Raw genomic sequence first — 72,089 nt, forward strand, 5'->3', positions numbered from 1 at the left:
GACTACATGGTCTGCCAGAGAGTATAGTTTCAGATCGAGATACCAAATTTGTTGGGTATTTTTGGTGTACATTGTGGAAGAAGTTAAAGATAGATTTGAAGTTTAGTTTATCACATCATCCATAGACTAATGGATAGATAATTGTTATGAATCATAGTTTGGGAAACTTGTTTAGATGTTTTGTTGGAGACAAGCCAAAAGGATGGGATATGATTTTACCATAGGTAGAATTTCCATATAATAATTTTATCAATAGTAGTATTGATAAATCACCATTCTAGATTGTATATGGGGTAGTCCTAGAAATGCTTCTGAATTGAGGTATTTGGATAAAGGAGAGATAAGTAGTGTTGAAGCAAAAGAATTTGTTAAAAATTTAAAGAACATCCATGAGGAGGTGAGGAATCACATCATTAAGATGAATACATAGTACAAGGCTAAGGGAAATGTCAAAAGGAGGTATAAAGAATTTTAGGTTGGAGATGAAGTTATGGTTCATTTGAGAAAGGAGCTTTTTCCAATGGGTACATATAATAATTTAAAGATGAATAAGTTAGGACCATGCAAGATCATGAAAAGGCATGATTCTATAAATTCTTATGAAGTAGAGTTTCCTACTGAATTGAATATTTCACCAATATTTAAAATTTTAGATTTTACAAATTATTATGAAGGAGGTTATAGAGATGAAGTCACATAAGAGTAGTGGAGTATTCTAGTAGCTAGTTCAACTACAAAGGAGATTGAGGAGATACTAGATAGTCATATTAGAAAAAGTACAAGGAATAGAACTTATGAGGAATGCCCAGTCAAATGGAAAGGGAGGCCAGTAGAGGATTCTTCATGACTAGCAAGGGAGGAGGTTAATCATCTTGGTTTTCCTCTGAACACCTAAGACATGATGGAGTCACTTCTCAAATTACCTCGAGTGTTTGATATTGGATCATCCTAGGTGTAAGATCAATCTTGCATCACACAAAAATATTTTATTTTCAATCTTTCATATTTTAATAAGGACTAGTAGACAGGGGGGTTTCTATTTCTGGAAATTTGCTATTTTTAGTAAGTTTTTCATATAAGCTTAGAATGTTCTCATTTTCTATAGGAAGGTTCATTTTGGAATTATAAGCCTACCATAAAAATCTCATTGCTCCAGCTTAAGTATTAGAGAAGTTATTGCAGATTTTTGGTGGAAAAGATTGTAAAAAAATCTTTAGGCTCACTGTTAGAGGCTTTAGAGTGCCCAGATGATGTCCAAAAAATTGAAGGAAGAGCACTTGTACTATTTTGAGCTTGTAGATTAGGAGCTAGCATTTCTAAAAAGTGGTTATAATAGCCAATTGGAGCAATGAGGTTTGAGAGTTATGGCCTTATGAAGTTGGGCTACCAAATTTTTTAAAATAAATTGTCAAAGATGTATTTAGCTGTTTCTATATGTATTGTTAGGGTTTGTTGTCCCTAGGTATTAAGTTTGAGCATCTAGAACCTTCTTTAAGAGCATAAAATTTCTTATTTAAGAAAGGCTTGAACATTGTCTATGATAGCTCTCTAGGTGATAGTTCATAACTTGTCTTGTAGATTACTATAACGAAGGTGCCCATGTGGGTTAGCATATTGTACTTGTGAATTCTGTAATTCCACATTTGCAGCGTAAATAAAGAGTCCATATTTTGTTCTCACATTGCTATTTTCTATTATGGTTTATGATATTAAGGAGAGCACCCTTCATCATTTTCAAAATAAAATCGTTGTGTATAAACAACAAAAAAAGAAACAATCATTTTGGAATGTAAAAATATGAATACTTATGTATTATGAAGCATTCAAAAAAGGCAAATTTTTGATATAGCCATACTACTAATTTGTTTATATTAAAAAAAAAATCTATCCAAATTCTAAAAGGTTTCATAACAACAAGTAAATTTTATTTCATTAGATAAAAAAAAAATTAAAGAGGCAAGTTATTATAGTTTGAAACCTTTTGTTTTGGTATTAAAACATAACCAATGTTTAAGATGAAAGTTTTTTTATTATAAAAGTTGCAAGGACAAGTGATTTCAGTCAATATGAACAAGCAAATAAGCTAGGGGGTCCTATTGGAAGCTTTCACTAGTTTGTAGCACATGGAACATCAATGAGTCATAAAAATTGATTGATTAGTGGTGACAATAAAGGAGATGCCACATGTTTTATGGAGGATTGGTATTCAGAAAAAAATAGGGATTCTCTAACTTCTAAGAGACCATAATCAATGAAAATGAATTAGAATGCCAGTTCATTCAACCAATACCTAAAAGAAAGAGTACAATGAGTTACTAATGAATGCCTACATAAAGGAACAAATTATGAAGTTTTAATCAGAAAGAAAATATAATCATATTGTAGGGCATTTTTTTGGTGACTGAGAAGGAATCACGACAAACACCATCTGGGATTTGTGTTGAATGGATGTAAATATGCCTCATGAGAGTAGAATCTTCAGGAGAGAAACAAATATATCAAAATGAATGTAAATATATAATGATCTATTTTAAAATGGTCTAGTTATTTTTTAATCTTTCATATCTTTTTTGGTGCTAGTTTCTTCTTGGATCAAATAACACTAAATCAGAATAATGGAGATTCTTTATATACATGAATTCTGAGCTCCGACAAATAAATATATAAACAATAGAGTAGCTGTCTCGTGCATCAAATGAAATCTATCATATAATTTGCAATAGGGGTATAAATAATAACATGAAAAGTAAATGAAGGAGCAAAAGCAATAAGAAATATGTGCATATTTGCCAATTGAAAAACTCATCGATAAGAGATATCTACAACAATATCACTTTCTACAAAATGCACCAATAAGAGATGGAAGTCATAATGTAAGCCACTAAAAATGTTCACATATTTCTCTCCAAAATATACAAGGAATTTATGATTCACAACATCTCATATTAGTCATGGCATTGAAAACTACAAGAAGCAACCAAAAAATCACTCATGACTATAGCTGGGAGAAGGAGCCATGAAGGCTGCCAAGATCCATAAAGAGAAACTCACAATATGCATAAAAGTCCTACAAAAACCATAAATTAAGGCCTAGATCTAAACAACTCATAGTGAGAAAAACACTAGAAGAAACTAGCACTCATGCATAAGTAGCAAAATGAAGGTTAAGCTCATGGTCATCGGCCCAACAAAATCTGAACAGTGCACCAAAAATCCATTGTTTCTTCATTACAGATATGGTTTTTAACCCTCTTTCTTTCTTCATGCATTTCCAAATAGCATTCAAATGCAAAAAATAAGAAGTTTTGTTACCTCTTAAAATTCCCTTCTTATATTTTATAAAATTTTGGGTTTGGCCTTTTGAGATTAAAGAAACTACATTTTTATTAATATAATAATATATGACTTTATATTAACATATAATTCACATACTATCATATTAATAAACATATAATTACTTTTATTATATATTTATTACATGGTTCGATTTTTTAAAATATTCTTTTAGTTGATATTCTATAAGTCAACTAACAATGATAAGTTTTCAAATGAACTAAGTTATTTGCATTCACATTTTAAAATTAAAAATTTCAAGTGTTAAAATTACAAAACACTAAGAATTATTAATTATTTTAAAATGCAAAAGAGCTTAATCAAGGAGTGATTTTAATATAAATCTAGAGACTACAAGTGGCTTTTAATTAAGGCAAAGAGTCCTATTTTCAATAGAGGAAATTTGTTTTAGTTAACTAAATCCCACACAGAGTTCTTTTTCAGTCAAGAGATAGTTTGGGTTTCTCATGTAGTTGAGAACATTTTTATGGTATTTTTAGCATGTTATGGAGTAGTTAAGGCCATTTTTGCATGTAGCTTCTTTTGGGAGCCTTTTTTATGCTTTTTTGCATGGTTATTAATGAGATTGACATGCTATATTTTTAGCTTGATATTAAAATTTGGCCTAGGGTTTTGTGCATCCTTTTGAGTAGATGGAGGCAATTTTTCAATTGGGTATTAATTAGATAGGTGGTTAAGGACAATTTTCAGGGATTTCTTCATAGTTTGGATTAGTTTTGACTCATTTTTTCTGTGCATATTTTTGATATCCGAGTTCGGGCTTTGAGCTCTATTTATTGTACATTCACCTCATTATGAGGTATATTCTTTTGAGCTCAATTTTTTTGCATATTGCAAATTTTTGAGTTGGTTGTAAGAACATTTTGTAGCAGAGATTTTTTAGCATTGGTTATATAGATTCAATAGTTCCTTCTCATTGATTCTCATGCAATATTGTGGATTCTTTTCTTTTATGTTATGTTCTTCCTTCATTAAAGTTATATTCCTTATTGCATATTAGAATCTTGATACTTGTAACTATAGGTCTTTGTTTGTGTCTTTATTATTTTTATAGAAAATTGATAAAACCTATGTTTTCCTTCCAAAGAAAAAGATTTTAGGTCCTTGCATAGAATCGCTTTTGTAGTTGCATATTTGTCTAGGTATTGTGAATCATTTATATCTTGGTTAATTAGTATTAATTAAATTAAAGTCACATACAAGTCATTGGTGTATCACCTCATTTAGGTTTATTATCTATTATTTTCATTCATTTCTCATCCCTTATCCTGCACACAATTTAGGTTTTAGGTAATCATTATTTAGGAATCAACCTAGCTTCTAGAGATTCATCTCTTAGTTTAGGAAAACCCACCACCTAGGAGAGTTTCCATATTTCGATAGGATAGATAGATTTTGCATCACACTATAGGCACAATCCTAATCGACAACAACTAAATTTTTTTTTTAGAAGACTACTACCTAGCTATGTGCTATTAGAGTTTTTGCAATACAAGAACTAAGATGTGTATTAGGTTTAAATCTAACTCTTGAAGGTCTAGTAGGTAGGCTCACTACTTTTGAGCTATCAAATTTCAACAAATTTAGATCTGACAATATTAAATCTTCTTTCAAAGAAAAGTTGTCATTGAAGGAACCTAATGAGAAGAAGAAGAAAAAGGTAAAATATATTTCCAGTGATAGTGATATAGATGAGGAGGATGTAGAACAACTTGAAGCACTACTAGTAAGGATATTTCACAAAGGTACAGGCAAATTCAAAGGTAAGTTACCTATCATGTGTTTTAATTGCAATGAGGTTGGTCATATTACTACTAGATTTCCATAGAAGAAGAGCTATAGAGGTGGAGACAAGTAAAAAAGTAGAAGAGATGACGACAACAAATATTACAAAGAAAAAGGTAAGAATTATTACTACATTATAGAAGAGGAAATCAAATATGTATATGATGGTCATGATGATAAAGTGATGTATGTTGCAATAAAGGATGACTCATATGATGATGAGGCAAATGCATTTGTGTCTTGTGTGAATAAGAATGATAGCTAGATTGTTAATAGTGGGTGTTCACATCACATGATAGGAGATAAAAAGTAAGTTCATTACCTTGAATTATTTTGATGGAAATATTTTAAGGTTCGGTAATGATGTAGTCTATTTGATAAAAAGAAAAGGTTCTATCAAACTCATAGAAAATATTTTCTGACATGTTGGAGTTGATGAAATCCAACTCCAAAGATTCCCAAGATCACCTGCATGTGAAAACCTACCAAAGAGAATCCAAGGAGAGAAGAGCATGGAGCAAGGGAAAAACCCTAAACAGACATGATAGACAACAAGTATGCAAAAACAAGAGAAAATGTATTTACAATGAAAATGTCTTAATGAAAATACAATGAGGGAGAGACTTCTTATAAAGGCCTCAAGGAATCTCCTAGAACAAGTTAGAAGATGCTAGGAGATAAGTGTAACAACTAAGCATATATCCACATAAGGTGGAAAGTCCTCGAACAATGTGAGAGGATAAGTATGACTTAGGAGAGAATAAACTCCTATATTGTCAACAACTTATAACTAACTCCTAGACAACAACTAATTAATAAATGCATTTACCTAAGTAAGCTTAAGTAGTAGAATAAATAATTAACAATTAATTAATTATTTACTCTAACACCCCCCCTTAAGTGCAACTTAGGGGAATGCCTTAAGCTCTCAAAACAAAGGAAAAAATGCAAAATGGGTCCCGAAAATGAGCCATTTTAGGTACCCAAGTACAATGCAAGAAAATGTGACCTCTATAAAATGGAGAAAGAGAGAAAACCACTCGAGAAAAATTCTCCCCCAAAAAGAGGTAAAAAACAACATGCTAAAAAAAACATAAAGTGAAGGAAGGAAGGAAGGCCTCAACAAGACCCCCCAAGGACAACTTCCACCAGAAATGTTTCAAGAGACTCTCTCAAAACCATAAGTACAACCAGCCCCCCCCATGAGAATAGAAACCAGAGCACCCCCATAATAATGGAGCCCCTATAAAAATGATTAAACCAATGAAACTCCAATGTGGAAGGAACAAAGGCACATAACAAGGAAACCCCTAAATGAGAGGGGCAACTGGAAAGCCTAGCTGATGCCCAGAAGAGAATGTATGAGGAACCAGAAAGGGAATCCCCAAGGCAGGTATGATGAAACTGTCATAAATGTCCACTGTAGTATCTACAACAAGTGTACCTATAGTTCAATGAATTAAGCTGGAGGATCAAGTAGAGTGGAAGAAGAATCCTACAAAGGAGAAAAGCCCTCAACTAGACATGGTGTAGTAGCCAAAATAGGGATCTCAGGAACAATACAAAGGTTCAAGTATCTAGATTACACAACATGATGCTCCTGTGAAAGAGAAGAGCCATGCTCCAACAATGGAGATGGTGGACCAAAGTGTGAGAAGGTGTAGAGATGAGTGGAAGGATCAACTACCCATATAGTAATAAGATCTCCTATTACATGATCCCAAATGAAGACAGAATCAACAGTGAACTCAACTATCTTCCCTAGTCCACTATGTGTAATCTGAGAAATTGAGAGAAGGTTGGCAGACAAAGATGGAACATACAATACATCATTGAATATACCATCCTAGATGTGAATTGAACCTTTCCCATAGACTGGTAGTGCAGTTTTATTCCCCATGAGAATATGAGGAATAGGAGAAGCCTCAAGAGTAGAGAAGACACCTTGAGAAGATGTCATATGGTGAGAAGCACCTGAATCTAGTATCCAAGGAACCTGTGAAGGAGATGTAATGGTAGCCTGTAATGCATGACCCTTTCCAAGATCTGATGTAGATGGAAAACATGTGGAAGAAGACTAAAAGGTAGACCCTTGTGAGGTAGAAGAGGATGAGAAGAAATGGTGTTCTTCTGAAGAAGAGCTTGCAAATCTACAATTTGTTTCTCATAGCCATCAAATCTCTTATGAAAACAATGTGCCTCATCATGAGATCATTTCCCACAATAGGAATAGGTAGGAGTTCCAGTTTTCTTTTTCTCCTTCTTCTTAGAAGATGATGAACTAGTAGAAGAGGGATTTGATATCTACTTCGACTTCTATTCCTGTGTATCCTTGGAAAGCAATGCCTGTAACTATGAACTTGAAAGTGAATCCATTTAGTAATCTTGGACTATTCATAAGTTAACCAATCATAAAATATCTCAAATGAAGGCATCATGTGTCTATCACCCAAGGCATCCATAGTGGAGTATAAAGTGGAAGAGAAGATCTGATACTATCCCTTCAACTTTGAGAGAATCAAAAAGATACACTCATCATCTGTCTTGGTTTTTCACATCCCTGCAAAAGTGTACATAGAGATTTGAACTTCATCAAGAAGTCCTCAATGGTGGGAAAGTTGTTAGGTGTCAAAGAAGTCAACTCTACATCTAGCTGAAGTGCTCAAAACTCATTCACTGTGCCAAACAAAGTCTAAAATTTGAGCCAATAAGCCCATGAAGTGGTCAAACCATCTAAGTGAAATAATAGATTGTCTAAAATATTCAATGCAATCAATCCCATGGCCTCATCCATTTTGTTTTTGTGTTGTATAACCTCAAAAGGTCACGTAAGAGTAGGTTGATTCTCATCCAAACAAGATCATAGACCTCTTGACATGAGAAGTGTAGTCATTTATGCCTTCTAGGTGTGGTAGTTGTGTGGTGTGAGATGGGTTACAAATGAATCCACCATTGAGAGAAAGGAGAAGACAAAAGTAGAAGGGTCTTAACTGAAGTATATTATAGAAAAGAAAGACACCCTTCCATAAATGTACAAGAATATCTCCCAAATACCACAAAAACAACTATAGAAAGCAAAAAACTGGAAAAGAACTTGGATTTGTTGATGCAGAATAGGAGGAAACATAAGCCTTGAATTTGATGCCAAATTTGGGAGCTCAAATGAATCAGAATCTTACAAAACTAGTATCAATGTCTCCGTCTCTGAGTCAGCTTTCCAATGCTTCTTTTAGATCAAAAAAAGACCTCTGTATGCTCAAGTTATAGCCAAAAAATTGACTGTTGCTCCGAAAATACACCTTGCTAGAAAATTACAGACACTAGCTTAAATTTGACGCCTGTATGGCCGTCATAGGACCATTGTCAGAATGATGACATCAGTAGCTAGAAAGATGACATTGTCTAACAGAAAATGATGTCAGCAACCACAAAATGACATAAGGAACTCGAGAAATGATGTCAGTAGGTCATCAAATGATGTCAGGAGATGGAGCTATCACAGGGCAGCAAAATGGAAAAATCTACCAGTGGCAGTAGCACCTAGGAGGAAACCTTGGTGGCATTGCTGGGATGAGTGGAGTGCTGGAGGTGCATTGGTGGTGCGCTAAAGTAGCACTGCTATGGTGGTGTCTGGTGGGGAAGCTGCCAGCGGAGTGTAGATCTGGTGGTCGTTGGGTGGCTGGTGGGTGGCTACACGGTGGCACCTAGGCACTGCTATAGTGGTGCCCAAAAAATAATTTAAAAGAAAAAGAAAAAAATTTCATCCGTATGGCAGCCCTAGGAGGCAAACAAATTTCCAAAAAAATGCCTGTAGCCAAAAATGAAAAGCTTTATATGAATCTTAGCTATAAACGGCATTTCAGATCCAATGGCAATGTTTGTTTGGACTAAAAATGCTCCAAAAATTTTCTTTACTCCCAATTTGAAGAAAAATTGTAGAAAAAAACTAAGGTTTGTGACTCCAAATTACGGCTTCAAAAATTCTTCGAACAAGAAGCAGCAGGGAGGCTCTGATACCATGTTGGAGTTGATGAAATCCATCTCTAAAGACAGCCAAGATCACCTACATGTGAAAACCTCTCAAATAGAAGACAAGGAGAGAAGAGCATAGAGCAAGGGAAAAACCCTAAATGGACATGAGAGACAACAAGTATGCAAAAAAAATAGAAAATGTATTTACAATGAAAATGTCTTGATGAAAATACAATGAGGGAGAGACCTCTTATAAAGGCCTCAAAGAATCTCCTAGAACAAGCTAGAATATGCTAGGAGATAAGTGTGACAACTAAGCATACATCCACATAAGGTGGAAAGTCCTCGAACAATGTGAGAGGATAAGTATGACTTAGGAGAGAACAAACTCTCGTATTGTCAACAAATTATAACTAACTCCTAGACTACAACTAATTAATAAATGTATTTACCTAAGTAAGCTTAAGTAGTAGAATAAATAATTAACAATTAATTAATTATTTACTCTAACATGACATGCTTATTATGTTGAAGGACTTAACTATAATTTTTTAAGTGTCACAACTAAATAGTTCGAGTTGTAAGGTTGAGTTTGAGAACAAGATTGCTAAGATATATGACACTAATGGGAAACTAATTGGAAAAGGTGATCAAACTAGAGGCAATATATTCCATCTTGATATGGATGATGTTACTTGTCTAGTTGTAGAATTTGATGATGTGTGATTATGGCAAAAGAGGTTATGTCATGTTAGTTTTGATAACTTGGTTAGTATTAGTAATATGAGAAGAGTCAGAGGTTTTCCTAAGTTGAAGAAACCTGACAATATAATTTGCAAACAATGTTAGTTAGGAAAAATGACAAAGTCTAGTTTCAAGAGCAAGACTCACACCTACAAAAGAATTTTGGAGATTGTTCATTTTGACTTGTGTGGACCAATTGATGTGCAAACCTACAAAGATGATAAGTACAATATGTTATTTGTTGATGATTATTGTAGGATGATGATAGTTATGTTTCTAACACAAAAATCTTATGCTTTCCAAATATTTAAGCGGTACTTAGCAAGAGTTGAGAAGGAAATATGTAAAAGTCTAAAATGTTTGAGATTTGATAGAGGAGGAGAATTTACATCAAATGAGTTTGAGATGTTTTGTAATGATAGAGGAATCAAAAGACAAACCTCTACACCTAGAACCCCTCCACAAAATGGAATTGTTGAATGGAGGAACATATCTATAATAGACTATGCTAGGACACTTATGATGGAGAAAAAAGTTTCATTGAAATACTAGAGAGTGGTTGTAAGTACAAGTGTTTATACCTTGAACTGTGTACAAGTCAAGAATGGTACTCATTGATACCTTTTGAACTACGATAAGATACTCACGCAACATAAAATATTTCAAGGTATTTGGAAGCAAGCGTTGGATTCTCAAAGATTTTAGGAATGGTAAATTAGAAGCAAAAAGTGAAGAAGGTATATTCGTTGACTATTCCATAAGAAGTAAAGCTTATAATTGTTTAAATACTAACGCTAAAAAAGTTGTGGGAAGTGCAAATGTGAAATTTGATGAATATAAAAAAGTACATGAGGTTGAACCTATGAAGGAACTAGAGCAATAGAAACTATTTGTATACTTTTATGAAGGTATGGTTGATGATGAAGATGTTTCAAATCAACATCAAGTTTTAGTGGTTGCTAAATCACATACAATGAATGTCAAGTTGCATTCAGGTGCCAAGTTATAGAATGAAATTGAGGCACATTTTGATTCTAAGACTAGTGTACATGAAAGAGATGTTAAATTACCTGATAGAGAAGTGCATAGTGACTCAGAAGTTGAAAGACCAAATGAGGAAAATAAAGTAGAACCAAAATTTCCAAAGTATGTCGAAACACATCACCATGCTACACAAATTATTGGAGATAAAGATGTAAGACCAATGAAAAGAACTAAGTTGAGAAATGGTACATGTTTGGTTAGCATGCATGAACCTAAGACAATGAAAAATGCCTTAGAAGATTTTCACTGAAGTAAAGCAATGAAAGAAGAGATTGAATAGATTGAGAAGAATAAGACATGGACTTTAGTTCCTAGACCAAAAGATAAAAATGTGATTGGAAACAAGTGGGTGTATAGAAACAAGTTAGATGAAAATGGTGAAGTCAAAAGGAATAAGGAAAGACTAGTTTGTAAGGGGTATGCATAAGAAGGAATACACTATGGAGAAATATTCACTCCTACTGCAAGATTGGAAGGAGTAAGAACTTTGCTTGCTTACTCTGGATACAAAGATTTCAAAGTTTATCAAACAGATATTGAATCTACATTTCTAAATAGAATATTAGAAGAAGAGTTTTATATAGAATAGCTAGAAGGATTTGTTGATGCTAACAACAAAAACATGGTATGTAGACTACATAAAGCTTTTTATGGTTTGAAGCAAGCACCAAGAGCATGGTATGAATGGATTCACAATTATCTTGTGAAGATTGGATTTGAGAGGATTGATGATAATAGAAATCTGTACTAGAAGACAAAAAAGGAAAAGGTATTTTACTATCTAAAATTTGTGTTGATGAATATCATATTTGGAGGCTAGGATACTTTATTTAAAGCTTTTCCAAATGAAAAGAAGAAAGAATTTGAGATGTATATGTTTGATAAATCAAGTTCTTTGTGGGTTTGCAAGTACATCAGATGAAATATGTATAGGAGATACTAAAATTTTTTGATCAGAAGATTCCAAGCTAATAAACATACCTATGGTGATAGGACACAAATTATCAAATATTGATGATTCAACTAAGGTGAACAAAATATTGTACAAATCTATGATTGGCAAGTTACAATATGTAGTTCATAGAAGACCTAATATTGCATTATCTATTGGGATAGTTGCAAGATTCTCTACTAATACTAGAGAGAATCATTTAATGGTTGTTAAGAGAATAATGAGATATTTGAAAGGAATATAAGTGTATGATCTATATTACAAGAAAAATGAGAAGTTTGAGTTGAGAGCCTACACTTATGCTGATGGGGTTGGAAATATTGATGATAGAAAGAGCACCAGTGGAGGAGCATTTTTCTTACGACAAATGTTGGGTACATGGACTAGTAAAAAACAAAATTGCATATCTTAATCTACTGCTAAAGCTGAATATGTTGTTGCTACTTAAATTGTACAAATATAGTATGGATCAAACAACTACTCAAAGGTATGCATGAGGAAATCACTAAACCTATGATACTTTGTTGTAATAATAAAAGTGTTATAAATATATCAAAGAATCCTATTATGAATACAAAGATAAAACACATTGCAACCAAGTATCATTAATTGAGAAGTTAGTTCAAGACAAAGAGGTGAAGATGGAAAATGTGAATACAAAAGAAAAAATAGCTAACATCTTCACAAAAACATTACTTAAGGATGCTCATAAGTATTCAAGAGGTAAACTAGGGGTGATACCCCTATCTAAGGCTATTTAAAAAGTATGAGAAGTGCCCTACATCACTTTAGATGATTGACATATATTACACATTGATATAGTGGATCTTACTTTGGGAGTTTCCAAAAGTAATCAAAGAGCTAAATCTATAAATCATTTAAAACTTAGGTGACTGAGGGAGAAACTAAAAATGTTCATATCTACATATTAAGACAACAAGACTTTGGCATTTTTGTCAAGGAGGGAGAAATATAGAAAAGGGAGAAATATAGAAGAGGAAGAAATATAGAAAGGAAGAAACATGGAATATCTACTCAGAAGGAGATAATGTACCTAATGATTACTATAGAGGGAGAAATAATTATATCTACCTAGTAAGAGGGAGATAGTGTTGAGGAGACAAGTACTTGAATCTAAAAAAGAGGAAGTGATCAAGAGGGAGTCATAAGGATGAGTTGATTGTCTATTGATCATAAAATAATTTTGTAACCTATATAGATGATGAAAGCTGATAGAGGGAGAGATTTCAATACAAGAAATTTTCTTTTTAGTATTGTTGTTGGTACTGGTTTTCCATCACTTCCAAAGAGGGAGATTGTTGAAAATAGATTGATACAATAATGAGAATATGTTTCAATCATTGTTTTATCTTTAATGTCAAAATTGCTACTTGTTGATAAGAAAACTTCTTAGTTGATTTTAGTACTATCATTTGTTTGACTGATGAGGAGGATTTGATCAAATGAGATAACAAAAGCACAAGAGAAAAGGTTGAGCTATGGTATGTAAAAAGGAGTACAAAGATCAATTAAGATTGTGATGATATAATGCATTTATTATCTACTTAAGGTTGTAGAGGTTGGATACACTGACAAAGTCTAGAAGAACATCAATTCCAAAGAGGGAGATTGTTGAAAATAGATTGATACAAGTATGCAAATGTGTTTCAATCATTGTGTTGTCACTAATGTCAAACTTGCTACTTGTTGGTAAGATAACTACTTAGTTGATTTGAGTACTATCTTTTGTTTGACTAATTGGGAGGATTTGATCAAATGAGATAACAAAAGCAGAAGAGAAAATGTTGAGTTATGGTATGTAAAAAGGAGTACAAAGATCAATTAAGACTATGATGATATAGTACATTGATTGTCTACTTAAGGTTTCAAAGGTTGGATACACTAACAAAGTCTAGAAAAATATCAATGCCAAAGAGGAAGATTGTTGAAAATAGATTGATACAAGTATGAGAATGTGTTTCAATCATTGTTTTGTCACTAATCTCAAACCTACTACTTGTTGGTAAGATAACTACTTAGTTGATTTGAGTACTATGATTTATTTGATTGATGAGGAGGATTTGATCAAATGAGATAACAAAACCACAGAGAAAGTTTGAGTTATGGTATGCAAAAAGGAGTACAAAGATCAATTAAGAAAGTGATGATATAGTGTATTGATTATATACTTAAGGTTGAAAAGGTTAGATATATTGAAAAAGTCTAGAAGAATAAGTAAGAACAATTGAGTCTGCCAAGCTTGACTGAGTGGATAGTAGGTGCCGAGAAAAGTTAGTGTAAGTTAAGAAAAAAATTAGTTGGAGTGAAGAAAAGTCAAAGCTTAGTATATGCCAAGTGATACAGTGTAAGTCAAGTAAAGTTTAGTTAATGCTGAGCACCAGTAAACTTTAGTGTTTTCCAAGTGATCTAGTTAAGGGTGAGTGAAAGAAAAATATGGAAGCTAAGAGATAGCATATTGATATCAAGTGTTAGTATTCATGTAAAATCATGGATTTGATGAATCCGAATTGACTATTTTATTTTCTTGAATTTTGTGAAGCATTTGGAAGATAACTATGATGAGCTAGTGGCATAGAATTCATGGTAAACAATTTTGAAGTAAATTCAAAGAGGATTGAAGACAAAGTTTCTAGAAGAGACTAAAATGAAATGATGGTTAGATTCATTAAATCCTTCCTAATCCTACTTAACCCTAAAATGGATGAAAGAGGGTGAAGGGAAAAAGATCTTAATTTTCTATTTATAGAGATGAATAATTAGAAGTAAGGTTGGTCAATGTTCAAGAACCTAAATTAGACAAGTGGTCTAAGGTATTGCTTCATTGAGAGACCAAACATAACATATAGCTATTGAAAGCAAAGCAAGGAGGCTTAAGAGTATGAATGCTTGAAGGGTGAACGAGCTATCAAAGTTAAACTGTGTGAAAGCCAAGTAGAATGGAGGACTAAAACAAAGATCTGTAATCTACAAGTGAGTTGAAATTTGTTATTAGATTAAGCCTATTGTTACTTTCTAATAATTGTACTAGTCTAGAGTAAATCTTTGGATTAAGGTTGACCTAATAGTCATTTATAAATCCTTTAATTGGGTGACATGACAAGTGAATGATCTAAATTCCTCTAACAATGCTCACTCCTAATAGGGTGATTGAAATCCTCTAACATGGTGATATTTAATAGTGTGTATTGTAATCTTTAATAGGATTGGTCTTTCATAGGGCATCACTTTAGAAGAGTTGGAATGAGTAGCATGTCACTGATGATTTTTTTTCAAATTGGGTATCCATGTAAAATAATTGTGTCAAATGTGTTATTAAATTCATTATGTTTCATGCTTACTTTTTTGCAAAGTTGATTTGATAGTAACGTACAAAGTATAAATGATTATATGATCTAATGGATGCATGCATAATATGTTTTATGGATATGGGCTCACTAAGATATGAATAGTTTTATTTCTACATCTAGACCTTGGATAACTGATTCACCCACCCTCTTAATTCTTCTAAAGAATTCCAATAGATTGGAAAAATATTTTGCAAATTTGGGATTTTGCTAAAGGTATGGCAGATAACAATTTGTATTTCAGAGAAATTGAGAATGGGCTATTGATCATTGTGATATTTTTTTATTACATAGTCTATGGAGGTAATTATGAACCAAGTGATAAATATACTGATGAAATGAAGAATTAATTTGAGATGCGTATGATTGGTAGGATGAATTTTTTCTTGGGTCTACAAGTTGTACAAATTAGTGATGGTATTTTCTTAACACAAGCTAAGTATTTGAAAGACTTGTTGAAAACATTTTTCTTGGAAAGTTAAAAGATTGTTGGTACACCTATGATAACTGGTTGCAAATTATCTAGAAAAAAATGAGACACATACAGTTGAGAAAAAGAAGTATAGATCTATGATTAGAGATTTGCAATATATGGCTCACACTAGACTAGATATAGAAAATGCAATTTTGATAGTAGCAAGATTTCAAGGTGATCCGAATGAATCATATTATGCAGCAACAAAGAGAACATTCATATATTTGAAAGGTAAACCTGATTTTAGATTGTGGTATGACATATCAAGTGATTTTAATTTGTGTGCATATATCGATGTAGATTAGGAAGGTAGTATGGATGAAAAAAAAAAAGAAGTGGTGGAGCATTTTTCCTTGGAGGAAGATTATTTTCTTAGCTGAGAAAGAAACAAAACTATATTTCATAGAGTATAGTAGAAGAAAAGTATGTGGATGTAGAACAAAAATTGTAATAAAATTATGTTGATGAAGTAGATGTTGAAGGATATTGGGATAGAATTTTTAGAACTTGTTATCATACATTATGATAACATAAGTACAATGAGTATTTCTAAGAATCATGTATTCCATTCTAATACTAAGCATATATCTATTAAGTACCATGTTTTAAGATAAAATATTTTAGAGAAAGAGATCATATTAGAGTATGTAACTACAATAGAGAAGATTTTGGATATATTTATGAAGCCCTTTCTTAAATTGAGTATTTGTGAAGTATGCTTTGGGTTATGCCCCTACCTACTTCTAAGTAGATAATGAAGAGAGTGTATTAGTCTAGTGGTACAAAGTACTATTATTTATCTAGACTAAATGTTGATGCTTCCTATATGGAGGAGTATTTGAGATGAGCAGAGTCATCAGGGACATTTGGTAGTTTGTATTGAATATTGTCTTTAGACTTTTGATTTAGTTGAAAACTTTTAGTAGATGATTGACATAATGAATCCTTTATCACTGATGCCAATAGGGGAGAAATATACATGACTAGCATCTTCTAGTAGTATAGGAGATGTATGTATAAGAAAGATATGTAAAAATGAGGGAGATGCACTATTGAGAGTGATTGATGTCAATGGGAAGAAACATTAAGTTATACCAATAGGATAGAAGTGTGAAAATTGATGACCATCCATGTAAGATAGATAAGAAAGGAGAATTATTAATGAGAGTTAGATTGCAAAAAACTAATGTTGATCCTAAGAATGAGAAAGAAAAAATAGAGAAGTATTTTAGTGAGTTTTATTTTTTATTAATGAAGAGGATTTGAAAAGAAGAGAACAATAGCAACAACAGTAATAGAATTTGATTTGGTATTCTTGGAACTTAGATGTTTTTCATATATGTTTCCATCAATGCCAAAGGGGGAGATTATTAGCATGAATGTTGATGGTATTACTTTGGGGGAATATCCTAAGCATTGGAGAGACTATTAACATGATTGACATGTTGCATTCATAACTATGTTTATCATTGATGTCAACATATTATTGTTTCTATGAAGACTAGTAGAGTAGTAGAGAGAGAATAAGGTCATATGGACTATGTCTTAATGATCAAGTAAAGTGTAGTTCAAGATGTATTCTACATTGTATCATATTGATGTGGACAAGTGCATGTATAGAGTTAAAGATATGTAGAATATATTCATGATTTATAGAAGACAATGACCATAGAGTACCTAATATATGGTTTCTATTGATTGATTTCTATCTCTTAACCGAGATAGAATCATGATGAGAAAAGTTATGAAATGATAGTAGATAGCCTAATGATGAAGTTAGTAAGTGCACAAGGTTAGAAGTTACATATGTGAAAAGTTGTAAAGACTATGAGCTGAGAGTGACTTATAATTGTAAAAAGATGTAATGTCTTATAATATTCTAATTAGGAAAGTTAGCATGGGTCATGTTTTGACCAAATTTAATTAGTTACCAAAGGAAAGTTAGTTCAAAATCAATATAGAAAGAGTTGGATTAGTTAAGCACGACTTTCTCTAAGTTGACTAAGTACTCAATTTTATATTAGCCAATTGATAGATTTATTAGTTAATACAAGTCGACTTAAGTGATGAAACTTGTTTGATTAATAGAGTATTCAAGATGAGTTGACAAGGTGAATCATATATATGAAAGGTCAAGTTGAGGATTGAAATGTGGAATTGAAGAAGATGAATTAAGGAAGAGAATTTGAAGGATATCTATAAAGGGTAAAGCATTCAAGTTGACCAAGCTACAAAGAATATTTTGATCAAGGAGGATCAAGTAATCAAGCTAGGATTGAGATCTAAATTAGAAAAGTTAGTTGCATTGGAAATTGGGTCAATTCATTGTTACTCTCTAATAATTATAGTAGTGAATTAAATCTCCTAGTAGAGCTAGCCTAATAGCTATTCAACAAATCCTCTAACATGGTGGCATTTCCAGATTGAAGTGTTTAGAGACCTCTAACAAGGTCACTCCTAATAGGGTGAATTAAATCCTTTAACAAGGTCACACCTAACATTGTATTTTTAAACCTTTAACAAGGTTAGCTTCTAACAGGGCTCACTTCAGAAGAGTGAAAAATAATAACTAGTTAGTTGCAATTGGTGGTTTTCCCAAATAGGGTTTCCACATTAAATCTTCTTATCTCAAGTGTTCATGTTATTTTCTCTATGTTTCTAAAACAAAAATTAAGGTTAATCACACTAATATCTTAAGATCTCTATGCTAACTCAGTAATAGTAATATATTTAGTGTTAAATGAGTTCCAACAAAATATTCAGTGTTAACTAAGTTACAAGTTATTAGTTTTATATTGTATTGAAATCTTAAAGGGACTTTTGGATTTGTTTTGTAGTAATCGATTCACCTCTCCCCTATTAGTTATTCCTTTCCATTTATAACAATTTGTATTAGAGAATTTGGTACTTACAAATAAGGTTTCAAGGACCTAAGCTAAAGATCAAGATGTCTTATATAAGGTAGATTCCTAAGCTAAACAGAGATAACATCCAAGCATGGCCAAAACTCTTGAAGCTACATTTGGAAACCATTGGAGACATAGGCCTAAAATATCTAGAGAAAAAATATGTGGTGCCTATTGGACCTTTGTATTTGGATCAAATTATGGAAAAGAAGAATCACAACATAATAATGATTGACATTGTCTCTACTCTCAATTATGCTGAATTTTATGAAGTCAAAGATTTTCCTACTGCTCATGAAATGTAGAACAAGCTAAAAGATATCTATAGAGGAGAATGTGAGGAGAGGTAAGATAGAAAGTCTAAGAGGTCAATTTTTTTAGATGAAGGTGAGAGAAGATGAAAAATTGCACAATATAGTGAAAGAATCAAAGCAAGTGTAAGTGCAATCAGAGCCTCATGAGGGAAAATAGATGATGTAATAGCAATTAGAAAGGTACTCAAAGCTCTTCTTCCTATTTATGAAATTAGAGTGTCAACTATTCAAGAGATGAAATGTGATCCTAAAAATGATATAACTTTGATTGCACTATTGGTAAGGTTAACAACCTTTGAGTTAGATAACTTTGATAACTATGCTCCTAAGTCTGGTAGCACTAAGTTTGCATTTCAAGATAAACTATCACTCAAGAAGAAATGTGGAAAATATAAAAGAAAAATGTTTGACAATGAAGATGAATAAATTCTAATGATGACCTTGAATTCATTGAAGCCCCACTTGTAAGAAGATTCCCTAAAGGCAAAGGAAAGTACCAAGGTAAAATACCTCTAATCTATTTTTCTTGTGAAGAAGTTGGTCACATTGCTGCAAGATGTCCAAACAAAGAAGGAAAATAAGAAAATAAGTATGACAAGTTCAAAGGAAAGAAAGGGTTCAAAAGCTACAAATATTACAAGGATAAAGGTAAGAAATCTTGTTACATGGCCAAAGACTCTAGTAGTAGTGATGAAGATGAAATGGTTTACATTGCTATAAAAGATGAATCAAACAATGAAAATGATAAGATGGCCCTATTACTTATATTAGCAAAAATGACACATGGATTATTGATAGTGTTTTTTGTCACCACATTACTGGTGATAAATCTATATTTGAGAACTTGGAACACTATGATGGTGGGAGTGTCAGATTTGGAAATTATGAACCTTGTTATGTAAAAGGCAAAGGTTGGATTAAATTGACTAATGAACTTAGGTGTGACAATTCTTACTGGGTTGAAGTAATGAAACACAATCTACTTAATGTAGCATAGTTGAACAAAATAGGGTTCAAGTTAGAATTCATGGATTATAAGGCGAAGTTGTTGAATGGGAAAGGAAATCTAGTTGGGGATGGCAATCAAGCAAAATGTAATCTATTCTATCTAGATCTAACTAAAATTTCATGTTTCCTAGCTCAAGTAGAGGAAATTTGGTTATGGCATAAAAGGTGGTGTCATGCAAATTTTGATAACCTAGTCAACATAAGTAAGACCAAAAGAGTGAGAGGCATTCTAAGCTTAAAGAAACCTAATATGGGCATGTGCAAAATTATCAAATTAGGAAGATGAGAAAGACAAGCTTCAAAAGTAAGAATTATCATTCTGAAGAAGTTATGGAGCTAGTTCATGTAGATCTTTGTGGACCCATTGGCATGGAAAGCTACTATGGAGATAACTACTTTATTTATTTATTGATGATTATTCTAGGATGATGACAGTTATACACCTAAAATGTAAATTTGAAGCCTTTCAAAAATTCAAGTGGTATTTGGCAAGAGTGGAGAAAGAAATAAGAAAGAAAATAAAGTGTCTAAGGTCAAATAAAGGAGGAGAATTCATCTCAAATGAATTCAATAAATTCTACAATGAAAAAGGAATCAAAAGATAGGTATTTGCACCTGGTATAGCTCAATAGAATGGCATAGACAAAAGAAGAAATATATCCATTATGGATTTTGCAAGAACACTAATGATAGAGAAAACTGTTGTAATCAAATACTGGAAGGAAGCAATCAGCACAATAGTTCATAACTTGAACTGAGTTTAGCTAAAGAAGGTGTTCGAAATATAAGGTAGGTAAAGTTACTAAGAGGGGATGGGTGAATCAAGAACAAATAAAACTTTATCTTATTTCACCAATTAATCCTTCATATAATATTCTAAACTAATTGCATGCATGAAAGAATGGAAGCAAATAAATATTCATAACACTTTGACACAAGATATGGTGACCCAGAAACCTTCCAATTAGAGAGTGAAATTGGGGTGGGGATGATACACACATAATTTAGTAATATAGTATAAAGTTAACTTGTTAAGGCTTACAATTGACCACTTCTAGTGATCTTCTCTATTAGGAGCAATAAGGATTGTGAGGTCCACCTTGTTAAAGGATTTACAAAAATACAATGAAATATGCACTCAATTAGGAGATTCAAAAAATATTGTTAAGTCTACCTTGTTAAAGGTTTGACTAATGCACCTGGTAGGATGAATCAGTGGTTGATCTCTAATCTGCAACTCTAATTTGCTGGTTGAGATTTCTTGTATTGCAATGATCACCTAACTATGATAGATAAGTCTTTGTTGTCCCTTATACTACATGTAGCCTTCTTTAATTTGTACTTATACTTATCATATCTCTTTACTTTCATACTTGGATATGATATAATGCATTACATATAGACTAGTCCAAATCACAACTTACTAAAGTCAACTACAATACCAATTTCATCATAATTCACAAAGTTAACCCAATTACTATAACTTGGGTTCTGAAGACAAACTCAGTGATATTTTGATACATAAAAAATACTATCAATACTCAAAAATATTTGGCACTTAGTTAAACTTCAAGCTTGGTCTAGACTAATCACTTCCAAGTAGCTTGAACTTAGTCATCAGTCTATGACTCAATGAACTCTGAGAAACTTGGTAGTAACTAGATCACTTGGTTGACATTGCATGACTTGGTCAACACTATATCCACATTGTTAACCCTATGAGCTTAGTAGACACCATTGGAATTGGCTAACACCATGATCTCAGTTAACAATATGATCGTCACTTTCATTAAATAGCTTGGTATCCTCTTCAATGCTTAGTTTGCACTATATATTATTTATGAAGCTCGATAAACACTGTGTACCTAGGCAAACACTACAAACTAACTCAAGTGCTCAGCAGACACTGTATTCTAACTTCTTGGTTTGAGAGCAACTAAATCACTTGGTTAACACTAAAAACATATGATAGGCTCAATAGCAACTATAGATCTTGGTAGCAATGTAACCAATTGACTAAGCATTGAGTCACTGATAGACAAATTGACATTAATGTCAACAATCTGCCCCTTTTGCATTAGTGAAAAAAACACTTATCAAAACAAAATTCTGATCATTCAAAATTATAAGTCAAAACTTCCTTTTCCATCATTATGTGTCTTCAACTTAGTTTTGACTTCCATCTGCTATGGCTCAGTAACATACTCTATTTTTCTAATTTTTCAAAATTTATTTTGTAGAGGGATTTTGTGCTTATCCATATTATACTATATTGCTCCCCCATATATATAATTCCTATATACATACAATTGGAGTATAGTATACTTCTCTTTCTTTACATATTACTTCTCCCCCATTTTGACAAAAATGCCAAAGGTGTATAATATTTATATGATAATATCAAAATGTGATAAGAATTTAGAATATACCTTTAGAATAAGTACCATTGTCTTGTCCCAATTCTCCTATAGTACCTTGCCTGCATGTAATGCAATATGAACTTCTACTAATAATTTGATCATGTGATTAGCTATGGAGAAGTTGTTATCATGGATGAGTGTCTTTGCATGTACAATATGTTTTTGCAATGCATTTATGTTTGGAAGAATCATGCCCTAGATTTCTACAAGTGTGGCCCTAATCCTAGATTCCTCCTTCAATAATTCTACCTGCAAGTTTGTCAGATATCCAATCTTTGTGTAATGTGCAGAATTATGGCTTGGGTCAAGGGACAACTGGTGTGCACTTTCCTTCATGTCTTCAGCTATCTTGGACAATTTCTCCTTGATTTCCTTTGTAAAGATGGATGTATCACTTGGAAAATAATGAAACAACATTATTTACAGAGGTTTCTAATGAACAAAAAATAGTAGCTAACTCTAGTTTATCTATTGCAATTCTTTATGCAACTTATTCTAACACTTTACTAAAAAATTTCCTTTGTGATCTTTGAAGTAGCTTCCCTTATCCATTCAAGTTTTCATTGAATTTTTGAACAATTTTTGTTAATTGATCAAGAATAGGTTGAGTACTATCAACCTCGATACTTAGAGCATCAACAAATATTATCTTGATGTCTTCAAAAACTTGATTCTCTTTTTTCTTCTCTTATCTAAGATTTTTCTACTTAGCTCTCTTCTTTAGAAATTTGCCCATGGTGTCCATTTGATTGAGAGAGAGGGTAGAGATATCCAAATTTAGAATAACTATATCCTCATCTATAACTATAGCTTATACTTCTTTACCCTTTTCTTTTAGAATGGTGGAAACAATTTATTTTCCCTTGTCTAAGACTTGAGTACTTAGTTGAGACTGGCTCTCAAGTGTCATTGTAATTTCTATGGATACATTTGGAATAGAAATAACTATTGAAAATGATGGACTGGCAAAAAATGTTAACACAACACTAATAATAGAAATACCTTGTTGTTGCTCAATCAAGCTTGACGATGAAGGGACTTGTTTCTCGACAGATGAAGTGCTAGGCATTTTAGTTAATGAAACATTTAGCTGAATAGATTCAAAGCTTGGTTGGGTGCTTGGTATAGAAGTGGTATCCACAACCAACTTCATAGAAGATATTTTTAAGCCAAATTGCACTAAGGCTATGCTCAAAGAGTGAGGAAATGAGGCCATGACTACTATTGTTATTTTCTCTGTATTAGTTTTCTCTTCTCTACATTATTTTCCTCAATACCTTGTATCTCTAGAAGACTTCTTCTAGAAGCTTCCTATTCTTCCTCTTCATCATCTAGATTGACATCATCAATATCATCATCTTTTATTTCTACATCCTCTTCCTCATATGGATTATGCTTTGATCCTCTAATGCTCTCCATTTTTTTTCTTAATTGATTCAATAGTAACTCAGTAAGGTTGAAGGATAGGTTATTCTTCACAACCTTGTATGCAAGATTGGCAGCTTTGCATGATACACTATTTAACTTACTAGAGTTGTAAATATTGTGTGCAATTATATGAATGTTGAACTTCATCTCCATGTCTGTTACACCACTAATCTTCATTCATATTCCATCCCACTTAGCAAGAGTCCACTTTTCCACTTTGACCTAATCTAGGGTTTTAGTTGTCTTTGCTTTATTTAGCATGGGAATCCTAGTTATTCTATGAATCATTTTCTTTGTTAGCTGAATAGGTTGTTCCAACCATAACTGCCTATTGTGTACACAACTCAGAATATATCTCATCCACTTGTCTTGAAATTCTCTTGGTATATAAGAGATATGTGTCAAGCCCTTGGTTTCCAAATGCTAATGTTTAGGTTTCAATGTACCATCCACACTTAATTCCCTAAATGCTTCATTCATCTCTAGGGCTCTAAGTTCCTACACAAAATGGTGATAAAAGGAACGGATGCCATTCACAAGTAATACCTTAGGTAGAATTTGAGATTGTGCACTAGCTAGGTCAAGTGTCTCTATAATTTCTAGACTCAACTTGAAATTGGGTGCCTTGCAATCATCTCCATGAACCAACATTTCATATCCTTTCTTTGCTTTGTTGCTTGAAGATGCCATGCTCGATAGGGTTTTTAAAAACTCTTCAACAACAAATGCTCAATTTTCTCAAGGGCCCTAAAATTTCTCCACTAATAGCTTTGGAAATTCATGGTGAAAACAATACCTTCAATTTCTTTCTTTTAATGAATTTCGTTTGATTGATCACCATTAATGCTTCATACTTCATAGTCACTTGGTGACAAACTTTCCTCCACTTAGCTTATTCATTAATTCTCAGGAGACATCTATAGTTTGGTAGAGTCATCACCACTCGATAGGAACTACCAAATTGTGTCTATACCAATATGTAACCTAACCTTGCTCGATGATCCTTTTGCATCTTGAATGCTGATTTTGATCTTTCTTTTTGCTAGTTGGAACTGATGTTAGATTTCTTCTTCTGTATCACAACTCTAGTGATCTCTATAAGGAACTAAGTTGAAATGATTGAACCACCCAACTCATTGACTTGGGTGTCATTCACTTCATGATCTTGATTTGCATTCTCTAAAGATTTTAGTACCTATTGTTTCCTCATTTTTTTTCTGATATTGTCAGCTTTGGCTTCCTTTTCATCTTCAAATCTACCTTTTTTTCATATAGTTCTTGGCAAGATGTCCAAGTTTTGTACAAATGAAATACCTTGTCCTAGTATCTCTTTTCCTCATATTGTGTTTCACATAATTTGATCTATTGTGCCCAAATTCACCAAAGTAGTGACATCTACACCATGTGTGTAGTCTCATCCAAATATTGCTTTCACAATTTGTTCTATTGGGTTCCATTGCTTGGTTTTGCATTCTGAAGAGTTGTGTCCTTGTTTTATTGTAATTGATATATTTACCTTCAAACTTAGGTTTCTCTTTACATTCACTTGGTCTCTGACCATGCTGATTACAACTGTAAAACTTTCCATTGAATTTTTCTTTAGCATTACTCCAACATTTATTTGATATATGACATATCTTACCACAATGATTGCAAGTAGGTCTTTTATTCTTTTAATCTCCTTGCTGAGATGATTCACCTTTATCTATGTATCTTATTCCAACTTTTCCTTTGTGTCTATAATAACTTTTTTCATTCAATTGATTCATGCTTTCCTAAGATTTCATTATTCTTTCATAGGTTTTCTTTTCAATTTTGAGATCATTCTACTTTTTCCATTCTCTAATCTTAGATTCATAAGTTCTTCATTTTCATTAGTGATTGATCAATGAAGTCTGCTTGGTGAAGAGATAATTGTTGGATTTCATTGTTCTTTTCTCCTTTCTCTTCTTAGAATTTGTTCTTTTCTTCTATGACTTCACATAATCTTACTGATTGAATTTCTTGTTCTCTTTTTAGCTTTCTGAATTCTTATTGAAGATTGAAATTCTTTTCTAATAGGTCTTTGACTTTTTCATCAACTTCATCTAAATTTATTTTTGGAAATGTGTCTTTCATTCTTTCTTCAATGTAGAGATTGTCATTCATTTGTACTACAAGATCTTTCCTACTGTTCAATGATTGAGAGAGTTTCTTATTTTCTTTCTTCAATTGTCCAATAGCCAATTCAAGATCTAACTTTTAATTGTCAATAGCCTTATCTAACTTGTATACCTCCATTGCCTCTGATCTTTTCTCAAGCTACTAAAATTCTAACGTGAAAACCAAAAAAGACCCAATTCCAATTGTTGGAAATATAAGGTAGGCAAGGTTACTAAGAGGGGAGGGGTGAATTAGGAACTAATAAAACTTTATGTTACTTTGCCAATTAATCCTTTATATAATATTTTAAACTAATTTCGTGCATGAAAGAATGAAAGCAAATAAAGATTCATAACACTTTGACACAAGATATGGTGACCCAAAAACCTTCCAATTAGAAAGAAAAACTAGGGTGGGGATGATACGCACAAGCTTTAGTATTGTAGTATAAAGTTAGCCTAGTAAGGCTTACAATTGACCACTTCTACTGATCTACCCTGTTAGCAAAAATAAAGACTATGAGGTCCACCTTGTTAAAGGATTTACAAACATATAATGAAGTATGAACTTGATTAGAAGATTTAGCAAAGGACTATTAAGTTTACCCTATTAAATAATTTGACTAGTGCACCTATTAGGATGAACCAATGGTTGATCTTTGATCTATAGCTTTGATTTGTTGGTTAAGGTTCCTTGTGTTGTAATGATCACATGACTATGATAGAAAAATCTTTGTTGTCCCTTATACTACTTGTAGCCTTCTTTAATTTGTACTTCTACTTATCATATCTCTTCACTTTCATACTTGTATATGATATAATGCATTACATATATGGCAATCCAAATTATAACTTACTAAAGTCAACTACAATACCAATTTCATCATAATTCACAAAGTCATCCCAACTACTATAACTTGAGTTCTGTAGACAAACTCGATGAGGTTTTGATACACTAGAAAACATTGTCAATGCTCAACAATCCTTGACACTCAGTTGAACTTAAAGATTGGTCCATTCTAATCACTTTCAAGTAGCTTAAACTCACTCAACACTGTGTGACTCAGTGAACTCTAAGAAACTTGATAGGACCTAGATCACTCTATTGACACTACATGACTCAGTCAACACTAGATCCATTTTATTAACCCTATGAGCTTGGAAGACACTATTGGACTTGGTTAGCACTACAAAGCTTGATTAACACTATAATCTTATTCACTTCCACTAACTAGCTTGGTAACCTCTACAACACTTGGTTTGCACTATAAATTGTTTATGAAGCTTGATAAACACTGTGTAGATCAAAAAACATTGCAAACTAACTCAAGTTCTTGATAGACACTATATTCTAACTTCTTGGTTCAAGAGCAACTAAATCACTTGGTTAACAATGCAAACTATATGATAGCCTTGGTAGCAACTATAGAGCTCATCAGAAATGTAACCAATTGACTAAGTGTTGAGTCACCAATAGACAAATTAACCTTAATGTCAATATAAGGACTTAGATCACACACTTTATGAATTATAGTATGGCTATAAACCTAATGTTTTTTATTTCAAAGTATTTGGAAGAAAATGATAAATCTTGAAAGAATCTAGGAAGAGAAAATTTGATGTGAAAAGTGATGAAGGAATATTCTTAGGATACTCCAATAAGGTAAAAGCATATAAATATCTAAATCTTTCTACTTATAAAGTCATAGAAAGTGCACATGTGAAAATTGAAGAGTTTATAGAAAAGAGTGAAGAACAAAGCAAAAAAAACCTAAAAACTATAGAAACTTTGTCTACTATGAACTTGATACTTTACATGAAGCTTAAGAAAATGCAATTGGAAATTAGCACTCTTCATGACCCAAGTCCTCTAAATCTCTAGTTCAACTGAGTTGTAGCTAGTGCAACCTAAGTCATAGTGTGAAGAACTTGAGTCACAATCAAAAGGACACAAGTTTCAACAAGTGCATAACGAGTCACAGTATGACAAACTTGAGTTATAGAAAATGGGATCCAAGCATGATTCTAAGCATGATGAACATAATGAAATAAGTTCTAAATCTAAGGAAAAGCTACATGTACTTGATAAATATGTCAAAAGGTAGTACACAGCCAAGAAAATCATTGGAGATCAATCTAAAGGCACAATGACAAGAAATAAATTAAAAGGTACATTTTTTCTTACTGAATTTGAACCTAGAATTATTAGAGATGCATTAGAAAATAAAAGTTGAATTAATGAAATGAATGAAGAGATTGATCAAATTGAAAGGAACAAAACTTGGACTCTTTTTCCTAGACCCAAGGAAAAAAAAATATAATTGGTACAAAATGGATATTCAAAAGTAAGTTCAATGAAAATGGAGAAGTTTCAAGAAACAAGGAAATATTAGTATGCAAAGGTTATGCTCAAGAAGAAGGTATTGATTATGTAGAGACTTTTGCTCCTATTACAAGACTAGAAGGTGTTAGAACACTAATTTCTTATGTTTCACATAAAGGATTCAAAGTATATTAGATGGATTAAAGTTAGCTTTCTTGAATGGAATCCTAGAAGAAGAAGTCTACATTGAGAAACCTAAAGGTTTCATAGATCCTAACAAAAGGGATATGGTTTGTAGATTACACAAAGCTTTATATGGTCTCAAAAAATACCCTAGATCTTGGGATGAAAGATTGTACAATCATTTTGTAAAGATTGGTTTTCATAGGATAAATGACAACAATAACCTGTACATCAAGGAAGGACCAGATAAGATGATAGTACTAACAAAAATATTTGTAGATGATACATTATTCACTAGAGATGATAATTTATGCAAAAAAAAATTGAGAAAATGAGTAAGGAATTTGAAATGTCAATGTTTGGAGAGATTAAATTCTTTGTTGCCTTGTAAATTCATTAATAGAATAAATATGGTACCCACATTACTCAATCAAAATATATCAAGGAGATATTGAAGAGATTCATAATGGAATATTCCAAACCAGCTAGAACACCTATGTCTACTAGACATAAGCTTTCAAAAAATGATGATCCCAAAGAGCTAGATTAGACTACATTCATATCAACGATTGAAAAATTTAGTATGTGGTACATAGAAGACCTAATATTGCATTAGTAGTTGGTATGGTTGCAAAATTCTTTGCTAATCCAAAGGAAAACCATATGATGGCAATAAAAAAAAATTATGAGCTATCTAAAGGTACTAAAGATTATAGATTGTGGTATAATAAAAGAGGCAACTTTGAATTGAAAGCCTTCATTGATGTTGATTAGGAAGGATGTATTGATGATAGGAAAAACACTAGTGGTGGAACATTATTTCTTGGAAAGAGACTAGTGTCTTGGACAAGCAAGAAATATAATTACATCTCTCAGTCTACATTAGAAGCACAATATGTCACATCAATAGTTAATTGTTCCAATATCATTTGGTTCAAACAACTATTGTCAGGTATGAAGGAAGAAATAAAGGATCCAATAGTTATCTTCTGTGATAACACTATTGCAATTAACATATCCAAGAATCTAGTGATGCATACCAAGACAAAGCACATTGCAATAAAGTATCATTTTTTGAGTGAATTAATGTAAGAAAAAGAGGTGAGATTGGAATATGTGAATACAAAGTAACAAATTGCAGACATCTTCACCAAACCATTACCTAAGGATGTAATTTTTGTATCTAAGAGGTAAGATAGGGGTCATTCCCCTATTTGAAGCTCACTAAATATAGTTTAGTGATGCATCAACTAAGCATTTGAAGATTAGTTGAATTGATGTAGTATTGATAGAGAAGATTGTGTATGAATCAATACATCAAGTACATGGAAAATACATTTATTTTTTCCTTTGGCATGAGATGTCAAAGAGGGAGATATTTTTTTCATACCAAAGAAATTTTGTATTAGTATAGAAGGAGAGTTTTTCCATTTGAGGGAGAAATTGTAGTTAGATAAATTAGATAATCATTCTAGAGGAAGAGATTGATGTTAGAGGAAGTTCTCGTTGATAGAGGGATTTCTCATGAAGAATCATAATGAAACTAAGGATATTATCCTTCTATTTGTTAGTGTATTTTTTTATTTTTCCTATTTTGCTAGGTTTTTCCTACACTTTTTAATAATCTCGCTTAGGTTAATAAAGCATGTCTTATTAGGTGAATGGTTGTGAGGTGTCACCTTCCTACATGTGAGCATCCATTAGCTATCTTGGGAAGATACTTTGCTATCTTTAGTCTGATAGATGGTTGCTCCTCATTGGTTGGTGTTGACACCTCCTCCCTCTTCCTAGCCTATATAAGCATGCTACCTGGCTTGTATTTGCATCTCTTGTTTTTGCATCCTCTTAATGCTATTTTCCTTCCAGTATTTGCATTACTCTCTTGGAGACTAGCTCTATGGTGTTATTTTGATTTTGTATCATTTGCATTCATAGTTTAGATATTTACTCTTTGCACTAGTTTTTTGGGTTATTAATCTTTTTAGATTCTAAGATGGTATCAGAGCTTTTCTATGTGCAAGAGTAGATTTTAGTTTCCTTATTTGAGAGATTCAGGAGGGGCAAATAAACTTTATTGTAGTTTTTTGAAAAATGAAGTATGCTCTTCTCTTGCATCTTTGGATGATCCTGAGAATCAGAATTTTTTTGACAAAAACAGTTTTTCTCTGGGGTTTCAATCTTAAATCTGACAACCAACTTGCATATTTGGAGTTTTCAATCAGTTTTGCAAGTTCCAACATGCCATTGATGGACTTAAGAAGCTGATCCAGCATTTGCATGTCATATTTTGGTTTCTGGGGTCATTTTCTGATTTTTGGAGCCATTTTTTACTGTTAAAGGCGTTTGATTTACACTATAGCAACATCTTTTGTTCATCAGCAAGAAAAATACTTTCTAGGTTTTGTTCGTAGCCCCGAAAAACCATCTGGGTATCTTTTAGATTTTGCATGCAAGCTGTATATTTTTCAGAATTGAGCATGCAAAGCTACAGCCATACCCCTCTCCGTTGGCAGCCACAGATTTGAATGCAGTTTTCAAATGTCTCGTTCTTGCTCATACAAAATCTGATTTTGATGATTCTTGTTATGAACTTGGCTATTTTTTTGTGCTCTATCCACTAGTGGAGTTATTTTTTGATTTTCATGCATGAATTCTTCAGAAATTGCAGATTCTCAGCCGTGACTGTGCAGAGTTATCATTTTGGAAACTTCGGAGGATCATAACTTTCTCATACAACCTCGTATCGAGGCGATTCTTTTTTTGAAAGTGCATGATTTTTTGAGTAGATTGTAGTCATGCTATTTGTTTCCTTGATTATTGTGCCCAAGTTTCACTTTTAGCATATGCTCTTCACGAGGGTTTGTAATGCATTGAAATCAAGACCACTAAGTATCTCTTTCTAGTGGTAGTTGTAAATGCACTAAAATAAAATGCCAAATAATATTTCTTTGGGGGGGGGGTTCTTTGATTGAGTAAAAAGGGGGGGGCATTATTGTGGCTAGGTTCTCTTCTTTTTAGCATTTCTTTGCATTCTTTCATCATGGATCAAACAAATATGCCCATCCTAACTCCATACAATTACTTTGAGTGGAAATAATGCATGATAATTCACTTAAGGAAAGCTGGATTAAATAGGATAACTATGGGACTTGAAACTAAACCTGCTAAAGATGAAGACAAGCCTAAGTGGTTTAACAAATGTGATGAGGCATATGGAACATTGTGTTTGTTTGTTTCTCCTGACTTGCTATTTCACATTGAGTCTTTGGATACACCAAATGAAGTATGGACAAAGCTAGAAACATTATTTGGCACACAAGATTCAATGAGGGGTCATATGTTGGAAAATGAATTAATTAGTTTGAGTCCAGCCAATTTCAACACAATCCAAGATTTTTTCACCAAATTGAAATCACTAAGGATGTAGTTAAAACAATGTGGAATTGAAAAGAAAGATGAACAACTGATTCTCAGTATTCTCTCTAAGCTAAGTTTAGAATATTTTGTGTTTGTCTCTACCTTCTATGCTACTAAGGGTGCACTTGGTACTCAATTCACCATGCCATCTCTAGATGATTTTGCTGTTAATCTCACTCAAGAACAGGACAAGCTAATCTAGATGGGCACTCTTAAGTCCTCTAAGTCACATGCCTTAGCAACCAACCAAGGCACAAAAGAACAAAAAGGAAAAAGTAGTAACAACAATAGTAAGGATGAGAAACAAAATAATAGTGAGGAAAAGAAGGATTAGATACCAATTGCTTCAAAAGAAACTATTGATACCTCATCCTCTAAGGGCGAGAAGCCTAAGAAAGAAAAGGTTAAATGTGCCTATTGTAAAAGTCCTGGTCATGATGAACATAAATGTTTGAAGAAACAAATTGATCACTTGACATACATTCTTGAGAAGAATAATATTAATGTTCCTGAGTCTATCAAACAAAGTTCTAATGAAGAGTCTAACAAGGCAAAAGAAAACAACAAGGGGAAAGTAAAGGGCAAATCTCTTGTTGCAGTTGCTTCCTCACCATCCACTTGGGTTCTTGATACATGGCTTCATCTAAGGAAGAACTTGCATCCTTGGAGCCATGTACTATGCCTTCTATTTTGATGGGTGATGACACTCCTATTGAGGTGTGTGGGAGAGGGTCTGTTGATGTGGGGGATGGCACATTCCATGATGTTTTTTGTGTACCCTCATTATCAACTAATCTCCTATTAATATACCAAATCACTCACATAGGTTTAGGCAAGCGGGTTGAGTTCACTCCTGATTCAGTGGAGATACGTGAGTTGCATAGTGATTCTATAGTTGCAGTTGGGAGAGCAGATCATCAGTCACAACTCTATCTATTTTCTCACTTTGTTCCTGATCCTCCTTCATCTATTTTTCTCACTCACTCTAATGATGTGAGTAAATTATGGCATGAGCGGTTTGGCCATCTTAACTTCCGCTATTTGCATCAGCTCAACCAACAGAGCATGGTCACAAGGTTGCCTTCGGTTCAATTCTCAAGAGGTGTTTGCCAAGGTTTCATTCTTGGTAAGCATCCTTAGGAAAAGTTTGACAAAAGTAAGGCATGGAGAGCTTCACAGATACTAGAGTTAGTTCACAGTGATTTGGCTGGTCCATTTCAACATCCTTCTTTCAACAGGGCCTGATATGTCCTCACATTCATTGATGACCTTTCTTGATATACATGGGTGTACTTTCTCAAATAGAAGTCAGAGGTATTTGATCATTTTCAAGACTTCAAAATTTTTGTAGAAAAGCAATCTGGGAAAGCCATCAAGGTTTTGCGCACAGACAATGGTGGTGAGTATGTCAACCATCGATTTGAAAGATTTTGCACTTTAGAGGGGATTGATTTGTAGTATTCAGTTCCATACAATCCTTAGCAAAATGGTGTTGCAGAATGGAAGAATAGATCCTTGAAGGAAATGGCAAACTGTATGATTCACTCTAGATCTCTTGCACCACAGTATTGGGCAGAAGCGATTAACTGTGCTTGTTATATCCAGAACCGTGTTCCTCACCGAGCCTTGAAGGGAGTTACTCCTTTTGAAGCTTGGAGCGGTCGAAAATCATCAGTTAAGCACTTTTGATTTTTTGGCTCCCCTGCATGGGCCCACATTCCTACAGAGAAACGTAATGCCTTGGATCCACAAAGCAAACCTTGCATATTTGTAGGTTATCCTGATGGTGTGAAGGGTTATCGGTTGCTCCACCCTACTACACATGAGTTATTCATTGAGAGGAGTGTTCAGTTTGAGGAGGGATCTTCAAGCTCACTTTCTATCACTTCTCCAACTCCTTCTACCTTGACATTAGAGTCACTTGGAATACATGACAGATCTTCTGATGAGTCAGATTCACCTGAACAGTCTTCTACCTCTACTTCTGATGCAGAAAGTGATTCAGAGAACTCACCTCCTTCCTCTCCTAGTCATCATTCAGAGGTTAATGATTCCCCTCCAGATTCTCCATCTTCTTGCCCACTTTGGGCTAGACAGACCTTGCAGTATGTAGGTGATTGGGTTGGGGATCCATCAGACACCAGGCAAACTCGTTCACAATTCCAGGATGCTCCACATGTCTTCATTGCTACTGCCTCAGATCCATAGTCCTTTCATGAGGCTTCTAGTATTTCTGAGTGGGATATAGCTATGTAGGAAGAGTATAGTTCCTTGATGAGGAACCACACTTGGGATCTTGTCCCTCTTCCTAAAGGAAGAAAACTTGTTTGATGTAAGTGGATCTATTAGAAAAAATTTGCAGCAGATGGGTCAGTTGACAAACACAAGGCTCGCTTGGTCACCAAAGGATTCTCCCAGGTTCTTGGGATTGACTACTCTGAGACTTTTGCGCCAGTTGCCCGAATGAATTCCATTCGAATTGTTCTTTCCATTGCTATAGCTAATCGTTGGGAAGTACATCAGATGGATGTGAAGAGTGCTTTTCTTCATGGTGACCTTCATGAGGAGATCCAAATGGAGCAGCCACAGGGCTTCCTTCAAGATTCTTCACTTGTGTTTCATCTTCTAAAGTCTCTCTATGGCCTCAAACAGGCTCCTTGGGCCTGGTATGCCAAGATGGACTCCTTCCTTTTATCAGTTGGGTTCACTCGGTGCCATTCTGATCCTAATGTGTACATTTTGCAACAGGGTGATTCACTTCTATTTTTGGTTTTGTATGTTGATGACTTGTTGATCATAGGAAGTTCTTCACCCACCATTAAGGCTGTCAAAGTGGCCCTTTAGGAAAATTTTTTGATGACTAACTTGGGCTTGTTGCATTACTTTCTCGGGATTGAGGTCCTTCAGTCTTCTTCTAGGATCACCATCACACAATCCGAGTATGCTCTAGATTTACTCTCGAGGTTTCATATGGCTAACTGTAAGCCTGCTCTGACTCCCTTCCTTTCTGGAGTCAAACTTGAGGCTCAATGTTCTTCTCCACTTGTTGATGGCACTTTGTACTGCCAACTTGTTGGGAATATCATTTATCTGACTCATATGAGACTTGACATCTCCTATGCTGTAGGCATGGTCTCTCAATTCATGCAGGAGCCCCATGAGTTACATTGCAAAGCAGCCAAGCGAATCCTTCACTATATTTAGGGTTCTCATAGTTGTGGGATTCACTACATAGTAGGTATTGAGCTTGATTTGGTGGGCTACACAGATTCAGATTGGGCAGGTGATTCTGAGGATCCCAAGTCTACTTTAGGGTATAGATTCTCACTTGGGTTAGGTACTGTTTGTTGGTCGAGCAAAAAGTAGTCTGCTATTGCTTTGTCTTCTACTGAGGTTGAGTATTGGGGGGCTGTAAATGCCGCCACTGAGGCCATTTGGATTCAACATCTTCTCACTGAGTTTGGTATCTAGATCAGATGGCCATCAGTCATATTTTGTGACAACTAGAGTGCCATTTAGATCTCACGGAATCTAGTTCATCATCAACGGACCAAACCCATAGAGGTCCACATGCACTACATCCGAGAGCTCATCCATGGTCATGTCATTGACCTTCGCTATTGTCCGACTTTCGAGCAAGTTGTTGATATCTTCACCAAACCCTTCACTGAGAGCAAGTTCCTTCATTTGTGAGCTTTGCTAGGGGTGCGGGATGCTTCATCTTTTGGGGGGGGGCCTCTTCCTCTCACTCGGAGTCCTGACTTTTTTGTGGGGGGGTCTCTTTTCTCTCTCTTTTGAGAAATATTATGTACATGGGTAACTCATCAGGCTTGACTTTCCAGGACCCATTTCTACATCCACCTAAGCTTCGCTTATGGGGGGGTGTTAGTGTAGTTTTTTATTTTTCCTATTTTGCTAGGTTTTTCCTACACTTTTTAATAATCTTGCTTAGGTTAATAAAGCATGTCTTATTAGGTGAATGGTTGTGAGGTGTCACCTTCCTACATGTGAGCATCCATTAGCTATCTTGGGAAGATACTTTGCTATCTTTAGTTCGATAGATGGTTGCTCCTCATTGGTTGGTGTTGACACCTCCTCCCTCTTCCTAGCCTATATAAGCATGCTACCTGGCTTGTATTTGCATTACTCTCTTGGAGACTAACTCTATGATGCTATTTTGATTTTGTATCATTTGCATTCATAGTTTAGATATTTACTCTTTGCACTAGTTTTCTGGGTTATTAATCTTTTCAGATTCTAACACTATTTTTCTCTAAAATTTCATTATACTATGACATGTTGCGATGCCATCAATGCCAAAGAGGGAGATTTCTTAAAAAAATTATTCAATTGTATGTTGTCTTTGATGTTACACAAAATATCAAGCCTTACTAAGAAATTCATTGATTACCAAAATCACTTGGGCATTGAAGACAAATTCCTATGTATGTTGAGTGTTTGAGTTATAACCAAGTTCAGAGTTAGTTTTTTCCAAGCTCATTTGAGCATCAAAGGAAGATCATGTGTTAGCTGAGTTCACTTAGTTACCAAAGGAAAGCTAGCATGGATCTTGTATTGACCAAGTTTACTTGGTTACTAAAGGAAAGTCAGTTTAGAATTAGTAATGATTGAGTTGGGTCTATTAATGAATAGTTTCTTTAAATTGACCAAGTACTCAATTCTATATTAGGCAACTGACTGTATCACCTATTTTAGTAGAGTAAAATGAATACTAATCTATAAAAAGCATTCTCAATACTAAAAAACAAATAAACACTTAAGATAGGACCAAAGAAGACAAAATTGAGGAAAGTAGACCAAAGATGGTAAACTCCTCAAGTGCTTCTCATGATGATGAAGCTATGTCCCTAATGGATAGTGGATGTATGCTCACGATGTGCTCAAGCTCCAAATGGATGAGTGATAATCAAATATGAGTGTGGATGAATGATTCAACAATGAAGGTATGGATGGTTTTCAGCATTATAATAGTATTTTGGTAGTTTTTAGGCTCTCAAAATAGCATTATAAGTTTGCTTCAAAAGTGGATGATTTTAGTGAAGGGAGAGGCTTCTATTTATAGGCCAAGGGGTGGAAGGATGGATAGTCAGGATGCAAGGATGGCAAGATGGTAAGAGAGGGCTAGGATGCACTCAAAGGGGAGCACATGGATTGTGCTTGTTTAAAGCCAATTAGGAGGTGACACATGTCACAAGGTGATTGGATGTGAGAGGGTAGGATATGGGTTGGTCAAAGGAGTAATGAGGGAGGTTGAGCCATAAATGGGGATGGTTGGGTCAAATAGAGATGGTTGGGTCATAAATAAAGATGGTTGGAAGGAGGATGAGATTGTTGACTTTGGCTTCGAGGTGGTTGGGAGGAGGATGAGATTATTGACTTTGGCTTGGGTTAGCAAGTCTTAACCCTTGCTTAAGTTGTGCACATGATTAGAAGAGGGATTAGGATTAGCTTAGGAGTTGGCTAACCTTGTTTAGGGAATGTGACAAGGTTAGGAGGGGATTAGGATTAGAATTGACATCTTCTAGAAGAGTCTAGGCTTTTAGGATGAGGATAAATAAGATTTTTTAGAAAATAAATAAAGTTTTATTTATTTCAAGAGTTTAGGTTGAGGAAATATTTATTAAAATATTTTTAATAAATATGAGGATTAATATTTAATCTTAATTAAATATTTTGAGTTGGGATTAGGGGTAGGAAATGATGGGATTAGCCTTTAATCAAAATTAAAGAAGGATTTAGAAGATTTTGGAAGAGGTTAGTGGTCTTAAGGAAATTGGCCAAGTTTTGGACAAAAAATAAATAAATTATTTATTTTGAGATTTTTGGTTAATTTATTAATTAAATAATTAATAAATAAGGAAATAATGTTTAAATAAGATTTAAACATTTTTGGGAGGGATTCCTTAATTAAATATTTTTAATTAAGATAAAGGGATTTAATGGCATAAAAATAAATTAAATAATTAAATAATTAATTAATTAATAAATGATGATGTCATCAGAGATTTTTTTCAGAAAATAAAAATACTTTATTTTCTAAAGGATTTTTAGGTGTCTACATTTTGCCCCTCTTTGAGATAGTTTTGGAACAATACTATTTCAAAGAAGTTTGAAGATAGACGACACGAAGGAAACTTTGAAAGGAACATGATTCCCCCAGTCTTGAATAGAAGAAGAGAGAGTGGACTGTGTGATGCCCTCTCAAGAAGATGGTGGGGAGAGAAGGAGAGGCTCGATAGCTTCTTGAAAGGTACAAGAATCTAGGACAAGAGGAGGACTGAGGGTAGCTCAGAGAGGTGAATCAAGGAAGCTATGGGAGAATGATACAAAGGAAAACCATTTGCACAAGGATAACCAATGGGTAAGAACACTAGCTTTAGGGAGAGGGGAGAGGGTGATTGGTTTTCTAAATTGAATCCCAAGGAAGTGAGGTGGAAGATGGGAGATTTGGGGAGATAATGATTCAAGGATTTATGATTGGTGATGATGAAGATTACGATAGATGTAGGAGATATGATGATGATTGATGTAGAAACTATGATTATGATTGATGATGGAGCTAAGATTATGTGTGATGAAACACCTAAGATTATGATTGATGAAGGAGCTAAGATTATGATTGATGAAGCACCTAAGAGTATGATTGATGAAGGAGCGAAGAGTATGATTGATGAGACACCTAAGATTATGATGGATGAAGGACCTAAGATTATGATTGATGAGGCACCTAAGATTATGATTGATGAAGGACCTAAGATTATGATTGATGAAGGAGCTAAGAATATGATTGATAGAGGAGGTATGATTATGATTGATATAGGATTAAATACCATGGGATTGATAGGAGATATGATTGGGCTATGGATAAAACCTATAGATCAGGATTGTAAGACTAATTGGATGGGATGCTTGGATAGGATGGGATGTTTTGATAAAATGGGAGTATTAAGTAATCCATTGAAGCTTGAGCATGCGGGTGTTCCAAAGGGGAGCACCACCATGTAGTTGAGCACTTATTTTGATATAGGAATATTGGGAATATGCCAAGGTTACTAAGAACATCAAGGCCTTTTTACCAATATTACATAGGACTGACACGAAACAAACACGCAAGGATTGCCCCAGCATCACACATGAATCCCGAAAGAATCAGAGTGGAAATGATACTGGGTAATCCACAAGCAAACAATATTTCCCAAGTGCACCATGTAACCACAAGTGATCACATGTTTGGACTATGCAAGGGGCATATCTGACTAACTCACAAGCAGAAAAGAAAAAGAAAAAGACCTGATCAAAACCTTTCTCTTGAATTGCCCCATTCATAGCACACCATGATATAAAAGATTGTGGTGACCATGAGGAGGGAACAACCCAAATCACTTGAAAGAGATACTTTAAGAACCAAATGTGAAATCTTGAAAAGAAAATAAATTGAAAGAAAATGTAAATCCATGAAAAAGGAACCTTTTGCCAAAGAGATCGGTAGGACTGGATACTGACGGACCAATATCAGACAAGAGGAAGGATGCAGCTTGCAAGGATCTATCGGTAATATCAAGGACTAGGATGACGTGTGAGCCAAAAAAGGTAGTTCGAGGGCCTGAAAAAGGTGCTTGGGCCTATAAAGGCATCTCGGGGGCCGAAAAGGATCAAAATAGGACCTTGAAAAAGGCGCTTTGAGCTTAACAAGGTAGTTCGGGGGCTTGAAAAAGGCGCTTGGGCCTATAAAGGCATCTCGGGGGCCAAAAAGGATCAAAATAGGGCCTTGAAAAAGGCACTTTGAGCCTAAAAAGGTAGTTCGAGGGCCTGAAAAAGGCACTTGGGCCTATAAAGGCGTCTCGGGGGCCGAAAAGGATCAAAATAGGGCCTTGAAAAAGGTGCTTTAAGCCTAAAAAGGTAGTTTGGGGGCCTGAAAAAGGTGTTGGGCCTATAAAGGCGTCTCGGGGGCCGAAAAGGATCAAAATAGGGCCTTGAAAAAGGCGCTTTGAGCCTAAAAAGGTAGTTCGAGGGCCTGAAAAAGCCGCTTGGGCCTATAAAGGCATCTCGAGGGCCGAAAAGGAGCAAAATAGGGCCTTGAAAAAGGTGCTTTAAGCCTAAAAAGGTAGTTTGGGAGCCTAAAAAAGGCGCTTGGGCCTATAAAGGCATCTCGGGGGCCGAAAAGGATCAAAATAATGCCTTGAAAAAGGCGCTTTGAGCCTAAAAAGGTATTAGAGTGATCCAAAAAGGACACTTGTATCTTGAAAACGTAGTTAAGGCCTAAAAAGGCACTAGAGGGGTCCAAAAAGAACACATGGGCTTTGAAAAAAAGCTTTTAGGCCGAAAAAGGCGCTAGAAGGGTCCAAAAAGGACACATGGGCTTTGAAAAAAAGCTTTTGGGACTAAAAAGGCACTAAATGGGTCCAAAAAGGACACATGGGCCTTGAAAAAGGGTTTTAGGCCGAAAAAGGCACTAGAGGGGTCCAAAAAGGACACATGGGCCTTGAAAAAGGCTTTTAGGCCTAAAAAGGCGCTAAATGGGTCAAAAAAGGACACATGGGCCTACAAGACAGTATTGATAGATTTGTAGAAACTAATTAGACTAAACGTGGCCACTGCAACTTAAATAAGACTCAAAATCCTTCTTGATTCACATTAATAATGGTTGCATGGAAGGAAGGCGACAATCGGCTTTGCGGCATCTCTTTTGCTATCCGAGTTGTGCTGGATTTTCCTAAGCTTAAAATTATGTTTCAGGACATTACCACGCTTCTTCTTAATATCAATTTCTTAATATCAGAACTTGAGAGGATTTTTAGAGTGGTATTTTAATTTTTCAAGCTTTTATGGCCATATTTGGTATTTATGACCCCCTTTGGAATGTTTGGGAATTTTATTGTATTTTTTTGATATTGTTTGGGCAAGTTTTGAATTTTTTTTTGGTATTTCTAGGTGATTTTTGAATTTTTTTGGTATTGTTGGATGATTTTGAATTTTTTTTGGTATTGTTGGATGATTTTTGAATTTTTTTGGTATTTTTGGGTAGTTTATGAATTTTTTGGGTATTTTTGGGTAGTTTGGGTAGTTGCGTCGGCTATCAACGTTGTCTTTCCCTCCATCCTTGTGGGTTTGATTTTGGGGTGGTTTGTGCATAATCCTCTGGCAATCCGTTGGAGGACATTGAAGGGCGAGTTTGGCTTCATTTTCTAGATCTATCGATGGCCAGTAGAGGAGGGATGGGGTTGGTTCTCCTTTTGTGGTGTGAGGCAACTGGCATGGGCCTTGCAAATGGTATCAACTCCAAAAGATTCTCTTCGAGAGGTCTATGTGAAAGGGTTGTAATTCTATTGGTTTCTCATTGTGTAAGGTTTGTGAAAGGTTTTTGTCTCATGTCAAGGTCTTTATTGTGGAAAGGAAGGTGTGTGTGAAAGGGTTGTGAGAAAAGGAAGCTCTTGTTTTTTTTTTTTTTTTTTTTTAATGGATTTTTGGATGAGTTATGAATGTTTTTGACAATTTTTTTTTTGGCAATTTTTTATTTTTTTGGTATTTTTGAGTTTGTGGGGGTGAAACGGAGGATGTGAGTGAGATAGTGATGCTGGATGCTATAAGGTTAAAAAATATACAAGCATGAAAAGGAAATGGGTGGATGACTCTGGAATGTAAGATAGAACATAGTAGCGGATGTGCAACGGATGTATGAACTTTTGAAAAAAACTTGGAAAATGGGGAGATGGGCGATGAGAAGGAAAGGGGTGATACTGGATATGTAGGTCATTGATAGATAATGGAAAGACTATAGTACACCTGGTGCCTATTTGCTAGATTTTAACCAGGGACCTATCCAAGGTGCTTGAATTGCCAAGTTTTCACCATTGGACGCTTTATTTTTCTTTGCCTATTTTTGATTTGCAAATTTTGCCCTTAGGCGTAGAATTTCTTCAGGTGAATAATGTTGGTAGGATCATTCAGGACTTCACCTTCAAGGGTAGATAGTTGATAGGCTCCTGAGCCAAAAGATGTTGTGACCACATAAGGACCAAGCCATGTGGGCTCAAACTTGCCTTTCTTTTCTCTGTCAGCTTGAACCTTCATATTCTCTTTGAGGACCATGTCACCTTCTTGAAAACTACGTGGATGGACTTTCTTGTTAAAATTGCGCTTGAGGCGACTCTGGTAGACCATGAGGTGGTCATAGGCCTGTTGCCTTTTTTCATCAAGTAGATCAAGTTGAGTAAGTCGAGCCACTCTATATTCTTCATCAGATATCTGTCCATGTAGAGAAATGCGGAGTGATGGGAGTTCAACCTCAATAGGTAGGACTGCTTCAGCACCATAAACCAAGCAGTATGGAGTTGTGCCAGTGGCTGTGCGAAATGAAGTGTGGTATGCCCATAGGGCGGGATTGATTTGCAAATGCCAATCACAGCCGGAGTCATTGACAACTTTCTTGAGGATTCTGAGCAGGGTTTTATTAGTTGCCTCTGCTTGAATGTTACCTTGTGGGAAGTATGGGCTAGAAAAATGATGATGGATATGAAGGGAAGTGCACAATTCTTCCATATTTAGGTTTTCAAAATTACCTCCATGGTAAGTGAAGATGGTAGCTGGGATGCCGAAGCGACATATGATATGATATAAGATAAACTTGGACACTTGAACTCCCGTAGCAGTGACAAGGGGAACTGCTTCGACCCACTTAGTGAAGTAATCAGTAGCGGTGATTATCCACTTATGCCCCTCTGAAGAAAGTGGTGCAATAAGACCAATGAGATCAAACCCCCAGCAGGCAAAAGGCCATGGTGGTGCAATGGGTTGCAAGTCTTGTACTAGAGCCCGGATTAAATTAGCATGTTGTTGACAAGGTAAACATCGTTTCACAAATTCACATGCATCATGTTCTAGAGTAGGCCAATAGTATCCAGCCCGAAGGATCTGCTTTGCTAGCACCATCCCGCTCGTGTGAGCACCACAAAGTCCAGCATGTACCTCTTTTAGAGCCATCGCAGCCGCATTTTGATCTAAACATCGAGAGAGAGTATCATGATAACCACGACAATATAGGGTTTGGGCAATGATAGTGTATCGGGAAGCTCTACGTATAAGGTTTTGGCGTTGGGTTCGTGTGAGGTGAGGAGATATGATACCATTTAGTAGGTAAGCATGAATTTCGTGGTACCATGGGGATTGGGGACCAACCAAGATGCATACTTGTGTTGATTCATCATTCTCATATGCGGGTTCATGTAGCTGGTCGACCAAGAATTCATATTGTGTAGCTTCACACGGCATTTCCAAGAGAGAACCAATAGTAGCCATAGCATCAGCTGCCTTATTCTGGAGTCTAGGTACTTGTATGAACTGGATCTGAGTAAAATTCTCCTTTAATTGATCAACCAAATTTTTGTAAGGTAGTAGCTTGTTATCCTTGGTCTGATATTCATTCAATGCTTGTTTAATGATAAGTTGGGAATCACCATAAACTTGAAGCTTTGTGATATTCCATTCAATGGCGATTTTGAGGCCTGCAACAAGGGCTTCATACTCTGCAATGTTATTGGTACACCAAAATTGTAGCTTGAAAGATTTAGGAATATAATCACCTTGAGGTGTAATCAAGAGTATGCCAGCGCCAAAGCCATGAGATGTATAGGAGCCATCAAAATATAGCTTCCAAAGTGATTGTTCTTCTATCAAATAGAGGTATTCATCTGGAAATTCCATGATTAGTGGGTGATCTGCAACTAAGGGTGCATCAGCCAAGTGATCTGCAATAGCTTGGCCTTTGATGGCCTTTCTGTCAACATATTGAATGTCAAACTCACTAAGAAGTGTAACCCATTTTGCTAGGCGTCCAGTGAGTACTATGTGAGAGAGCATATATTTTAATGGATCAATCTTTGATATCAGTTGCACAGTATGACTCAACATGTAATGACGTAGCTTCTGGGTGGAAAACACTACTGCTAAGCATGCCTTCTCCATGGGCGTGTAGTTGAGCTCATAGCCCACTAATGTTCGGCTAATGTAATAAATAGCTCGTTCCTTTCCTGCATCGTCAAGTTGTGCTAGAAGAGCACCTAATGCTATGGGAGTAGCTGTGATGTACAATATGAGTGGGCGCCCTGCAACTGGAGGAACCAAAATAGGCGGATTAGCTAAGTATTGCTTGATGAGCTCAAAATTGCGCTGACAAGCTGAGTCCCATTTGAAATTCTGATCTTTCTTAAGCAAGTGAGTGAAAGGTTGACACTTATCAGCAAGTTGAGAAATGAACCGCCGGACTGATTGGAGTTTTCCTTGCAAAGAACGAAGGTGCTTGAGTGTCTTAGGAGGAGCCATATCCATGATGGCTTTGACCTTCTTGGGGTCAATCTCAATACCATGCTGGGACACAATGAAGCCTAGGAGCTTGCTTGAGGTGACACCAAGGACACATTTCTTTGGATTCAGCATGAGACGATACTTTGCCAATCGATTAAACACTTCTTCGAGATGAAATAAGTGATCAAGAGCATTGAGAGACTTTACTAAAATATCATCCACGTAATCCTCAAGAATCTTATGGATTAGGTCATGGAAGATGACTGTCATGGCACGTTGATAGGTTGCCCCGGCATTCTTTAGCCCAAATGGCATCATATTATAGCAGAATGTGCCCCAAGGTGTAGTAAATGCCGTCTTATGTTGATCTTCCTCTGCTATATGAATCTGATTATATCCAGAGAAACCATCCATTAGTGACAAGAGTTCATGACCTGCGGTGAGATCCACAATCATGTCGATATTTGGTAATGGAAAGTCATCCTTCGGACAAGCCTTATTAAGATCCCTAAAATCAGTGCAGATTTTGATATCACCCGAAGGCTTGGTAACAGGTACCATGTTAGAAATCCATTCAGAATAATCTATTGGGCGAATGATTTTGGCCTCCAACAATTTTTCTAACTCTGCTTTAACCAATAAAGCAACTTTGGGGTGCATCTTATGGAACTTTTGCTTAACGGGCCTGGCCCCTGGATCCACTGCTAGATGGTGTACGACTAGTTTGGGGTCCAACCCTGGCATGTCCTGATATGACCATGCAAAGCGGCCCACATTTTCATGGAGAACCTCCATAAGAAGATCTGCTTGTTCAGGTGGTAGAGAGGTTGCAATGTATGTGATATGTGGGACCTCTGTCAAACTAATATTTACTGGCCGAGTTTCCTCTGTCAAAACTAAAGAGATAGGATGCCTATGCTCTTGCGGGGGAAGGATGAAATCTCCATCTTCAGGCACCTCAGAGAGGTTTTCACCATCAGATACATCCTTTATTTTTAATTCATTTGTTGAGTTATCCAATGATGCTCCAGAGGAGTTTTCACCAGAGGACATTTTTCCTTTGATTTTTTTCTTTTTTGTTTCCTTTTGTATTTCTATTTTACGATTGAAGATTTCCTCCTCCCCGAAGCAACCTGCGGGATCCAGCTTGTGGACATATGCCGATGGTGGTGGTGGTCGTTTATGTGGCGTTTCTGCCCCCATGAATTTAAGCAACGCATGCTCAGTAGAGAACTTGTCAACATGAACGACACTTGGTTGGTCCCAATCTATGAGTTCGGGGTGAGCGAGCGGGAGGTCTATGAGATTCAAGGATAATTGGCAGAGCACAGAGGCTCCAAGGATTATTTTGTCAAGGAAAATATCATCGTAAGCTTTCTTTTCAACTTCCTCAGGGATGTCTTCAACCTCAACGAGAGTTTTTTGGATGTTCGTAAAGGCGTGGCCTTCTGTTGTAGTGCCCCCAGTTGTGGGGAGTCCATAGCCCAAGCCTTGAGTTTTCTGCCCTTGGTGTGCTTCTATAGGTTGTCTCATACCTGATTCCTGGTAGCCTAAACCACCTCCTTGATAATCCCATTGCTCTGTGGCCAAACGATGTGACCAGGGATATTTTTGTTTAAAGTGATCAAGAAGTGCTTCACTTTTAGGAGGGGGCTCCCTGTATAGCCATGTGTTAATGTCTGGTGCATTCTCTTCTCCATCAAGAATGCCTTTGGTAATAAATGTGGTAGCACCCATTTGTTGAAGTTGAGAGGTGGTTTCTGGTATAGGCCCTTAATGTGTTGGGCATCCTTGAGTATGGGGATCAAGTGGTAGAGCGCCAACAGCAAAAGCATCTGTAAGACTATACTCACCACAACCTTGGTAGTTGATCTTAACTGTGGAGAGGGTGGAGGCTAAAATGGTGTCTGGATCATGGCAGGTGCCAGAGGAACTGGCCATAGTGGTGCCAATTTCGATCCCAGGATAGTGATTGGTGTATGAAGCTTCAACCGCATTGCAATAAGCAAAGGGTTCAGGATCTGTGTGGATGGTTATCTCAGTGCCATTATGCAGAAATTTGATACACTGATGATATGTGGATGGAATGGCCTTCATGGCATGAATCCATGGGCGACCAAGGAGGATGTTATATGGAAGGTTAAGATCAACTACATGGCAAAGTGTTTCTTGAGTGGCTGGGCCAACTCCTATAGGGAGCAAGATGGTTCCTTCAGTGGTGCACTCCAAATTGTCATAGGCCTTGATGGTGATTACTTCATTAATGATATCTGCCTCAGTGTATCCTGCCTGTTTGATGAACTTTAAAGTACATAAATTTAAAGTCGATCCATTATCTATCATGACCCTTTTAACAGCAAAGTTAGAAACCATGATGGCTATGCGGAGTGGAAGGATATGATCTGGTTCAACTTTTGGGATATCAGTGGTTTTGAAGGATAAGGTAGATGAGGCCGAAAGATGGCCAACCAAGTTGCGAAACTCGATGGCATTTATGTCAGAGGGGACGCGTGACTCATGTAGAGTATTGTTGAGGATCTCTTGATAAAGTGGGCTTGTTCGTAAGAGATCTAGAATGGAGATCTGGGCTGGTGTGTTTCCAAGGTGTTCCAAGATGTTATATTGTGGCCCTAATGAGGATGATTCTGATGGAGATGCTCTAGATGGAGGTGGTCTTGACGGTACAAAAATAGGTGGGCCAGCTATATTGAGTCGAGTCCGGCGAGTAGCAACTGCACATTGGGTATCTAGGCCCTTAATGTTAATGATGTTGATGGATGGCTCAACCTGTGATATGCAACCGATAAGGCTTCCATAGTCTAAATACGCTGAGGTATAATTTTGAGACTTGTCTCGGTTATCTCCTTGTTTGCCTTGAGTATTGTTCGGTTTGTTGACAGGTGGTTTTGCAGGTGCTTTTCCTAGGTTTGTGTTATGAGGAGGGAAAGCATTTTGATACATCATTAATCCTGCATTGGGTGAAGTTTGTGCCCCCACTATGATTTCCTTTTGATCAATTAGGTCTTGGACATAGTCTTTGAGTTGCATGCATTTGAGAGTGGTATGTCCTTTGACACGATGGAATTTGCAAAACTCATTATCTTTATACCAAGATGCCCTAGATTGGTTTGGTTCCAAGGGTTGTGTTGGTGGATGTCGAATAAGATTATCCTTAGCTAGTTTTTCAAAGATTGCATCAAGAGGTTCCCCCAATGGGGTGTATACACGAGGTTGTCTTTGAACACGAGGTTTAGTACTTGTCGAAAGTGTGATAGCATTGGTTTGATTATGATGAGCAGGTATTTGTTGATTGTTTTGTATGGGTGATGGGTGATACACAGGGGGTTGTTGTTGATAAGTTTGTTGTTGGCAAAATGCGGTGGGAACATTGGTAGCCACCCCAACAATATGGACCTGTCGAGTGTCGGTGGCACCATCTGTTATTGTATTCTTGTTTTTGTTCCAATATCAAGTTTTTTCATTGCTTGGACCTCGGTCTTGGGTGTTTTCTTTGTACAATCTAATGACACCATCCTTAATGAGGCCTTGCTCAAGGCCCATTCCTTTTTCTTTGATGTCCTTGTACGTTTGCAAACAATTCATAACCATATGATGAGCAAGGCTTGGGTGTGCATTGTTTATGAACATCTTGACAAGATGACGCTTAGGGATGGTACAAGAGATCCTTGTTGTGAGGATCTGCCAGCGTTGCAAGTATTCTGCGAGGCTTTCTCCACCTTTTTGTTTAGTATGGACTAGGTCTACTACAGACAATTCAGTTTCAACAAGATGGGTATATTGAGCAACAAACGCCTCAGAAAGTTCTGCAAATGTTTTAATAGTACCTTGAGGGATACGACATAACCATTCCAAAGCTGGTCCTGCTAGGCTCTTGGGAAAGAGCCACATGAGGAACACATCATTATAAGCTACCTCCTGACAATGCATATAAAATTCTTTAACATGTGTGACTGGATCACTTTTCCCTCTAAATTTGTCAAACTTAGGGGTCTCAAAATTTTTAGGAAATGGTGTCATCGTGATGGTTTTGTCAAACGGGTATGGGCAATCATTCTCAAACTTGAAAGTTTTGGAGTATGTCCCATCTTTGAGGGCTTTGAGAGCATTTTTCATCTCTTCCCATTCAGAGTTTATAGGTGGGGGAGCGAGTGCCCCTAGCGTAGGATACATGCCTGGATCTGATGGTTGTGATTGATATGGAAAACCTTGGTTGCCATATGGTGTCTGTGGAAAAATAGGTTGCATAGCTGGAGGAATGGATGTTATGGGTTGTTGGAATGTGTTTTGGGTATATTGTTGCATCTGCTGAGAAGTTTTTTGTTGGGGAAGATAAGTATGAGGTTGCTGCCCTAGGAGATATTGTTGTGTAGATGCTTGAGCATATTGTTGGTGTGAAGACTGTGGCTGAAAGGGTGGTAAGGTGGTTAATGCTGGTGCCATGCTTTGGGAATACATACCGTGTCCAATATATGTGGGTTGCGCTCCTACTTGAGAGTATGACTGATTATGAGTAGGTGCAAGGTAATTATTCTGTGGTAGAGTATTCATCATAGGGAATTGTAATGGCGGGATGGTTTGGCTATTTCCCAAAGGTGGCATGGAGAGATAGTTGGTAAGGGGTGGTAGTGAATAACAATGTGAAGTGGTAGATGAAAGTGTTTGAGGGGCAGACATGGCTACAGTGCTAGGGGGAAGACCAGTGGTAGGTCCTTGCGCTATAGAAACATTCCAAGGTCCCAAAGGAAATGAGGCAGAAGAGCTTTGGCTAGCTACAAAGGGGTTGATAGTGATGTTGGGTGGGATGGAAGATGAGGTATTTGACCCTAGTGGTGGCATTTGAGTAGTAAATAGACTAGGTGTGCTGTGAGGTGGAAGTGAAAAGGTAGTGTTGTTGGATGTAAATGGAGGATTTGGGGGAGTAGGGAAATGAGTGGTTGAAGCAGAGGCAGATGATACACATGAGGTTGGTTGGGATGTAGCATGTACTAAGGGTTGAGTGAGGATGGGATGGGTGTTTTGTGGAATAGGAGCAGGCACCTGGGTTGAGGGTATATTCGGGTCTGCAAGTTCTGTCTGATGTGGTTGACATCCAGAGAAAGGATCGGTAAGAACAGATGACTCTGTGACTGGTGGTTGCCACCCAAACAAAAGGTGTGTAGGATCTGAAATGTCGATAGGTGGTGGACGCCCAAATTCAAAGGAACCAACATTATCCCTTAAGAAATTTGCCATGATGGTTTCCTTGTTTCGGTCTATGATGGCATTAACAATGGTGGCATGACCAGGTTGGTTCATGAAAGCATCAATGTCTATGGAGGAACTTGTCTCTTCGGGCATTTGTGGTGGTGGATCTGGTGCCATCATGGAAACGACAGGGTATGGCTGAGCTCGAGATGTGTTATTACTATGACTAGGATCCATGTCCTTTTTCCTTGTGTTTCTACCAAAATGAGTGGTGGGTGGCATGAAAATGCAGAATGTTCCCAGGGATGAGATGCAACAATGCTAATGGATGAAAAAGGGGGAAGGCTATTTTATGCAAATGATTTCCTAGTTTGAGACAAAGCTATATGAAAAACCTAAGGAGTATTGGGTTGGGGATTCTAACTTCAAAGATATGTTGCCAAAGCATGAAAGGTCTGCTTTCCTATGTGCAAGCTTGGTGGTGATTGTGTCAACTTAAGGATAGACTGATGATCCTTTAGGAAAAAACATGAGATTAACCACTTGTGGATCTCAACCTTTAGCTCAAGGTGATGAGGGATGACAAGTGACAAGCCTAGATTACCCTAGACAAAGCTCTGTCAGAGGGATAACCTCGGTGAGACTGGTGGATTTCCAAGATGGTAGGAATGGCAGAATTCTGGCAAGGTGACAACAATTTTGAAGGCTTGGATGTGAATTTTTTTTGATTACTAGTTAGATGGTTTGGTTCTAAAGAAAAGAACTAAATGAGATGGAGAACTAAAATGCTTAAGAGGATGACTAAGGATGGCTAGCTGGCTTACCTACAAAGATGACTCTAATGCAAAAGTGAAGCTTATGCAAGAAGATGTGGAGAAACAAGGGGGTCTAATCATAGAAATCATGCCTAGTTGGTAAGGCATAAGCATTGTTAACTCCTGGATGTTGGTTAAGTTGGATGGTGCGATCTAACCAGGCGTCTTGAAGGGCTTCGTCAGCAGCTTTGTCCTCTTCTTTGTGGAGTTTGGCAATTTGAGGGTTTGGTGTTAGTTCCTTTCTCTTGGCTGAAAGTTCTTTGTATACCTGAGATGGCTTGAGTTTAACTTTGTGAAACTTTTGTTTGGGTTTGGGTTGTTCTGACATGAATTCCTGAATCTGCTTGGCTTTGAGAGATCTCAGTTGTTTTGCTTCGACTTCTTCAATTTTTGAAACAAGCAGTGACTACACGAAGTATGCCCTAAGCTAGGATTGACCAAGTTTGGCAAACATTCATTCAACAAATAAAAAATCAAGCAATAGATAGGAACAACCACATAGAAGTTTTTGATTCTCAGAATGTGATACTTGCGCCAAGGAGTGTGTATGTTTTACAAATGTTTCGATCAGTCACTTCAAACACATTAACACCCAAGATGGTTGTCTGCAAGGCTGACAGTTGGTTTAGCTAGGGAGTCCTCGATATACCCAAGGTACGTGAGGCCCAAATCCGTAGATGAAAATAAAAAGATGTCACACAGCCGAGAGGAGCAGTAACCCACTTCTCCTCTTTCACTTCTCAAGGGTATAAAGTTCCTTGAGGCTTAGCCCGAGTGACAAAATCTTGATCCCAAGAGAGGTGTCTTTCGATTCACCTCTCGGTTCTTATACTCTGCCAGAACGCTGGAGTTGAGGTCGTCCAAGGGGTGATGAAATCCCCAAGCAGGCCTCCTAAGAAGACAAACAAGGTTTTGGATCCTAATCTTATGCACCCAAGATGGCCTCGAAAGACGACAAGGGGAGAGAAGACTTGGATGACCTTGGGCTAAAAAACACGCTTGTTCTTTTACCAACTGACTCTTATGTGTGCCAATCTAGACTCTGCAAGCACTCATGTTTAAGAGACAATGTTCAATTCCAACTTGAAGCGCCAACAAAAGTAAATCGATCAAAGAATACAAACAAGAAGAAGAGTTAGGGTCAACAATAAAGTAAACTCGCGCCCCCGGAGGCCCTCCACGTCAAGTATCGATTGATTTTTCTTTAAAGCATTCAAGATTGAGTGTGAGTTTGTTTTAAGCCCAAGACAAAAGTGTATGAAATTCGATATCAAGCGCGCGCCCGGAGGCCCTCCACGTCAAGAGTTGTTCAATTTTAGTGCCCAAATGAAGTGTTAGCGAACCTAATGTGCATTCAAGGAATTTTCTAAGTTAGAAAAACTAATAAAAATACAAGTGAAGTTTGATCTTTGTGGAGCACTTAACACCCTCTTAGGTGGACCCATCCCCATAGATGGCACTGAGATTGCAACCAATGGTTGAATTGATGGGTGATTAAAGAGGGTGAGTCCAACTACAAACTCACTTAAAGCGTCTTTATTTGGTTTTTATAATTTAGGAAGTTTCTAGAATGTAGATTCTTTTTATGCCCAAAAACTGAAGTGTGAGATATTGCAATGGTTAATTGATTCTTTTGCATTCAAGATTGAGTTTGTTTGTTTTAAGCATACATTCCAAGAAAGATTGTTTTTAATCCATGGAATTCAAGATTGATTTAAGCAACATACATTCAAAGACAAGTGTTTAAACATTCAAGTTCATTTTAGCAACATGCATTCAAAGACAAGTGTTTAAATTTTCAAGTTCATTTTCCAAGAGCATTAAACCATGTAAGGAGAACCTGCAAGAAACGTGATTAGTGGTTTCATAAAAGTCTTCAACCGATAATGCATGAGTTAGCAAATATCCCTGCAAAAACCATCAAAGTTCAGTCATTGATAGTGAAAATAAGTATTTAAAAGGCTGTAAAATATGATAGAAACCAATACCATCATGACGGGCTCAGAACCAGCTTTTCGAGAATATTTCGTTTTCTGAAAATAGAGTCTGGATGCTCAAGTTATCAGCAAAACACCAAATGTTGCTTCTCAAGGCTTAAAAGGGCATGTAGAAATGATGTCGTGCTGACATCATCAAAGTGCAAGTTTAAATTTCATGGCCATATGGCTGTCATAGGCATAAAAAAAAAAAGATTTGACCTGTTAACATGGCAGATCCAATGGGCGTGGACTATGCATGATTAGAGAATGACTTGATATGATGATGTTTTACTAAAATCCGTGCCACTCCAAAAAGACAAGCACGTAATTTACACTTTTTTGAATTTTTTTTTTTTTTTATTACAACACATATATATGAATATGCATATTTTTACCAAACTTTCACAAAAAAAAGGTGTACCCAAATTTTTTTTTTTTTTTTTTAAATTTTTTTTTTTTTAAGAAAATTTGAAGAAAGAAGATGAGATTTTTTTTTAAAAAAAAAAATAATAAAATAAACTTAAAAATGGCCAAGATCCCACAAGAAGAAGTAGACGGAATAGAAGAAGAATATAGACAAGAAGAGGAAGAAGAATTCAACGTGCTCCGTCCACCTATAAGCTTGAAAAATCAGAAAACACTCTAAATCACATTAGCATCTTTGCAAAGAACCCGTGAAGTGGGTCCCACCGGGCGTGCCAAAATGTATCACCTATTTTAGTAGAGTAAAATGAATACTAATCTATAAAAAGCATTCTCAATACTAAAAAATAAATAAACACTTAAGATAGGACCAAAGAAGACAAAATTGAGGAAAGTAGACCAAAGATGGTAAACTCCTCAAGTGCTTCTCATGATGACGAAGCTATGTCCCTAATGGATAGTGGATGTATGCTCACGATGTGCTCAAGCTCCAAATGGATGAGTGATAATCAAATATGAGTGTGGATGAATGATTCAACAATGAAGGTATGGAGGGTTTTTAGCATTATAATAGTATTTTGGTAGTTTTTAGGCTCTCAAAATAGCATTATAAGTTTGCTTCAAAAGTGGATGATTTTAGTGAAGGGAGAGGCTTCTATTTATAGGCCAAGGGGTGGAAGGATGGACAGTCAGGATGCAAGGATGGCAAGATGGTAAGGGAGGGCTAGGATGCACTCAAAGGGGAGCACATGGATTGTGCTTGTTTAAAGCCAATTAGGAGGTGACACATGTCACAAGGTGATTGGATGTGAGAGGGTAGGATATGGGTTGGTCAAAGGAGTAATGAGGGAGGTTGAGCCATAAATGGGGATGGTTGGGTCAAATAGAGATGGTTGGGTCATAAATAAAGATGGTTGGAAGGAGGATGAGATTGTTGACTTTGGCTTAGAGGTGGTTGGGAGGAGCATGAGATTATTGACTTTGGCTTGGGTTAGCAAGTCTTAACCCTTGCTTAAGTTGTGCACATGATTAGAAGAGGGATTAGGATTAGCTTAGGAGTTGGCTAACCTTGTTTAGGGAATGTGACAAGGTTAGGAGGGGATTAGGATTAGAATTGACATCTTCTAGAAGAGTCTAGGCTTTTAGGATGAGGATAAATAAGATTTTTTAGAAAATAAATAAAGTTTTATTTATTTCAAGAGTTTAGGTTGAGGAAATATTTATTAAAATATTTTTAATAAATATGAGGATTAATATTTAATCTTAATTAAATATTTTGAGTTGGGATTAGGGGTAGGAAATGATGGGATTAGCCTTTAATCAAAATTAAAGAAGGATTTAGAAGATTTTGGAAGAGGTTAGTGGTCTTAAGGAAATTGGCCAAGTTTTGGACAAAAAATAAATAAATTATTTATTTTGAGATTTTTGGTTAATTTATTAATTAAATAATTAATAAATAAGGAAATAATGTTTAAATAAGATTTAAACATTTTTGGGAGGGATTCCTTAATTAAATATTTTTAATTAAGATAAAGGGATTTAATGGCATAAAAATAAATTAAATAATTAAATAATTAATTAATTAATAAATGATGATGTCATCAGAGATTTTTTTCAGAAAATAAAAATACTTTATTTTCTAAAGGATTTTTAGGTGTCTACACTGACAACATGTTGATTTTGATAGATTTATTGTTTAATACAAGCTGACTTAAGGGATGAAAATTGTTTGACTAAAAGAGTATTCAAGCCAACTTGACAAGGTGAATCATATATATGAAAATTCAAGTTGAGGATTGAAATGTAGAATTGAAGAAAATGAATTAAGGAAGAAAATTTGAAGGATATATGTAAAAGGCAAAGCATCTGAGTTGATCAAGGTGCAAACAACATCCTGATCAAGGAGGATCAAGTAATCTATCTAGAACTAAGATATGAATTAGCAAAGTCAATTGCCTCAATAGTCAAGTCAAGTCATTGTTACCTTTACATAATTTTAGTAGTGAATCAAATCTCCTAATAGAGTTAATCTAACAGCTATTCAACAAATCCTCTAACAATTAGTATTTCTAGATGAAAGTGTCTAAAGACCTCTAACAAGGCCACTCCTAATGGGGTGAATTAAATCCTTTAATAGGGTCACACCTAATAGTATGTTTTGTAACCTTTAATAGGGTTGGCTCCTAATAGGGCTCACTTTAGAAGAGTGAAAACTAGTAACTAGTTGCAATTGGTAGTTTTCCCAAACTGGGTTTCCATGTTAAATCTTTGTCTCTCATGTGTTCATTTTTTTCTTTATTTTTTTGAAACTAAGTTAATTAAGGTTAATCATATTAAATCTTAAGATCTCTATGCTAACCAAGTGATAGTAATATATCCAATGTTCACTTGTTACAACAAAATATTCAATATTAACTAAGCTATAACAAGTTATTGGTTTAATATTGTGTTAACATCTTAAAGGGAATTTTGGAATTGTTTTGTAGTAATTGATTCACCCCTCCCATCTTAGTTACTCCTTTCCATTTCCAACACTAACAAGGTTGTAATATCCTACCCAGGATTAAAAGTCTCTGAATAGGGACTAATATGTACTAAATATATTCTGTTGGCTCCTAATAGAGTCCATCCTCTTACAAGGAACTTTTATATTAGTACATCATCTTGTGGGTATCATCCCCACTATGGTTTCCCCTCTAATCAAGGGTTTCTCTATTTAACAGATTGTGTGTTATTATGTATGTATATCTTCTTATGGTTGTTGATTCTATTGTTCAAATGGTTAAGATTTAATAAGGTTGATAAGTGTTTTAATAGTTGGATAACTTATTCACCTCCCTACTATTAGGAATAAGGTGTCTCAACCTTGTATAATTCCTATTCTTATTATTTGTTTTGTAAATTGTATTTCTTACAATTAATGTTGATGTGTCGACATCTTGAATTGTGTGTAAGGAGATCATGACTAAAACGGTTATGATGGATTCCTATGACACGTAAGAGCTATGTTAAGAAGATTCAATGACAGGTGAAGAGATGTGGCAACTAAGATATTTGAGTACTAAAATTTTTTGGGGTTCCTATTTTCTCGGAGAATGGTAAAACCCTAATATGGATTACCTTTTGGGAGTAGCCCTAAAATGAAGTGCATGTTATAAGCATTTTTAGGGTTGCAAAGAGATGTGATACAAAAAGGGTGTATTGTTGGTACTGCGAGTTGCTACTGGAGTCTTCTGTTGTCAATGTTGAACTTGCATTGCAAGTGTATTGTAATCTCGTGTTGAAGATAATACATTGTGCAGGTTCTGAAGGGATGGGGTTGTTTTACCGAAAGGTTTTTCCCCACCGAAAAATCCTTGTGTTATGTGTTACTATTTCTGTCTATTTTTTGTATGCATGGTTGGCTACAATATTGTTATTTACATTATATTGAATCTGTAAGTGTAGAAGATTTTAATAGGATTTGCATCATACTTTCCTTATGAGATTAGTGCAGGAAGCTATTTTCACACCTGAGTTTCCTTACAAGTGGTATCAGAGCTTGACCAACTTTTGATCCTAGTTGTTGGGTAGGGTTTTTTGAGCTAATCTCAAGTTGAGTGGGAGTCTTGTGCAGAGCATCCTAAATATTATTTGCAGATTGAGATGGCGAGTTCATCATATGGAAGAATGGAGGTGGAGAAATTTAATGGCACTAATTTTGAGTTGTGGAAACTCAAGATGGAAGACATGTTGGAAGATTGTGACCTATGGGAAGTGACTACAAGTGCTACAAGACCAAAAACTATAGCTCAAGCAGATTGGGATATCAAAGACCATAAAGCTAAGGGTCTCATAAGACTCTATTTAACCGATGCAGTCCTTCTAAATGTTCTAGATGAGAAAACCGCATATAGTTTGTGGGAGAGACTTGGGGTTGTGTATCAAGCCAAATCTTTGGTGAACAAGTTTTTCCTAAGGAAAAAGTTGTATTCTTTGCAAATGGAGGAAGGTGGATCCTTAACGGATCATTTAAATGCATTTAATCTACTGGCTGCACAGTTGACATCAGCTAGTGTCAAGTTAGAGGAGGAGGATCGTTTGTACACACTTTTGTGTTCTTTACCAGATTCATGGGACCATCTTGTGATGGCCCTCGAAAGCACATTAGTCACCTTCAAAATGGATGATGTGGTGTCTTCACTACTATCAGAGGAGATGTAGAGAAAGGCTTCCATTTCAAAAAAAGAAGCCCTTGCTGTTCGTGGGAGATCCACAGAAAGAGGGAAGAAAAATGATAATAAGTCTGACAATAAGGGTAGATCCAAATCTCGTGGGAAGTCAAAGACTTCCAATAAGTCCAAGGAAAACTTTTGGAACTATGATAAGACTGGGCACTTCCATAAAGACTATAAAGAGCCTAAGAAGAAGAAGAAAGCCTCAGATTCTGGTTCTAAAAAATCTCAAGACGATGGTGATGCATTCATCATACCTTTGGTAGCCCATGCATCTGATGATGTGTGGTTGGTTGACTTGGGTGCATCTTTTCACATGAACTCTCATCAAAACTGGTTCTCAAGATATGAAGAGTTCAATGGTGGAAAGGTGTACTTGGGTGATGATTCTCACCTAAAGATAGTTGGACATGGAAGGGTCACTATCAAATTTCTTGATGGATGAGTAAAGGGAATCAATGGAGTTATGCACATTCCAAGTTTGGCATGAAACCTATTATCTATAAGTATGTTGAATGATGTAGGTGTGCAAGTTGTTTTTTCTAGAGATGGATGCAAGATGATGAGAGTAGCTATGGTGCTTGCTAAGGGTACTAGGAGAGGTACTTTGTTTCAGCTTGATGCACACATTTCTCAGTGTAATAGTTCTTCTGTTTCAAAGAAGAGAGTAGCTATCACTTCATCCCCACCATCTGAATGAGCAGTAAAGAAGACTGTGGTTAGTGGTTCTGATGGTAGTGCAACAAGTGTACCTAAGGGTGCAAACACTTTGGAAGGAAAACTTCCTACAAAAAAGACAATGTTGTAGCATTTGAGATTTGGTCACATTGATGAGAAGGGTCTTAGAACCCTGAAAAATAAAAATCTGGTTGAGGGGTTAAATGATTGCAATCTCAGGTTTGACTTCTATGAACACTATGTATATGGTAAAAAAAATCGTGTTCAGTTTTACTCTAGTTCTCACAAATCTTTTGATGTTTTGGATCTTATTCATTCTAATGTATTTGGTCTTGTAAAAGTTCCTTCAATCTCCAAGTCTATATTTTTTGTATCTTTCATAGATGATTACAGTAGAAGGACATGGATTTATTTCCTTAAAAGTAAGACACAAATCTTTAGTCGATTCAAGGAATTTAAAGCTCTTGTAGAAAATTAGACTAGTAAGAAGATTAAGTGTGTGAGAATTAACAATGCTGGTGAGTTTTGCTCAGCAAAGTTTGAACAGTTCTGTAAAGAACAAGGTATTGAGAGGCACAAGACAACTCCTTATACTCCAGAGAAAAATGGAGTTGCAGAGAGAATGAACAGGGCACTGATGGAGAAGGCTAAGAGTATGCTTAGTGGAGCTGGTTTAGAACAAAGGTTTTGGGTTGAAGCTGTGGCCACTGCTTGTTATCTGGTTAACAGATCTCCTACATCAGCCCTTGTTGGTAAGACACCCATGGAGGTGTGGTCTAGTAAGAAGCTTTCAGTTAGACATCTTCGTGTTTTTGGTTGTGAAGCTTATGCACATGTTCCAAAGGAGAAAAGATCTAAGTTGGAAAATAAAGTTGTTAAATGTATTTTCATCAGGTACAGTCTTGGTGTGAAAGGATACAAGCTTTGGGATCCTGTGACTAGTAAGGTGTTGTATAGTAAAAATGTTATTTTTAGAGAGCTAACATCCTCTCCTATTGTGCTACAACCAGATGAAAAAGAAAAGGAAAAATATGTTGTTCAGTTGCCTCCTACCCCTGAGAAGACTGAACAAAGAGACCATGTTGGGTCTAATGATGAGGAGAGCTCTTGCAACTCCGATAGTTTAAAAGAAGAGGAAGAACAACCTCAACCTCAGCCCTTGAGGAGATCCACGAGAGAAAGAAAGCAACCAAAAAGGTTTGGTTATTCTATGTTAGATTCCAGTTGTTCTTTTGCCTTGATTACTAACACTAATGAGCCTAGATCTACGAAAGAGGCTTAGGGCATGGAAGATGCAGGTTCTTAGATTGAGGCTATGGATGATGAGATGGCTTCATTAGAGAAAAACAAAACATGGGACCTTGTACCTTTCCCTAAAGGGAGAAAATCTGTTGGTTGTAAATGGGTGTTCAAGAAAAAAATTTGTGTAGATGGCAGTGTTGAAAGGTACAAAGCTAGATTGGTTGCAAAGGGGTATTCACAGGTAGAGGGAATAGATTATGGTGAAATATTCTCTCCTATTGCAAAGTTGACATCCATTAGATTTTTGTTATCTCTTGCTGCATCATATGATTTAGAGATAGAACAGATGGATGTGAAGACAACTTTCCTTCATGGTGATTTGGACAAAGAGATTTATATGTCACAGCCTGAGCACTACATTGTTAAAGGTAGAGAATCCTTAGTTTGCAGATTAAAGAAATCTCTATATGGTTTGAAGCAATCTCCTAGGATGTGGTACCTTAAGTTTGATGCCTTTGTGTTGTCAATTGGATTTGTAAGATCGAAATCAGATCATTGTGTTTATTTTAGAATTGGAAATGATCGCCTTCTTATTGTTGCATTATATGTTGATGATATGCTGCTGTTTGGGAAGGGTAAGGGTATGATTTCTGATTTTAAATCTCAGTTGTCAGCATAGTTTGAGATGAAAGATCTTGGGGCATCTAGGTACATCTTGGGTATGGAAATCAATAGAGATAGATCTAACAGAAAACTTTGGTTGAGTCAGAGTAATTATGTGAAGTCTGTGTTGGACAGGTTCAGCATGGCAAATTGTAGACCACTATGTGTTCCTATTCCTGTGGAAACAAAGTTAGCTGTAGATGATTGTCCAAAATCTCCTAGTGAGGTGGAGGACATGAGTAGAGTACCTTATGCTAGTGCAGTTGGCAGTCTTATGTATGCTATGGTCTGTACTAGATTAGACATTGCCCAAGTAGTGGGAGTCCTGAGTTGATTTATGGCTAATCCTGGATGGATACATTGCGATGCAGTTAAGTGAGTATTCAGATATTTGAGGGGCACATCAAATTACTCCATATGTTATCATGGTAACTCTTCTAGATCTCCGCATTCAGTTTGTATTCATAGGTTTGTGGATTCAGATTGGGTAGGTGATATTGATTGCAGGAGATCCACCAGTGCTTATGTGTTCACTATGTTTGGTGGTGCCATCAGTTGGATGAGGAACCTGACAACCTGTGGTTGCTTTGTCCACTACAGAAGCTGAGTACATGGCTACTACTCATGCTTGTGAGGAAACCATTTGGCTTAAGAGATTGTGTTCTGATGTTGGTGTTGATGCAGAACATATTACTATTTGGTGTGACAGTCAGAGTGTTATTTGCCTTGTGAAGAATCCAACTTTCCATGCCAGAATGAAGCACATTGATGTGCAGTATCACTTTGTGAGAGATATGGTGGAAGATGGAAAGGTAAATTTGGAAAAGGTAGATACTGTGAAGAATGTTATAGATACATTAATGAAACCAGTGGGCACTGAGAAGTTCAGATGGTGTTCAGAGTCTATGGGCCTTTCGTCTTATAGTGATTAGTTCCTGTTATGTTCATGTTGATCTTACAAGGTGTTTGACAAGTGGGAGAATGTTAGGAATAAGGTATCTCAACCTTGTATAATTCCTATTCTTATTACTTGTTTTGTAAAATGTATTTCTTGAAAATAATGTTGATGTGTCGACATCTTGAATTGTGTGTAAGGAGATCATGACTAAAATGGTTATGAAAGATTCCTATGACATGTAAGAGCTATGTTAGGAAGATTCAATGATAGGTGAAGACATGTGGCAACTAAGATATTTGAGTACTGTACACTCTACCCCAATAGTGGGGTTCGGGGCATCGCCTTGAAAATGGTAGAACCCTAATATAGTTTACCTTTTGGGAGTAGCCCTAAAGTGAAGCACATGTTATAAGCATTTTTAGGGTTGCAAAGAGATGCGATGCGAAAAGGGTGTATTGTTGGTACTGTGAGTTGCTACTGGAGTGTTCTGTTGTCCATGTTGAACTTGCATTGCAAGTGTATTGTAATCTTGTGTTGAAGATAATACATTGTGCAGGTTTTGAAGGGATGGGGTTGTTTTACCAAAAGGTTTTTCCCCATTGACAAATCCTTTTGTTATGTGTTCCTTTCTTTGTCTATTTTTTGTATGCATGGTTGGCTGCAATATTGTTATTTACATTATATTGAATTTGTAAGTGTAGAAGATTTTAATAGGATTTGTATCATACTTTCCTTATGAGATTAGTGTAGGAAACTATTTCCACACCTAAGTTTCCTTACACCTACTCAATTATCTTGGTGGACTTTACTTTCTAACACATATCATCCATGTTCTTACTAAGAGAAAACATGCCCTATGTATTCAAGAGTTCTTCACTAACTAACTATTCTCTCCCCAAAAATAGGGAAACATTTATGATAGTTTTATCATTTTTACAATGACAAGGGATCATAATGAGAAAGAGGAAAGAATCAGAATAGTTGGAGGAATGAAGTAACCACTACCCTAGAGTGATGGATCATAAAGAATAACTACCACTAGATGTGTGGTGAATTATAAACCTCCCTTATGATCCTTTAATGCATTCCAATAAGCAATGGCTAGTTCATCAACCACTTCCTTATCATTTTTTGAAGATTTTCTTCTTTGACATGGTCGTATGATAGATCTTGAATAGAACTACATCTTCTTCTCAACATTTGATACTTGTATATTGTAACTAGTAATCCAAAAATCTTGGGTTTGTTAAACATAAAACCTTACATATGATTCATTATTCCATCCTTATATTAGAGTTAAAGAAGTAATTCCCATAGTGGTTGCAAGACTCATAATGATAATGGCTATAGGAAACTCTTAGATTTCAAAACATATTACACACTATCATAAAAAAGAAGAAGACATATTCACATTGACACATAATACTAATTATAAAATTCCACATATTGTCCATAATTAATATTTAAAGCTTGTGTAATTTCATAAAAAAAAGGTCTTGAAAATTTTATTTAAAGTATATAAAAATTATTTTATCTGCTAGCCTAAGTTTTCCAAAATGGGGGTTCATCATTCCCCTCAACTAATTGAACCACTAGTCCCTTATCAATTCTTCCTCCTTGAAATTCCCTTAAGTCATAGTTCAACTACTATCCACACTCATCCTCATCAAAGCTCCATAAATGTCCCTTGATATTCTCTAACTCTTTCTAGTGCCCTACCTTTGCATCTATGTCACACATATTATCTTCAACCCTGATAGAAAATAATGGCCATGGTAGGATAGGAGGCTACATTATCAATGTAAGCCAATTTTCCTTGTTTTCTAAACAATTTTTTATATACCTAGTGGCTCCCATTGTTGTATGTTGGAGAAGATAGGAAGAGTACAACTCATTTCTCTATTGTCAATTGGTTATGCCACCCCACCTATCATCACAATGCAATGAAGAAACCCAAAAGTTATAATTTAGAACATGTTGATATTGATCAAAAACTTATTTCCTATGATGTTCAATGTGAGACCTATCCCTCTGATTAGCTCATAATTTATTCTATTCAAAATATATTATGTGACAAATTCTAGATTTCCTTTTGGCTAAAAGGATTTTGGTATATTCTTTATATTCTTTATTTTATAAGTGTAAAAATGTTGTCCTCCAGTTTTCTCATTCTAGATCTAGGAAATTAAAGCATTGATATGAATGTTACCAACATATCATAAAGGATTTTAATTGTTAGGATGTGAAAGAACAGGTTCATGTAAAAAAAATTCAGAAATAAAATTCTTATGATGTTTAGGGGAGTCCCTATATGATTCATAAAAATCATATAGAATTGTTAATGATGTATTATTTTCTTGCTAGAGCCTTATCATCTATAAATTCAAATATAACTCTTGAAGGTAAAGTGAATAAACATGAGAAAGTGATCACATTCAAGAATTTTTGGAGTCAACTTAATTACCTGACTAAAGTTTTCTTTGAGATTGGCAATCTCCATATCTTTATTCTGAATCACCTTCTTCATCCTACAAATTTATGTTTTATACATAGTCTATTGATCAATTATTTCCTCATAACATTCCATACCCATAGAAAAGGTAATGAGGTGAAGAGGAGGCCTAATGATATCTTCTCTTTCTTCTTCCTTCACATCCAACTTATTCTTCCATGTCCTTGACTATCCTCTTGTTGTCCTTTTTCCTTGATTCTTTATGGACCTATGTATATCCTCATCATTTTCAAGATCTACTAATGGTTTATTTTCTTGTGACTAAGTAGGTGGCACATCATTTCCCTTATTATCATCCATTTTTTAGTATGCTCCTTTACACCTATATCTTCACTAGTACGCAATGCTGACCCATCTAGAGTGGTCATTGCTTCCACATTTTCTAAAATTTCTTCCTATAATTGTGATGGAGAAGCTTCCTTTTCTATTCCTTCTACACATGGATGCATTGGTGTAGTGATAACTATCTTAGCCAACCACTCATCTTGCATAACCTAATTATGATTAAAATCAACATCTACTCCTTCATTCACATGTGCTAGTCTTTGAGATTCACATTGTACGTATATTTTAGCCTCCACCAAATTACCTAATAAAATTCTAGGATAAACTTCTACCTCCATGTATTGTTACACCTCGTTATAGATAGAATTTTTAGGTTGTGGTTGACAAGAAGTGGGATTTATAGGTTGCATGGATGGTGAATTATGTGATGAGGAACTAAAGTGTAAGCCTACAATTACTTACACAAGTTTTGAATGATAGCACATCATACTACTTCCTCTTTTTATGGTAGAAATTGGTTTAGGTTTCTTAGACAATGTGATTGGAGGAGAAAGGGTTTATTTTGGCTAACTATATTTACTACCCTTTTTAGAAGTAATGTTGGGACCTTTTTCTTGCATCTTTTCTTTCCCTATTCTAGAGGAAGGGCTAGACTCTAGGGATGCAACCTTAGGGTTTTCCTTAGCCATTATTTAGGATAGGGGTATGTTATCTTATGACTCAAATGAACTAGGTGAAGATTGGGAAGGTTAAATAGTAGAGGATTCTTAGATATGGAAACCCCTGTATTTTTGAGGAATAGGTTCTCCTTAAAGACCAACATTCTATGATTTAGGAGAATATATTCTACTAGCCACAAAATCTTCCCATATCATCTTAGAATCATACCTATGTGACCTTTCACTAACCAAATTAATTAAATAGTTGTGTAACACAAAATTCAGCCTACCCTTTTATACTCATTAGAAGAATTTGACATCAAATTGTAAAGAATATTAGGAACAATTATCATTATCCCATGTTGCAAATGTGACAAAATTCTAAAATGATGGTAGTGCAAAATAGAGAGCCTACCTTCACAGTAATGTACTTGATGATGTACATCATCCCATAACTCCATTTTTTGGGAAGATTGTCCCTCTTAGTACATTTTTTTTAACTATGTCAAGAGGGTCATCTATAGATTGAGAAAATTTGGCATTGGTGCTCCTTGCATCTATGTTTTGAGTAAACAATTCTCTTTCTTGTGGTAAGCTAGAAACCTTTGTAACTCATTCACCTAACACATTGAGAATGACCCCCTCAACCCTTTCTCTTCAATTTTGAAAAGTTCTCATGAATTCTTTGATAATTTCCTTATAAAATATTGTTTACTTAAGGAAATAATCAAGCCGACCATGTCTCTAGAACCTCTATAATTGTTGAACATCTTGCAAAATCAAAAAATGATCTATTGGCTTATGGAAAATTGGAATGCTACCAATCGTTCTTCATGCAAAAAAATCCCTAAAAATTTACTTCACTAATTCCCTTCACAAAAGTAACTTCTAAGCATGAACACACAAAACCACAAAACTTACTATGCTAAAATTACCCCTCTCCCCTCAATCAAAATTGATAAATGACATTCAATTGTACAAGAAGGCAAAGAAATGGATATACAAACCTAAGTGTAATGTAACATGCAAAAGTGTAGAAAATAAAGTGTGGTCAAAGTGAATTAATAAGTGCAATTAATCATCACTCATCATGATATGACATAATAGAAGGAAAGATTTCAAATATTGATCATACATTTATTGCAATCACTTTAGAATTTGGAATGGGGTAGTATGAAAGTTGATGTGTGTGAAATTAATTGTAAGAAGTGCAGCCACATGTGAAGTACTTACTAATAACACTTAATGTGAAAAATTAATGAATGAAATAATAAATCAAAATGGAAGTGTTAAATAAAAGGGTACCTTTAAATGATGTAACATTATTCTGTTGGTGGCATACTCATTATAAAAAAGTGGAGCTATAAAAGAAAGTATAATGACGGTGAATAAGGGATCTAGATGACATAGAAAATAAAGAAACAAGATAGATGAGTACAAAGTGAGAAATGGAATGAAGAAAGAGGAAGGTTAATATTAACCTTCTTTATTATGACAAAAGGGCAAAAATATTTAAGTAGTTCCTTTGGAAGTGAGCTATGGATCAGTCCCTTTGGCTATAAGAATGACCACTCCTCATGATCCTTGAAACTGATGAATGATTTTCTCTTTTTTAATGGGCTTATGATACAATTTTAGTTGATACCCATTAACCAAAAATTTAAACTTCAAATCACCAATTGTTCAAAGTTACACAATGTCATTGTCTTGAATACATCAAAAATCTCAGACAATTCTAACCATCTTACCTATAATTTACCTTGATTATCCTTGTATTAAGAGTCATATAATAGTACCCGATCTCAAATGGCAATATTTTCTCCTTAATATATTTTTCATTCCACTATACCTATTATTGCTGAATTATTTTAGTGTGTTGTAATGTACCTTTTCTCATCTTATCCAATGCATTCAATTGTATAATTAATTCCCTCTATACTATATTTAAATCCATATCCAAGCCTAAAGTAGTCCTTAGGGTTCTATGTTCAAATTCAATAGGCATCAAAAATTTCTTTCCATGCGCTATCTCAAAAGGTGTGAATCTTGTGGTTTTTTCAAAGCTATTCAGTAAGCCCAAATTACTTCAAGTAGCTTGTTAGCCAAATCATTTTGTATGGAGATTCATTATCTTAGTAAGAATTTCTTTGGTATCCTTATTTTATTATCTTGGGCTCCTCATTAGATTGTGGATGGTAGGGTGTAAACTTTATATGCCTTATATTGTATTAATTGACTAAGGTTGTGATTAATGTGGAAGTAAATTAGGCTCCATGATCTATTACTATTTCCTTAGAAACATCAAATTTGGTAAAACAAATCTTCATAAAGTAATTATGCCACTTTATTATCCCTAGCATGCTTTGTGTCTCTTGCTTCTACTCATTTTATTACATACTCAATAGAAATAAGGATATAGGACTTACCATTTGATGTAGGTTCAATAGGACCAACAAAATCAAGTCCCTATTTATCAAAAGGTGTGACAACAACTTGTGGAAACAAGGGATCTCATTAGATCTAGTAGGCCACCCCATTCTTTAGTATCTATCACAATGCTTGGTGTATTTTGCAGCCTCTTTATGCTATGTGGGCCAATAATAACCATTATTTAATATCTTCATGGTTTTTCTCTTGGACAAAAAAGTCCACAATAGGGTTCATCATTGCATGCATGCAAGATACCATAGGTTTCTTCCTCCCCTACACATCTTTGTATACTTGGATCTGGCCTAGTATAGAACATACAATCTATAATCTATAAAAAATGGAAACATTTTTCAATCAGTTGTCTCATTTCCTTAGGTAAGAAATGAGAAGGAGTATTTCCTACAACCAAGAAATTAGCAATATTTGCATACCATAGTTGTATAGATTTTATACAAAGCAAGTTTTCATTAGTAATTTTATCCTTGATGTCCATAGGATCTCCTTGCCTTTGGATTCGAGAGAGAAATTTTGTAAATACATTGGCCTTACCAAGTTTATCCAACTATTGTTATATCAAATTTTTGCACTAGTAGAAACCACCTTTCCAATCTATCTGTGACTAAAATTTTATTCATTATATATCGAATGGTTGGATGATCAGTATGAACAAAGATGAGATACCCTATAATATAGTATCTAAAATTATCAAGTGCATATATATGACTTCTAACATCTCCTTTTCTATGACAATATAATTTAGTTTTGTACCTTGTAAGTTTTTATTGACATAGTAAAAAATAGGTTTAGTTGAACAAGTCTTTTGTTCAAAAACAAATCCAACATAATAATTAGAGGTGTCAATGTGAATGTGAAAGGGTGATGAACAATCTGGCCCTTTTTACACTAGATCATTTTAAAGAGAAATGTTGATATCAAGACAGAATTTCTCACATGTTGATGTCAACTTAAACACCTCGTCTTTCTTGAGTAGGTTGTACAAGGGTGATGCAAATTGATTGAAGTCCTTGATAAATCTTCTATAATAACCAACATGACCTAAGAAACTGCCAATTTCATTATGTGTGATTATAGAGCAAGATAAACTGGAAATTACTTCAATTTTGGATGGATCCATGTGTATGCCTACAACCAAAATTATCCCAATACAATTCCTTTCTACATCATCATAAAAATGTATTCTTAAGAGAAAGATTATAGTTTTGACACCTTTGTAATACTTGGACTAGATTATCTTGAGCTTCTTCAAATGTAGAACCATACACAATGAAGTCATCCATGTAAAATCCATGCAATTATGAGAAATACCTACAAAGATGTTGAGAACAACTCTTTGGAAATTTTTTGGAGCATTGAAAGTTTCAAAGGGTAAGACCAAATAAGAAAATATCCCCCAAGGGCATGTGAACATGTTATTTTCATGGTCCTCTAGAGCTATTTTTATTTGATTGTATCCTCTAAATCTATCAAGGTTCATGAGAAATGTTTTTTCCTTATTAGTTATCTAAAACTTGATTAATGAATGGAAGGGGAAAATGGCCCTTCTAATTAGATATCACATTAATCTCCCTATAATCCACACATACTCACTATTAATCATTTCTTTGATGCAATAACTTAGTGGAGAGACCCATTGGATGTCTGAGATGGGGTAGAAAAATCCAACATGAAGTTATTTATGTAACTCTTCCTTATATTTTTTTCTTAAGGTGGGATTAACTCTTCTTTGGGGTTATCTAACTCAATTATTAGACTCATTGATAATGAATATTTTATGAGTGCACAACTTTGGCTCCTATGTTCGGCTTTAGCTTCTACATTTGGCTTTTTGGTGGCTATGATTTAGGGTTTCCTACATCTGGATTTTGTGCATAGCTTTGGCTCCTGCATCTAAACCCTACATCTGGCTTTGCCTCCTATGTCTAGCTTCAACATCCAGCTTTTGCTCCTGCATCCAGCTTTTTGGTAGCTATGATTTAGGGTTTCCTATGTCTATCTTTTGCACCTAGATTTGGCTCCTATGTCCAACTCCTACATCCAACTTCAACATCTAGCTTTGGCTCAGGTACTAGCTTCGGATCTAGTCTTTGTCATCTAATTTTGGTTTCTATTCCTACATCTAGCTTTATGGCAGTCACTTTGGCTTTTTCTTTTTAGGCTAGGGCTTCTCTTGCTACTAGTGGGAATATTGCTATGGATGATTCAGCCATTTACTATGTTGATGTGGCTGCCTATGAGGTTGGTATTGGTGGCCATTCTATGCATCTGAGGTTTCATGATACCATGCATTTGAGGGTGTTGATTGTGGTATGTAATCCAAAAAAATAGATTTTCAACCTACTACTATTGATGTGATCTCCAACTATATAGCTAATTTCTTAGCCAAAGCTGCTATCTTTCATTTTAAGGGTTTCTAACCTTCTTTGTTGGATCTTCATGCATGGATTACCCGTGTTTGGGAGCCCATCATTTCAAAGACTACCCATATTTACCCTATGGCTAGGGGTTTTTTCATTGTGAAATTTTTATCTATTGAAGATAGAAATGGCATCCTCCACAAAAGTTTCTCTTGGGGAGAGAAGTTTCCCTTGATGGCTAAGCCTTGGCATAAAGATTTCAACCCATTGATGGAATCTTAATAAGTTCCCTCTGTGGGTTAGGTTGTTGAATCCCACCCTTCACCTTTGGGTAGATCTTGTCCTAGAGGAGGTGGAAAATGCCCTTAGAGACTTTCTCATGGTTGATAATGATTCATACAATGTGTATAAAATGATGTATGCTCACATTTTGGTAAAGATTGACATTTCTAAGGGACTCCAAAAAATGATTTCTTTGGCTTCTCCTCTTGGATCTTGGAATCTTTTTCTTGACTATGAGTGTATCCCCTTCTGTTGTAGGAAATGCCATATGACTAGCCACTTGGCTACAAGTTGCTTTTCTAGTAAATCTAGACCAAAAATGCCCCCTTCTTGGTGGAAGGAGGTCTTAGAAGATCACAACATGGTCGACAAGGTCCCCTCTATAGAGGATGGCTAGAAAGCCCTTCTACAGGGAATGGTGATTCTCCACAAGATACTTTGGTGGTGGATTCTGCTATTGTCTCTGATAGATTGTCTTCTCCAGGCATCTTGATGAAGGATCCTCCTATGGCTCCTTCTGTGGTGGCAGCTAGTCTATCCCTAGATTCTAATACCCTAATTTTTGGTGTAGTTTCTATTTGTTTGTCTCCTCCTTTAGCTCCTTATATGGTGGAAGCTAGTCCATCTCTGGATTTTGCTGCCCCAATTTTTGGTATGGACTCTTCTGTTGTTTCTATTTGTCTATCCACTCCAAGCATTTTGATGGTGGATTTGTCATTGGCTCCTTCTATGGTGGTAGTTGTCCATCTTTGGATTTTTTTGTGCCATTTTCTGGTGTTTCCAAGGTTGTTTCTCCTATGGTTCCTTTTCTAGGTGTTATTATTTCATCTCAGGCTTCTATTGTCACTTCCTCTTTTGTGGCCTTTTCCCTAGCTTCAGGGGTTTCAAGCGATGGTGTTGATTTTCAGTGGTAGAAGGCTATTGGTCTAGTGGAGGATGGATGGACCATAGTAAAAGGAGAAAAGGTCAAGCCATCCAAACCCTCTTTTGAAATGGCATTGCGATCTAAAAAGAAGGATTCAAAAGGGAAAGTCTGATGTGGCTATCGTTTTTTTGGCACTCCTAGCTTTTGGCCTGTTGTTCTCTATAGTTTCCCCTAACTCTTTTGGCCTATAGTTCTTTGTAGTGTGTCTCTCCATGGGGTTTTAGGAGCCTGGTCAAAACCTATTTTTGTGGCTGTAGTGTTCTATTTTATTATGTGTTGCCACCTTGGTCACCTTTAGTTTGGTGTTATGTTTCACCTTGAGTTGTTGTTTTGTATAGGGTCTCAAGAACCCTTCAAAACCTATTAGAGATTTTAGGTGCCCATTCAAAACCTATTTGTGTGGCTGATGAGTACTATGTTATCTGTGATGCCACCCTAGTCATTGTATCTTGTTGGGTTACTTGTATTACCTTCGGACTGTTGTTTGGTTTGGGCTTCTTTGAAAATTTCTTGATATGTAAAGGGTTTCAAACTCCCTTCAAAAGCTATTTTTCTTATCAAAAACTTTGGCTCAAGTCCTTTCATGTCACTATAATTACAAGAAAAGGTTATTTTATGGGAACTAAGAATTTGCACAAGAGGATCCTTTTGCTAACTAGTGAGTTTATTCATTATATTTATTATCCTACCTTTATCAACCTCTAACTCTATTGTTAATTCAAGCATAGACCCTTTAGGTAGAGAGGACATCTCCACTCCATAGGGGAGGAGATTATGTAAACAATCCAAGGCTAAAGGGCATTAGACTAATGAAAGAATAGTTTGCTAGGAATATGGATTGTGCCCACATAAAGGAACATCCATGCTATAATGGCTTTGAAGTACATTGGAAAATACTTCCTCTTCCTCTTATTTTCAATGAATGAGCCCCTTATAATAATCACCAGATTGGAAAATTAATTGACCTCCACTTCTTCATAATCTCCCAATTCAAGCAACACTAAATCTCCTAATTTAAGTTGAGGTTGGGTTGGTGCATAGATATTTAGCTTCTTGATATTATATCCATCTGAAATTGTCATTTTACCAAATACACAACCTATGCAAATATCTATTATATCCAACCACTTGGTCTTCCTAGAATTATTGGATACCCTCCCAAGGTAGCTTTACATGACAAGATGATAATATTAGTAAGATAATCCCATGAAACTAGGGTAACTAAAAGATCTTTAATCATACCATTAGGATTTATAGTGGAGCTATTAGCTAATTTTATGATTGTAGGTGTGGTTCTTAGCTCAAGGTTTCCTAGCCTAGTTATGAGATCGTTGGTCATGAAATTGATCGGTGCATAGAGATCTAATAATGCATTACTAATATGGCCTCCTTTTATCATTATCTCTAATACAAGACTACCAGAGTCAAGTAATTTGGGATAGTAAGCCTCCCAAGCATCAAATATGATAATTATCCTAAAATATGTATTGTTTGTAAGTATTTCTTTTTCCTTCATGGTATCTTAATTAGGTAGGCTTCCTTAATGGGTTTTTTTTTAATAAATGGGAACTTAATTTATGGCTTGAAACAAAAGAATTTTCACACTCACCTACTTCAATTGGTCTAGAAGGTGAATAGAAAAGTCATCAGTCTATTGCACAGCTTCTTTTACCAATCTTTGTGAGAAGGCTGGTGAGGTTGTATTGGAAGTAGTAGGAATGAAAGGATTTTGGATAGAGCTAGGATTGGCTTACTAGAATTGATTAGAGCATTCTCTTCAATTGGAATTTATGTGGTGATAGGTGGAGTATGTAAAAGCCTGGTATAGTTCTAGGCCTCGGGTTGATATTACTCATATTAATGGTTAGGATCCATAAAATAGGCTTGTTTCTACTAAGGTTGACTATTAGGATTTGGACAAGGTTGGGTAGGAAACTAAGTTTTTTTTATCTTTTTACCACAATGGATAATAGGAGGAGGCATAATGGCCTACTATTGAGTTTGTTGTAGGTGCCCATTAGACTAGTTATTCCACTATTAGTTTCTCCTCCACTAGTTAGTTTGTTGTCAATTCCCCTATGGACAGTGCCACTGATTTTGATATGGGGGATTCCATTGATTAGAAGAAGGTTATTGCTTGTTACTCTAGTTATTCCAAGGTGGGAATTTATTAGGCTAGGGATTATTCCATTGTTGTTTGGTAGGCTAGGGTTTATCCCAATTTGGAGCTTGAGGACCAAAATTTTGGGGATACCAATTTTTCCATTACTATTATAAGAACAAATTTTTTGAAGTGGGTCATTAAGTATACCTTGATGTTGGGCCCATGGCCTACATGTGGAAAAGTAGAGC

This window comes from Cupressus sempervirens, chromosome 9, assembly GCF_028749045.1.
Source record: "Cupressus sempervirens isolate cs-2001-9-10 chromosome 9, ASM2874904v1, whole genome shotgun sequence".
Taxonomy (NCBI): domain Eukaryota; kingdom Viridiplantae; phylum Streptophyta; class Pinopsida; order Cupressales; family Cupressaceae; genus Cupressus; species Cupressus sempervirens.